Genomic DNA, 61,062 nt, shown 5'->3' with positions numbered 1-61,062 from the left:
GCTGGGAACCTTGCACTGGACCCCTAATTGTTGTAAATCTTTTTTGTCGCTCAATTATGACTACTTTGTCTTTCCCAGAACTAAATGTTCCTAGATCTACCAACATCGTTATCTGGTTTATAATTTATTCATATTCAGACGTTTTTCCCCCCATTAGTTGCGTCTATTATAAGTATACATTTCCCTGAACATGATTAGTACAATTGGTATTTGGTAATTACACTGCATGTCCTAGAGAAACAGAACAGGGGTAAGGAAAAAAATCTCAGGTACAGTGCATATGTGCAAAGTTATGTATCCTGGCATCATAGACCCTTATCGTTTATCATACCAAAATCTTGCACAGTAAGCAAGGAAGATGTTTTCTATCTGACTAGTCTTTCTCCTTAGGCTTTGTCATGATGATGGTGCTTGATTTAAGCCAGTCAATGTCTGGTTGAATAGAAAAGTATACCTTACTGAAAAAGATGCCCAGTTTGCAAGTGTTCAGTCTTGCTTTTGCACTTCTTTATTGGTTGAGTGTGCGATTTCTTTTACTAGCTAGAGCCCTAGAAGTTCTTAGAATTGTTTGTATATACTGTCTATATGAAGTCTATCTTAAAATCAAATTTTTGAAAACAATAGAATAGAAATTCATAGATTTAATTGACATTGTGGTGGAACTAATTGTAGGTCTGATGATTCTATTGGTCTTCTCCCTTTCTACTTGTGTCGTGTGTCTTTTAATTATATTCTTCCATTATAGAAAAAACGCTGATAAATGGATTGAAGGGGTCTTTTAGCTTTTCAGGATGGCTACTTGTGTCATGATATATATCATAAATGCTTAACATTTTATTTTTATTTAAATATGCCTGCAGTACAAAGCATCTAAATGGCCCATGGTTGTTGTTTGTGTCTGAAAGTGGTTATGGAAAAGGGGTACCCTTGAGCAGTTTTCGCCATCACGTTTGAATCGAGTTGGTTTGATAGGATACAAGGTATTTTTTATATCATGGAAAAGCCTACTTTTGTCATGTTTAATCCATCTAACGTATTATATGTTTTTTAACACCTACATTCCAGTTTTCTGCTGAGGACCGCTTGCTGCTGTTTTTGTTGTAGGATTCTCATTAGCAGGTAATTTAGTTGATGTCATTGAGTCTGCTGATGTTTGGGTTACAATGCCAATAATTACCAGCATATCACTGCTGTACTGTATATCAATGTTTTTAAAAACTAGACTGGATCAGCTAATTCAATCAGTTGGACCGGGGGAACTGGGTTCGTGGTCCAGTCCTCTGGAACACCCAAACCAGCCTTAGAGAGAACCAGTCGAGACTAGCCAAAACTGGTTGAAACCAGAACACTTCTCCTAAAAACCGGACCCACAGGGGAAAAAAAGGAATCAACATTAATTAAAAATCAAAATTAAATAGTTTTTTTGACTAATAAACGTGGGGCCAAAGCTTCTCATTATTTATGACAAAAGAAGCTCGCCTCACACTCAATGTTTCAGACACTATGCTTTTACTTCTAAGTTACGTTTTTCCTTAAATTTTTTGTTTGCATCATATTATTCTAACACATACAATTAAAATATATTAATTTAATAAGCCTGTGTTTTAATTGGTTCAATGACCGATTTAGTGTTTTAACCTTGTTATTTAAATGTTGTAGTTTTTTTTTTTTTTTTTTTTCTATGTAAATTTTTTTTTCTTTTTTTTTTTGCAACAGATGATGGTGAAAGTGATGAACAAGTGGTTCTTGTGAGTCATAGTGGGGACTGTGATAGAATTAAGGTCCGGCATATTTCAATACAATCTCGATTTGCAAGGTATGCTTGTACAGTGTCCTTTCAGTGTATGCGTGGATTATATTAATTCTGGATTGTTATGGGTTCATCATGCCACCCAAAATTTAACTGTGCAGAATATTTATATTTTCATGTTCTCGTTCATACTTTTGAATTCATTCTTATAAATAATTCCATTATCTGCCTCATTTAAGGGCCGTTTCCTTTTGCCTGTCTGACGTTCCCTTTCGGCTACATTGTAATTAGATGAAGGTGAAGGCATCTCCAAAGTATGTAATATGGACATAGTCCAGAAATAGTATTAGATACTATCCAAGGAGTATAAAGTTGCAGAAAAAAGAAGTATAATGATAACTATTGAACTGCTTTGCTTTATCTGTATTTTTTGTTTTATCTAAGTTTTTTTTTTTCTTTCAAGAAAATGGAGATTCAATAAAGTAAAGAAAGAAAGTGGAGTACAAAAAGAATAAAACTTTCCAAATTTCAATTTTCAGTTATCAGAGCTCTATTCTATGTAAACATACGTTCGAAGAAAACTAAATTTAATGCTTAAATAGATTATCCGTGAACTTAATCCGTGCTTGTTAGAGGAATGGAATATGATAAATAGGAAGGGTTACGAGGGCACTCATCTCACTGTGGCTGACCCTGTCGCTTTTATAATTCCTTAAAGATAGAGATTAGCTGTAATAAACTCAATTGTTTTAAGGCTTTAGATAGTGATAAACAATTTCATTGAGAGTCTAGATTTTGGGAAAATTAATCTTTTGGCCCTTGTAGCTTTAACTTAGTTGTAAATCAATCCCTAAACTTTGACTCGTTATAATTCAGTTCTTGAATTTTTGATTCGATTGTAAATCAATCTTGAACTTTGCCTCTTGCAATTTAATCTTGAAGTTTCAATTTCTTAAATATTGGCCCCTATATTTTAAAAAATAAAATTATAAGACTAAAAATATTTTAAACTTTATAAATAACGAGTCAAAGTTTAGGGATTGAGTTACAATTTGGTCAAAACTACAAGGACCAAATGATTAATTTTCCCTAAGTTTATCAACACATTTTCTCAAGTGCATTGTGCACATTGGAACACCTATATACTATTTTTTTTTTTTTTATTTTCAGTCAAAGATACTATAATTTGAATATGCAACCCCCCAAGCCAAAATAGCTTCATGGCCAGCTAGTTTTTGGTACCTTACTTGTGTTATTCTTGAATGTGGCATCATCGCCATTTTTAGTCTTTGAATCATATGAAACATTAATGTTGCCTATGGCACTCCATCATTTCATTCAGCCTGGAGGATTGTCACAGTAAAGGTTTGCTCACATCATTTGAAGTTTTAGCCTTTTCTTGATGTTGACATCCTGTTGATGAGTAGTAAGAAAAAATAGAGCAGTTATGACCGTCTAGGGTGAGGAAGTTGTTTCATGGGAGTCAATATATACAGATTAAGCTTTTAATTTGTAATTTAAAACTTTGTCGTTTACAAAACTTAATTTACTGCCTATTGATGAAATTTCGATTATTTGTTGATTTATTGAAAGAACTGATATTTTCTTAATACCTTGATTATGTATGATTTATGACAATAAAAAATCTGTAAGGACTAAATTTTGAATTTTCAGAACTAAGGAGTTTGCAGAGAACTAAGGATCAAATTTTAAATTTGCAAATAAGGATTAAAGTTTTTTTTTTCTTTTCCATACTAGCTTTATGTTTTTATATGATTGCATTTTGTGATTTCTTTTTTACTTTTTTTAATTAAAAGAATGATCCAACTTGATCAAGCTAGCTCGACCATGTTGAAATTAAACTTGGTCAATGTTTCAAAATGATGCGACTCGGAGCTTGTCTTTAGAGTGAACCAAAGTATTGCGTTTGAATGCAATGCTTTGGGTTTTATTGCATTTGATTTTTGTTCCCCTTTCTATATTGAGAAATATAATACGGTAGCTGAGTTAGTCAACTATATCCCTATTTTGTTTTAGAATTGGCATTATTATATGCACCTTCTTTGGCTACATTCATCTTGGCAATTGAACAATCTAAGCCTGTTCTTATTTGTTTGCCTTGGAGGATACTGCTCTAAGCTTATTTGCACAAATCTGATGGTCTTTTTAGTGCTCTCATCTGTTTTGGTTTTTTGCTAAATTATCATCATACTGTTGGTAAATTGTCTGAATTTCTGTTCACAACTTGGATGAGAAGTCTTCTAATTCTTGAGGCCTTTCATTCCTACTTTAAAAGCTTGACTAATAAAATAGTACAACGATATTGTTTAATCTATGTAGTGGACTCCATTTAGTGGGATAAGGCTTGTTTTCATTCCTTCTTGACTGATTTATAATACTCACAATGATTATCTGTTAGGGGAGTTATTTTGATGCGGCTTGATCATGCTGGAAAGATCCAGTCGGCTTCCTTAATTTCACCATCGGAGGGTGAGCCTGAGGAGGTTGAAGCAATTGCTCAAGCCTAGTTGTTGACAGTCTGAACTGTAGTTTTGCCCTTCATGAAATGCTGTTGCTTGATCCTGAAGCAAGTGCATGGAGAGTTAACATTGCAGTTGATATTGAAGATTCTTCATGCGTCTGCATATATTATTTTCTGCTGGGAAGGGGATGAGGAGGGTTTTCGGATTACTTTCATGCAGGTGGCCGAAAGGGGAAAGAAAAGTTGGAAATTACCTGTAATATTGTTATTAGTGTAAATCTTATCAGATTGCTGTAAGTTATGACCGTACTATGCTATTGACAGTTTAAGTTAGCTGACACTCGAAAGGGATAAAAAAAAAAAGTTTTGAATCACTAAATTACATGAGTCAACCCTTTCACTTCAGATTCGCACTATTTTTCCGTTTGCCAAGGGGGAGGGAGCCTTCATGTTTTTTTATTTTTTTTGGTTTGTTGAGAAAACAAATGCACTAAAGTAAAAAGATTATCGTGCAATAACATTATGAAACAACCAAGGCAAAAAAATAAAATGCGAAAAGAAATAATCCTCATTTAAAAGCCTGATATTAAAGTGAAGAAAGTGGGTAAGCATGGAAGAGATGTCTAAAGTCACAGCATAATTTTAGTTTATATGAAGTTGATTTTTCATAATAAGCGTCTTGTGAATGCAGTTGAGTTTCAAAGAGATTGAAGGGAGATTGTAATTTTTGTGAAAATTGAAAATATACTATAGAGCTGAACGGAAGCAAATGAGATAAAGTGAGCTAAACCAAACATTGAATATTCTTCCTGTGCTTTATTTTCTTCATGCAAAAGCATTCATCAGCACAGGGCAATGCAGATGTGGGACCTCTTCCTTTATCTCCTTTTCCCTCCACTTCTATCTCAACCATTCATTAATTATATAATTTTAATAAAATTATTTAAAATTATTTAATAAAATAATATGAATGGTTGAGATGGGAAAAGTAGAGGAAAATTGAGAGATATCCTCCACCTCGCAGATGTTCAAACTGAAAACATTATAGTTTTAGGATGTCTTTGAAATCACCAAGGTTGGATCCAAGGATCAATGTTTTCAAAATTGCACTGTAAGTTGAATTGGAAATGTTAGTGGTTTGCAAAATTTAATTGACTGGACTCATTCAATTTGATGTAATAATTAAATTAAAAAATATTATTTATATATAATGATAATAATAATATAAGAAAATAAATATTAAATTGCTATATAATTTGACAATAAAGCTAATATTTCAAGTTAATTATGAGTTAATAAGTCTTATAACACAACATCAAATGATTCAATACCAACATTCACAAAAGATATCCCTATACTAATTTAGATTTTATTTTTACCTAAATATTTATTAAGATTAAGACAAAAAGAATGAAAATGATTTTATCAAAAAAAGGTATTCTAGAAAAAAAAATGAAAACAAAGGTATTACTTTGATATAGGGTTAAAATTGGAATAAAGTACACAAACCAAACTTGTTTTCACCTTCTCAAAGTGTTTGAAAAGTGAGGGAGGTTTTTCTAAGGGTTAGAATTTGAATAAAGTCAAAAAAAATTGAACCATTTGGTTTTCATATAACTGCTCCGATTCACAGTTTTTTTAAATTTTCTTGTCTAACCACTGATTTAGAGTGACTCAATCCTGTTTAAGAGCTAAAATAATTTTGTAGTTCAAGCAAAGTCAAAACAAAAATCAATTAGATTATTCGATCAAATTTTAAAATCATTGCCAAGAACTACTTGAAGGGGGCCAAATTGAAAATAAAATGTGATATGGGGGTCCAAAATCTAGTAGTGATAATTTGGGTTAAGCTTGAAGGGTCATTCCAAATAAGCACAAAAAAAATCTTAGAGTCGGATTTGGGAGTTTAAAAGATTTTCTTTACTTCGAACTTATTCAAACCACCTGAATAAACTCAAAAAAATCTGAGGTAAATAAACTCAAAAAAATCCGAGGTAAACCTGAATACCCAAATTAAAAAATCTTAAGGCCAAGTTTGGGAGTTTAAAAGATTTTCTTTACTTCGAGATTATTTGAGTCACCTGAATAAACTTAAAAAAAATCCAAACTAGGCCTAAATACTCAAATTATACAATAAAATAATATAAAAATTGAAATTAGATGAAATATAAAAAATAAAATAAAAATAATATTTAACAAATTGGATATATGGGCCAACTTGAATAAGTCTGAAAACCTGAGGGATTGGGGTTGGACTTATTTATATGAACTTTTTTTATATGATAAGATATTTTAAATTCAATTCGAATAAATCTAGCATGAATTGAGTTCTGTCCAAATAAACCTAGTACACCTCTCTGCCTTCCTTGGATCTGTCCCTAGAAATCACATCCTTTAAACTTCATTTTTCTATTTTTCAGCATAAGCAGGGACCATGATGAACAAAGTTCAACGGAAATGAATGATATGGGACATAAATTCCGAAGGTTAGGGATCTTTTAGTTTTTTTTTTTTTTGGTAGTTGAATGAATATTTGTAAATGGATTAAAATTTGTTTTGAGGGATGTTGCATCAAAAGGACCCCTATTCATAATTTTACATTTTTACGATAACACATAATTTAACATTTTTTTATAATACATAATTTAACATTTTAAATTAAAAGGTTCTTGTTCAAATTTATCCTCAAAGTTTTCATACAGGTGTAATTGATATTTTAAAGTATTTTTGGCGCAATGTTGTCCCAATATTTTTCAAAACAGTACATTTTGCCTTCTGTTAATATTTTTCAACACGCTGCATTTCTTCTCATACATTAACCCTGTGTAAGCCGAAAACATTTTTTACCATTGCCACATGTTCAATCATTTTCCCCGGAAAACATTTCCATCAGCACAAAAATAATAAAACATCGATTCAAGCCTTCAGGCGTCTCCGGAGAAATATTTATTTTCCAATAAATGTCTCAATACAGTCTCAAAACAAAAACAATTACTCCAATTAAAAACCACCCATGTAGAATCCAACAGCTTCAAGCCTCAAATATTAGCAATCCCATCAAGCAATTAATAAGTACATAAACAATTAAGCAAATAAATAAATAATTTAATCCCAACAGTAAATTATGAATCCTACACTGGCCGTTATTATTTCTCAAACTAAACAAATGGGCTTAAGGCTTTCCTTAGCAAAACCTCAAGCTTCCGATTGCTTCTCATGTGCTATGCTGGACTCATTTGAAATGTTTGTAATTACATAATAAAACTTGATAGTCTAGTAACCACAAAAATATTTACAAAGTATGATAGGCAAGTTAAAAGTTGGTTGAGTAGAACAATTTAACATATAAAATTTAATTCAATACATATAAAGAGATATAAAATCATGCATATATACATGCAATCTTACCTCTTCCTCATTACTCCTCTAACTAAACCCATGAGCTACAATAATTAACAAAATCCATCCATCTAATTGGATTTTATCAAACTTATCAATGCCAATCTATACCCTAATCAAAGGTTTAGCACTTATTACCGAACCATAGGTTCCTCTCTTTAAAACTTCTTAAAAAGATATCTTGTCTCAAGGGCTTTCTCCATAAGAGATATCAAAGGCTTAAAAATGGCTGACTATCATGTGTAAAGTGATAGCAGATCACAGGTTCATAATCATGGAAACAAAAAACTTCCCATTAATATAACCTTCTTCATATGCAAGTAGTGATGGAATCATTTTCCAAAAATTATAACCACATCATTCAAAAAACAGAGTAATGGCCTATAATTAATTTTTTATAATCCTCAATAAAATTTTTCATTATTTTCTATACCTCAAAACTTCTTTTATATGCCCCGAAATTACTTATAATTAATTCATTACCTAATGATCAATGCTTAGGATATTACACAACTTTGCCCCTCGTAAGAAAATTAATATGCATTAAGTTGCTTAAATTAAAAATAAATTATAATAGACTAATGTTATTTCATTTCCAAATAAAAGACTAAAATATCATTCTAACCAATCATTTTGACCAACTATTAGGTGATTATTAGATCACCATGACTAACAACAACATGGATAAGTAATTAAAAATATTAATTTAAAAAACATCTTATTAAAATATTAATAATTTAATATTTAGTAATTTAAATATTATTATTTATAAATCTTAACACACAGTCTATAAGTCAACTTTTAATATATACAAATTTTGTAAGGAGGACTTATAAATTTTAAAAGAAGACTTATAATTTATCATATTATTTTAATTTATAAATCAATTAGTGTGAAAATCACATTCACCCATAAATTTCAGAAAAACTAATTGAACTTTTAATAGTGAGAAAGAGTGAGAGCATGTTGCAGATGAAAGACTCCAGAGATCAGAAAAAGAAACGAAACAAATGGATATGAATCCTGAATTTTGAATTTTAAAACAGTGGAGGGAAGGGAAAATCAAAACAAAACTAGAACAAAGCCTAAAGCAAGCCATACTACTCATCACAAACAGTGAAAATGGATACAAAATTGGCCCTATTCATCGGCTCATGACCATTCATTTTCTAGATATTTATATGGGAAAATGACATTAAAATCCATTTAAATTATCTAAATGACATATTGATCCCACAAAATGGCATAATTCTCTTGGAGTCCCATGGAATTTTTTGTCATTAGGAAATTAAAAGAAATGACCAAATTGCCCTCAATTAAAACAAAATCCCAAGTCTAAATGTAGAGTAACTAGCACGCATTTTTTCTTCTACTTCATCTTCTTCTTATCCTCCTCTTCTTCTCTTCCTTGTGATCTTCTTCTTCTCCTTCTCCATTGTCTTAATTTTTTTTCAAGTTGTTATACGTGGGTAATGTTTTTAAGCTACTGAATGTAGGTATATGTAAGCAACCATTCTTCCTCTGTTAGTTCTGCTATATGTAAGTAAATTTCTTCTCCTCAAAAATTTCTCTTCCCATATGTGATAGTTGAAATTGATGTAGGTTAATGTGTGTAAATGATTGAAGTCTTCATTTTCTTTTCATGCGTAAAGCTTAGTAACATGGGTATGGATACTAATATAAAGTTGTGAATATAAAAAGAATAGTTGTTGTTGGATAAAACATAACAGATATGTTATCTTGTTATTTGAGAAATAAACATGTTGAATGATGGCTATTTCATTGTTTTAGAGTGGCATGAGAAATGGCTTCTTTTGTTTCTAGTTTTGAAAAATACCTATTTTGTTATTTCCACATAAGGAGACAATTTGTAAAAAATATTGAAAGTAAAATACAATATGATGATGGGAGTGTGATGGTCAAAATGATAAGAGAAGGGATGACACTTGAAGAATGTAGAATAATAATGTCAACTTATTTTGGCATTGACACTAATTTGAATGACATGAAATACACTGTGAGATTTAATGAAATGACCCTTATAGACTTTGTTGATGATAGAGGAATTGCTACCCTATTTGAGTATAATGTTGAAAGCAGTCATTTATATATAGGTTGTAAAGAAAATGACAATAGAGAAACAACAATTAAGAAAGCACCAAGTAAGTTACTATGTTCCTTTTGAAGGGTAGCCTTCAATGTCACATATCACACTCATCTTCTTCATACCATTGTTCTTATAGTTGCATGAAAATTTATGAGAAATGTTATATTTGTATAATGCTTTTCTAAAGGCATCAGTATAGGGAAAGGTTTTCCCTACACTTGACAATAAATGCCTCCACTTAGAAAAATTAAGCTCTGGCATTAGTGTAGATGCACTTTATACTTTGCATGGTAATGTTACAAATTCTCCAGACGTTAGATCACAGCATATGCAGTGCAAAAGGAAACTTTATTTCTACATGTAAAGACATTTAAAAATGAACACATGCATTATGTACAAGACATTCTGATGGTTACCCATAGGAGAAGTTCGAGTCTAACGTCTTCTATTGTAATTGAGGATGTGAGGTCTCATGTAGACAAGCATACGAATGACATTACGAGAGTTACAAACAAAATATGGTGACAATCTGACCTACCGACAAGCATGTAGAACCAAAAGGAATGTGTTGGAAAAGATCCATGGTAGACCCAACTAATCGTATAATTCCATGAATTTATGACTGTTTAGTAGAAACAGACCCAAAAATAATTGCTAAGTAGGTGGCAACTAATAGTAACAAGTTTGAGCAAGCTTCTGTAGCTTATACCTGCTATATAGAGGCATTCATACATGGTACAAGACACATGCTATACATAGATGGTAGTCAACTAAGTGGTCCTTATAAGGAGATTTTGTTGTTAGCATCTATGTATAACACTGATAATAAGTTGTTTTCCTTTTCTTATGCCATTGTGAAAGGGGAGACACTTGAAAATTAGACATGGTTCCTGTACATGGCGAAAGAAATAATAGACTTAATGCAACTAACAATAATTTTAGATTGACACAATGCCATAATAGGTGTTGTTCAAGTTATTTTTGGAGGCAAGCAACATGCATTTTGTTATCATCACATTAAGGATAATTTTAGTGCAAAATTTTTTAAAATTAATTGAGGTAAAAGAAGGACCAGTGGGCAGAGCAAGGATGATGCATTAAACTTGCTTGATGGCATTGCATATGCAAGGCTTGAGGATGACTTTAATGAAGCAATACGAAACATGAAAAATTTCATTTCAAAATAGGCTCAATGGCTTGAAAATCATAAGGACATTAATAGATGGTTTTTATTTAAGTTTTTATATAGAAGATGGGATAATATAACTATATATCTTATAGAGTCATTTATTTCATGAATGGTCATTGAAAAAAGGCATGGTGTTGCTCAATTGATCCAATGAGCATAGAGAAAAGGTAGCTCACAAGATGCATATATCCAAAATGGCTCTCTCTACTTGAAGAATTAGTGTTGGTCCAAAGATTAAGGCAAAACTAAAAGACCAAGTGGCTAGAGTTGAATAAATTTTTGCAAAGCATTATAAAAGAAGTAAGGTTTGTATATATACTACAATAAGGACTTGCGTGTTGATCTTAGCTTATGTGAATGTAGCTGTGTAGCATGGCAAACGTCAGGGATTTTGTATCCATATGCCTGCTCTGCTATCAAGCTAATACATGGTAATGTGTACAATTATATCGAAGATTGTTACAAAGTCACTGTATATGAGAAGATATACTATTCTGATTCTTGTTGTTAAAATAGATATGCCACATCCAAATGACTGCAACACTCTAAATACTAGGGGCTAAAACTTCCTTCTACTAGTAAGGATCAATCATTCTCCTGGGAGGCCACAAACTTCTAGAAGGTAGTTACAATTTTAGAACAAGAAAATTTATCACTGTTCACTATGCTATCAACTAGATCATATACGCAAGACCTATAGGAATCCTAATTCAAGCTAGGATGTAATGTGGACATGACATCCTTTTTATGCATATTTTATGAATACAATTGACTTTGGTCTTATACAGTGTGTAAGGATTATTATTGTTATTTTTGATTGTGAATATAATATAGCCGAAACATCTCATTTATAGAAGATTCAACCCTTCATATATTTTTGTCAAAAAGATTGTAGGATATTTTGATACAAGTTGTAGATCATGTATGTTGGATAGTGTAGTAAGGTTATGTAACTAATAGCAAAACCGTAGATAGTTATCACTTTTTAAGGTTTTCTTATCATTTAAATTAATGAAAGTTATTATTTCTTGAATTAGAGTGGTAATCATTACTAATTTAGTGAATTTACAGAGGGTATTAATAAATTACAATTCCTTAATGTATTGTTGCAAATTTAGGAACAAAACTTCTTACTATAAGAACAAAAATTGTAAATAGAGAGTTACAAATTTTTAACACTTGATGCATATCAAGACTTGTAAATGAGGACTTGTGAATGGCTGTTGAATTGTTATAAATTTAAGAACAAAAGTTGTTAATATAAGACTAAAAGTTGTGAATGGAAAATGATATTTTTTCAACATTTGATGCATATCAGGACTTGCAAATGAGAACTTGCGAATGGCTATTAAATTGTTGTGAATTTAGAAATAAAAGTTGTTTGTATAAGAATAAAATTTGTGAATGGAAAGTTTCATTTACCAAACTTTTCTTGCTGAATTTTTTTTGTTGAATTCTTTTATTATTTTACACTTTATTCATCTCCATTCTTTTATTGTTTTTGTGCTACCAAACTATGCTTGCTAAATTTTTTTGTTTCTATTGATGTGCACACTAAAACTTCATTTTTCAATATTTATTTTCGTCCATAAAAAATCCTTAGTCTGGACCAAACAAAGTTTTATTTTAAATAACTTTCTTCTTCATTGTATGAACCCAAGCAGTATTTGGTAGTTCTCATTTCCTTGAACTAAGAAGTCATTACATGTACTAAGAAATGTTCAAACAGTCATTACATTGAACATCCTATATACTAAAATGGCTACCCGCTTCTCTTTTTTGTCTTTTCTTCTTTAACTAATTTCAAAGCCACCTTAGTTTTTTTTTAGATGACTAATCAACCACCATAATAGCTCAGATATAAAGTTAGTAACTTCTTCTTGCACTAAAGAGATAAGTACTTCTTATTTTAAGACATGGGCACTTGTCATTTTGGGGTACAAGTAGAAAGAATAACATTAAAGAAAATACAAGCATATATCAATGAAGTCTTGTAACACTATGGGATCCCACGTTTTCAACCAAATCATGACAAGAACACCATAATCTTTCCTGCAAATATGTAGCATATAAACAATAATGAAAAATGGTTGAAGGAAATAAGGGCATTATATAAACAAGATAAGTTGTGAAGATATGTAGAAAAGGCAAAGATTATTTTATTGGAGTACTTGAGGCCAAATAACTTTAGCTATTGGTTTCTTTCCAATCAACTCTAGCTTTATCCAACTCCACTATAAAGGAAACAAATTCATACTATCAAAACTATATACACTACAAAACACACCATCAAACTTGACTAATAAGCCATACACATGTATTCGCTAATAATCTCTTTAGGTATAAAGCTCCTTCCTTTTTCCTTTTCTTTCTTTTCGGTTCAATGCCACAATCCCCTTTTAAGGAGTCAAAGACATAGAAGTTCATTATCTTTAACTCTAACACGAAACACATCCAATGATGGTTCACAAGAGTTGGACTAAGGATAAGATTATATACAGCTATATTATATTCTAAATATTCAAGTAAGATCTTCCTCTTGTTCTTTGCTGCCTTCCAAATGAGGGGATTTGATGCCATTTTACATAACAACAACAACACAGTATATAACAAATTTAAAAAAAATAATATCAACTGGACATTTAAATAGAATTTTATTGGAAGCTAACCATAAAGTCAGCATCAAATATATGATGAGGACTAGACCTAAATTCTTGATATTACCCATTAATGCATGGCATAACATAGATATGAACTATAACTACCAAAAAAAATCATATTATATGTACATTATTTATTGTAAATTATGAAAAAAAAATTAAAAACTATCTCACTCTGTTACTAATCCACTACATTCCTCCCAAACATTGAAGTTCATTACGAGTTAAATATTGATCATACATTTCAACCAAAATCTTGAAACAGGGAATAACAATTAACTTCTCTTAAACTAATGCAAATCAATAAAAAAAAATAGGGAACAATAGCTACTTACTCGTCACCTTCCTCCTTTTTACACATATATGATATAATTAAAAATAATTTTTTCTTTTCATCAACCTTCTTCTTCACCCTATTGATTAGAATTAGTTGCTTACTCTCAAAATTAGACTAAAGTTAACTCTAATGCAATACAAGGCTAACCCTAGGTCATTTCCCAAGGAATGATTTCAAGTCTAACAAAAGGTTACATAATGCAATAAGTTACCTAAAAAGTTGAAATTTAGTTATCTAATTATCTAAACTAATTACTTAATATGCAAGCAGTTAAAATACTAACTAAAGTGAGTGAAATGAACTTCTCTTTTCACAAGAGTGAAACCCTAGATATTATTTAATTTTAGACTCATTATCTTCTCATAATTAGTCTAAGTTAAGCTTCCCTTTCCTCTTGACTAAAACTATCATGACTTAAAAAAATAATCCTGAGCTAATTAACCTAATTAACTAACTTTTCTAGGTCTTAGATTAAAGCCCTTAGTTCAATTAACAATTGGTGAAGAAATTAGCTAAGTGATTCACTCAAAATCCTCTCTTGATAGTTATGGTCAAATAGTGAAATTAAGCAACTACAAAATTATGTCAAGTTACTTAACAATTCAAATATTAACACCATAAGAATATACAATAATGACACAAATAATTTATTAAATGAAAAATACAATATCATGTACTAAACACTCAATAGCCGAAATCACCATAACTATCCAAGTAAGAAATTAAGTGAAACAATCCTCTCTCTTTACACCAACATTAAATTCAAATTAGAATTTACAAACTAAGATAATTAAATTAAGGACTCTAACCATCTAGTAAAAAGAGAAGATGATAGGAAACAAAAGAACTTAACCAATTTGAAGCTCAAGACTCATCCTTCATCTTCATTTCTCTAGGATTCCACTAAAGAAATTAACTAATTTTCATCATATTCAAGAATCCTAGTAATTGCTCATAAAGGCCAAACTCCATAGCCCTTGAATGATGAAAATAAGCTTCAATCCTTGTGAAAGTGGGAGGGTTGGGATGAGATTGAAGAGAGGAGAAGAATGGTGTGAGTTTTGTAGATGTCTGGTCGATGAAAATGGGAGATATGGTGCTAAAAAATGAAGATCACAAGAGAGAAAATGAAGAATACTATAAACAGATGAGAGAAAGTGACGGAGATTAAATGAGATGAGTGTTGGATTTGATTAAGGGATGGAATGGCATGATTCTAGTATTTCCCCTCAGCTGAATACTTAATTAAAAAATAAAAAAGAAAATAAAAAGGAAATAGGAGTTTTGTCACACTTATAAGGTGACACCCTCCTATTGGTTTATAGATGATTTCAATGTGTGTCTAATTTCTCATATGTCATCCACATTATTAAGGATGATTTAATCCCTCAAATGAATCATAAATCATGCCATTTTGCTTTAGCCTTTGACCTCTAGAAGTGTTAACCTTAATTGCCCAATTGATGCATAAGTCACATGCCACCTATATCACATAAATCACATATAATGTTTAGAATTAAATTCATAATTAAAAGGGAGACTTTATTAAAATAACCAAGTTCTAGGTTGCATAAAATTGTATAAAAATTTTCACACAAAGACAAACCGAAAATTAGGTCAAACTATGATACTTAAGAAAGTGTTGACTTTTTATTTAATTACTCTCAAACTAAAATAAATTTTAAAAATATAATTTGACCACTAATCAAATGGACATAGAATGAATTTTATCAATTTTTCTTGTACATTTTCTTAAAAGTTTATTTTTAAACCAAAATATCCCTATTGCATTAAACCTAGACACTTTGGAAATTTTTCAAATCTAATGCAATGAGTACACTTTGAGGTGATAAAATATTAATAAAAGGATCCTAATTGACAAATAAAAGTGTGTAATAAATGTGTTCTATCACCTATTTACTGGCTTTGACAAAACCTAAGGAGACCTAATAGTTGGTATTTTTCTCCTTATAGATATCCTAATTCGTCACTCACCATCATCTTCCTTAACTTCCTTATCATCTTCATTTTATTGTTCTTCTTCCTTCTCTTCTTAGACAAATAGATGAATTGGAGATGATAAATTATCAATTTGTTCTCCTCTTCCTTTATCACCCTTACCTTCATCATCATCATCATCTACTTCTCCTTTATCACCTCTACCTTCTTCTTTTCCTTCATCTTCGTCTCCTTTATCACCTCCATCTTCTTGTTGTTCATGTTCTTCAAACTCAAAAAATTTGCCTTGTCTTTTATGTCATGTCCTTTTTAGTTGTCTTCTTCTTCATGCTCGGATTTTAGCTTGTCTTCACTACCATATCCACCCAATCATCTTCTTCCTCAACTTCAACATTTGACTTGCCTTCCCCTTTTAATTTTTGTGATGCTTCCCTTTTCATCTACTCCTTTCTAAATGCAAATTCAACATAGACGAATCTTTGATAATTATCTTCAATAATCCCCTATCACTATTGATAATAACTCATTTAATTCCTACACATTTAGAAAGTATTAATAGGAAAAAAATTATTTTTAATTATATTCTATCCAAAATAGTAAGTAATAAATACTGGGTCTAGATATAATGTCATCAATCTCTTCCTAGTCATGGTGGAAATGGGCTCTCTAGTAGAAGCACCATAAAGCATCCTAATATTGCTTTCTCTCTCTTTTTGTATCTTTCCTTGGCTCTCTTATCATTCCAATATTAGACACCATTTTTAAAATCATGATCACTTGTTTTGACTAGTGAGAAATGCTAAAAAAAATAGATCTGTAATAATATACATATAGTTATGATATTATACTTAGTATGAATACATTACAATGAAAAAACTAGCATAAACTCATCTATACATACCACTAAAAGTACAGGCATCTTTCAATATTTGTAGCACCATCCTTCTTCTTTTTCCTCATTTGTTTCAAATACTCTTCCAATTCATCACACAAGTTATCTAATATATATCTTGACCAATTGAAGTCTTTCAGTGCATTCTTGGTACAATATATGACCTTAACCATCCGCTCACTAACATTAGCGTTAGCACTTGGACAAAAAAGTGTTCCCAGATACAATACAAATAAAAACTCAATTTTTAGCCTCTGCTGCAGATTTAATTAATACCAATATCTTTTTATATGGCATTTTATAATATTTTTTCTTCAACCTCAAAAATACTTCCCTTTGATCATCCACTTTTATTGACACCCTATTCCTATTATAGGGTAATCTCATCAATATGTGAACATCTTTTGCTTTTATTTCTTTTGACTTCTCCCTAATGCAAAATTGACAGGTAGGTGGATCATATAATTAATTAAAAACAGAGGTCTCGAGGGATTGTTTTCCATCGATTATCAAGCAACATTCCAAACCTTATGTTCTCTACCCTTGTTTTTAAGTTCTCATTTACTTTCATGAACTCTGCAAGTTCCATAAATTGCCTCACAGAATACCTTGTGTGAAAAGGAACCTTGTATTTATTTTTTCTAACATGTCTATCCGCTTTAATTCCTTTCCTTCTCAACATAATTGGCCTTTTTTTACCTCTGGCAATTATTCCTAAGCCTTCAGTTCAAATTTTATTCTATGTTTTAGCCTCATTTTTTTAAATTTATCTTCATTTTTCTAAAGAAAGTCCTTCTTGAAAAGACTTAGCGCATTCACCATCCTTCCTATCGTAAACAATCAATACTCTTACAATCTACACTAGTTAGAGCAACAAAGGTCAAACAAAATCATAGCAAATAATATGCTTTATAAAGAATATACAAACAATTGGGAGTACTAATCTCCAAAAATGATCATTTAATAACAAATAAGTTTGATCAACAAATGTAAAAAAAGATAATTCAATCACAAATGGAATAGTTATAGAGAATATCTATATGCAGAGGTGATGGCAGAAGCTAGTGTTGCACATCAAACAAGTCAAAAAGAAAATAGATTTTTGAAATAGAAAAACCTGTGGATCATTAGGTTTGTTTATGTGAAACAAACAAAAGACAAAACTAAAGCCACCTGTGTACCATGGAGAAGCATATTTATAAAAAAGATTAAATTGAAAGGCCTTGTCTTCAATCAGATTTCTCTTTACAAAAATATGGACCCAATATCATACAAAATTTTCAACAGCGTAAAGCCAAAGAAAGTAAGAGAAAGTAATCGAATCAGTTGCAGCAAAGTTAACAATTTTGAATTCAATGCATGATACGAAATGTATGAGGAAACCAATAAAATGAGGAATCTGAAGACCTTAAACTCAACGATGCCAACAAAATGAAATGATAGAGTGAGAGTGCTTAAGTGAAAAGGATAAGAAATTTGAAGTTCAGCACAACCTTTTGATCAGAGAGACTATATATATATATATATATATATATATATATACTTCAAGTAATTTCTATTAACACAAAAATGCTGACGTATGCAATATTGCAGCTGAAGCATATATACATAATAAGGATAACATCATTTTCATATAAATCTCCGGCATGACGCAAAGTGAATATTCAGATCCATTTAACTGAAAAGAAGAGAATGCAGTTTAGAAAGAAATAAATAGCACAAGACTGGGTTTCAATCAAAATGAAAATAACCTGTTCGTACATTCAAGCTCCGGATGCATAGTCCCATAAACACAGTCCTATGGAAGCTGAGAAGAGGAATAAATACCTGAATCAAGTGTGACTGGGGAGAGAGGGAGAGAAGCTGCTGGACCTACTGCCAGGAATGCAAAGACACCCACAAACACCCCTACAAACCTACAACGACAAACCCACTATTAGGAACACCGAGAAGGTCAAAGCTGCTGGAGGTTAAGCAAATTGTAGATGAGAACGCTGACAATCAGGCTACAGCAACACTGCAACGGTGAGAGGATGGTTGGGACACAATGACACTGCCACGGCGAGATGACGACGGAGACACAGTTGTGGTGACATGCAAGGGCACGGAGAGAACAGAGCAAATCACATGAAGGAAATAGGGGAATAACGTTATTTTTTTAATTTGAATCAAGGGCAAAAGTGTCATTTCTTATAATTTTCTAATGACAAAAAAATCTTAAGACTTTGGGAGAATTATACCATTTCATGAAAACAATATATCATTTAAATAATTTAAAGAGATTTTACCATCATCTTCCCTATTTATTTATACTGATGTGTTATATATATATATATATATATATATTGATTTATAAATTTTACATAAATATTTATAAATAATAATTAAAATAATAAATATTAAAATACTTACTATTTTAACAAGATTTTATTAAAAGAAATATAATATTTTTAAATTATTTACCATTATTTTCAGCAATGGTGTTTTGGTAATTATCTAGTAGTCAGTGAAAATAGTTGATTAAAATAGTATTTTTGATATTTTATATGACTAAGAAGTAACATTAGTTTGTTGACATTTATTTGTAATTTAAAAAACTTAATTAATATTAGCTTTCTAATAATGTCATTTTTTATAATTTTTTGGATCATTTTCTGTAATTTTTCTAGGTCTCTTTGTAGTTTTTTTTAATCAACTAATGGTTAAATTAACATATATTTTATAGAGAGGTGAAATTGGGCAATAATCTTGCCAATTTATACCCAGATGCATATCCTAATGTACCAAGGAAATTCATGAGCGTGAACAGTACTTGGAAGAGACTTGATAGGCTTAATGAAGGCTTATATGGACTAATGAAAGGCATTTCATGAATACCAATCCAACTGGATTCAATATATTTTAATTTACTCAATTTTTTTATTTTTTTAAAGAGTTTTCTTGTTTATTTTTTATTAATTTTATTTAATTAGTAATTTAAGCTTTAATAGCTTATTATGGGCTTTTAGGCTTAAGTTGTCCATTGGAGTTTTCAAATTAGGGTTTTCTAAAGAGCCCTTGTATGATTCAATTTTTAACTAGAGTCAAAATCTTTTCTTATAAATACTTTTCTATTGAATGCAGAAAAAAAATAGAAGAATTGACCTCACACCCTTGCTCACATGTTTCATTTAATATAGTGCCACTCATATTTATTACACACTTTAAGTACTAGTTCAAATTCAATTTGGTGAAGTTCTATGTGAGAAACAATGGGAGATAACAATTATAGTGGAACCAAACGTTGTTATGAAAGATGAGACATGATAAAATAAGATAAATAAGATGAGATGAGATAGAGCTCATGCATAAGGCCATCAAAATTTAGAAAGGGTTTAAGGCAAAACGATCATAACTGTCAACTTCTAATTGAAGACTCCAAATGAAAGGAATACTCCTTCTTGACGTCTGAACAAGTAAGCTATGATCCTTAAAGATAATGAGGAATATGATAGTGAGCATATGAGCTATGAGGATGAATATAAAGGCATGCCTTATTTAAGTGATGCATATGACCCTCAAGAAGGTGTATCAACTAGTGAATCTTTGGTTACCATACTTTTTCTACAAGTGATACTTGATTCTTTGGTTACCATACTTTTTCTACAAGTGAAACTTCAAGCAGATAAAGAGCAAAAATTCAAGAGAAAGAGAAGTTCAAAAACTAGCTCAAATTCAAGGAGATTGAATCATTGGCTACTATTGCCCTTGATAATGATCTTAAAGTTGAATCAACAAAAGAGGAAGAAAAGTTATACGTTGAAAATCATGATGACATATGCAGAAGACTCTCTTATTCCTAGTACCATATAGGTGATTCAAGAAAATCCTTTCAAGCTAGAGGAGAAAAGTGAACATTTGAGGGAGAAAGAAAACGAGAGAGAGCAAATAAAGAAAAAGAGCCAAAGGCAGAAAGAGAACAAAAGAGAGAGAAAATTGATAATGAGGCTCAGGGTATACATGGAGAGAAAAGTACAACTTTGAGTGTTAGTTGAAAAAAAAGGAGAGGGTGAGAGAGTTTAGTTTTATCTACTAACATTCTTAATCATTCTTTTTAAGTTATGTCAATTCTTTATTGCAAGGATTTGATGATGTATCAATGGAAGCAGATAATTAACATGCAAGCTCATTATCTGAATATCCTCAAGGGTTGAGAAACAACTCTTCTTCAAGGAGAGGAAAATGAAGTAATCCTATATGGTGACCCATTTAAAATCCTAGATGGCATCCAAGATGGTATTCTATGTGGCAATCAAGTTTTAAATATTTTACAATTTTAGTTTTTATCAAATTTATTTGAATTATTTATTTAGGTTTCTTTTAAATTTTTAAAAAGATATTTCAATCACTATTTTTCGTCATATAATATAAAATATAGAAGTTTGAAAGATTATATAAATTATTTAAATTTATAATATAAAATTTATAAACACATTTTTTTAACAAACATTTATAAACACATTTAGTTAAACATATATATGTTTAAAAAGTTAATTACATCTTCAATGAAAATTTTTATATAATTGAAAATTATTTAAGCTGTTATCCCATTTTGCTAAAAACATTAATCAAATAACTACTTTTGAAAAGAAAAAAAATAAAAGAAACAAAAGAAAACTGTTAAATTCTTTTCTTTTCCCTTACTGAATGAAATTCTTGTAATCACAAAAATCGTAATATAATTTAGAGATTTATTAAAATGAGGAGTAAATTAAAAAATAAAATTTGTTTTAATATAAGTTTTAATTTAAAAAATAAGTTTTTAGAAAGGAGGTCTATATTTTTTTTGATAAAAAGATCAAATATATTCAAAAAGGTAAAAAGATAATTTACTATAGCATAAGTCTCTAAGCCAAGCCGAGATGAGATAAACTAAATGTAGAAGTAACTAAAGAAACAAAAGCAAAACAAGAAATCAAGAAATATGCTTATGAGTCGTTGGAAAACAATACTGCTCGCCTAGATAAATGTGGCAATGATTTAATGCCGCAAGTGGATAGGTCTTGACCTGGACAGTTGTGGAGAGGTTTGTGGAATAGTTGGGAGAAAGTCCAAGCCGAGGTAGAATGCACAACTAACCATGCAAATGTAGTTGGCATTACGTAGAAACCAAAGAAGCATGGTATATTTATATTAAAATCTGCTTATGAGTTGTTGGAGAACAATACCGATCGCCCAGATCTAATGTGGGCTAAGATTTGGAAACTTCAAGTGCCAAGCAGTGTAGAATGTTTCTCTGGCTCACGAGTCATGACTGCATCCTCACTAATAAATCACTCTGTGACGGGCACTTGAGCAACCAGCTGTGGTGCAGTTGCTGCCCAGGGGTAGTGGAAGATACTCTTCATGTGATAAGATAATGTCTTGAAGCAAGGAAGTGTGGATGAGATTGATACACCCTGCTCAAATATGAGATTTCTTCTTGGGAGATTTGCATGTGTAAACTAAATTTAAGGTTGAGGATGGAGGGTAGCATGGCTAAGTGGGGTGATTTGTTTGTTGTAGTTTGTTGGGCAATATGGTAACGTAGAAATGAGAGTGTTTGAAGAACGGATATTTCTGCCAAATAGTGTCAATGTGTCATAGCCCTGGAAGAACGACTCTTCAGCTTTCATGAATAGGGAGAATCAGCGTCTACAACAAACTTATTTGCCTGGCATTTGTCCCTTGCAGGAAGAAGCCTCAACCACCTCGATAGAAGATGACCTCTCGGTCTATGTTGATGGGGCCTTTGCTTGGTCTTCAGGCTCAGCAAGAAGTGGAGGGATTGTTAAGGATGCTAGAGGGAAAGCAATTGAACTGTTCATACTCCGACTTGATAGGGGTGACAGCTTGATGGTAGAGCTGTGGGCTTGTTACATAGGGCTGAAATGAGCTTGGGATATCAAATTGAAGCATTAAGGCTGTATAGTGATTGCCAGGAGGCTCTATCTTTGATAAAAGCAATTGACTATGATCTTCATGAGGCACAGGAGCTCATTGCTATGATACGGCAGTTGATACGAGGAGTTTTGCACGTTGAGCTTGTGTTTGTGGGGAGGAAGATGAATACAAAAGTTGATGGGCTTGCGAAAAAATGTCTACCCCGGGGGGCTTCACATTGTGGCTAGCGACTCTCTCCCTTTGATTTTGATAGCCAGTTAGTCTCTTTGTTTTTGTTTTTCTGTTTTTTGGCCTTTTCCTTTGTATAAAACAAAAAAGAAATGAAGAAATCTATATCGTAAGTAAAAACATTTAGGATTAAAGATCTTTGCTAAAGAGCCTTCAAAAGCTTCTAATTATGGCAAATTATATAAAGAGGGCATAATCTGGTGGAAATTGACAAATTGATATTGATAACTCAAAAAAGCAAAGTAGGTAAGTAAGATCAAAGTTTTAGATATGTTAAAGTTGATTTTTGTCAAAGAAAATATTGCACCTTTTGTGAGTTATGCCAAATTGAAACTTGACAAAAGTTGAGCCTCTTATATTTATACTTTTTAATCCAAATCTTACATACCTCACAACTAAGAAGATAGAGGTAGGTTAGCAGTTTCATTTCTTGAAGAAAGACATTGATACAGCCACAAGGTACAAGACCATAAGCAAACATTAGCTAAATAGTGAACAAAATCAACAAAATCGTTTATTATCTTATTAGGAAGGGAAGTGACTCCTTTGTGAAAGACTTCATTCCTTTTTGCTAGATCAAATTTAGTAAATTAATAATTTTGCAAAAGGGTTAAAGTTCATTTTTATTTTCAAATTGTTTTTGAAGAGCGTTGGGCACCTCATATTGATAAGTGGGACAATGTCTTCACTAAACAATTTTTTGAGGAGCCAAAAAAAAAAATTCATTAGTTACTTGTTAACTTTGCCTTTTTTTTGTTAAAATGACATGTGCGTAGGACTCACGTTCAGTGACAAGTAAAACTTTGACTATATCTTTTAATACTAAATTATTCTGAACTCTTTTTATAGGAGCGTTAGTACACTTTGAATTAAAATCTTTTTTTAAAGTGTTGGGTACCTTGAAGTTTGGTTAAAATAAAATTTAATAAATATTATTAAAATATTAAATATTTTAATATTTAATAATTTAAATTTTTTTGGTAATTAATAATTTAAATATTATTATTTTTAAATATTCATTCAAAATTTATAAAATATTTTTTAAATATTAACCTCTCAAACTAGCTTTTCAAAAAATTATAAATCACTTGTAATTTTTTATATATCAATCATATTTTTAATATTAATTAAGTTTCTTAAATTTTTTAGGCTATCTTCTATTATTTTTTGTCAATTAATGGTTTGCTTTCAAAATATTACACTACACAAATTTAATACTCTCTACACTTTACAATAGTACAGGTAAAATTATAAATATGATAGAGCAAAACTAACATGCTAACAAAAATGTCTATTTGAAAAATATTACTTGTCTCATTAATATGTTATGAAAAGCACTAATTAACAAAAGAATGCTGAAGAGATGAAGGGAAAAAATCTCTTCATTAATTTGTATGTTCATTTCATCTGTTAATTTAAAAGTTCATCCTCTTCATTTTTTATACAAAGTTACAAAATATTAAAATATTAAATTTGGGTGGTTGCACACATCATTACATGTAGGCCTCATATATATGCTCTTCAAAGAAATAATTTAAAAAAAATTATCTCACATATTAATATAGAATATTTAAACGGTGCTCAAGAAAAGTTAAAAAATAAAATTGAACTTTATCCCTTTGCAAAATGACATCAATTTATCCTTTCTTGTATAAATAATGTACTAAATGTAGCACAAAACGGAGGTCTCTATACCTAAGGCAAGCTAAAATGGTAGCAAGAATATTTTACTCAAAATTTTAACGATATTAGAGAACAAAAGTATACTTTTAGCGATAAAATCATGAAAAGAAAATGAGAGAAATAGATTGAGCCCTATCTCCGGGTTCGTTTGCCAGCCAGCGAAGTCACCTTGGTGGTGGGGTTGTTGTGAGCGATCTTCTGCCTGTAGGAGATCAGGTAGTGCTCGTGTCTCCAAATCCAATGCACTGTACTGTACTGCTGAATCGAGAGAACAACATGCATTGTAAGTTAGACGTTTGAGATTCAGAGAAATTAATTTTCTCGAAATTCAGAGCATTACGATCCTTACCATATCTCAATTCTGATTTCTGAGTGTAAATACCCTTTTTGTCTCCCTCTCGAGTAATCATCGTCAAACGCTAGTGTAGTGATAGGAGTGAATTTGAATAGAAATTTGAAGAATTGGGAGGGAAAATGGCCGCGAGGCAAATGGAAGAGGTACAGAAGAAATTGACGATGCTGAATTACCCCAGAGCCAATGCTCCTGCTCAGTCCCTCCTTTTTGCTGGGATGGAGCGTTATGCCTTGTTGGAGTGGCTCTTCTCCCGGCTGTTAGGTGATAAGTCACCCTTCTCTCAACAAAACTTACAAGGGGATGTTCTGGTTCGTGATGACGAGACTGCTCGTATTCAGTATTTGGCTGAGATAGCCAAGTTTTTAGGTATCACGACTACCATAGATACGGAAGCCATTCAAGTTAGTCCTTTTCTTTTACTGTATTGTTAATTTACTTTATACATTGCTGCCTCACGCAAATTTTGCGGTTTAACTCTTTTAAATGCAATGAAATAGTGAACATGTTAACTTTAAAGTTCATTCATGTTTAATTCACTATGCAATTGTGCATCATACGGATAATTATTTATGGGACGTTGTGACTATCCTCAAATCTGGCACATATATAACAGGGACGTGGAAGCTATGAAGACCGGACTGAAATGCTTCGACTTATTGTTGATCTGGTGGAAGCTAGCATTTATGCTGATACTCCAGAATGGAGGTTGTCTACTGTCTTATGTCCTAACGTTAGTGCTTATTTGACATGTGGAACTGATATAATATTCGTTTGCATTCTGATTTTGTAGTGTGGACGACCAAGTAGCTAAAGACATTCAATTGATAGACTGCATTGCTGAAAAGCAAGCTCAAATTTTTTCTGAGGAATGCAAATTGTTTCCTGCTGATGTTCAGATTCAATCCATTTATCCATTGTAAAGTTATATTATTCCCCTTTTTCCCTTCCTATTGATTGTTGCCTTTGCATTCTGTGATGATCCCATAGCAACATGTCTTCTTCTTCTTTAATAGAAAACGTAACTGACATTACCTCAAAAAATAGTACACATCAATTGTCTCTAGTATTCCTATCATCATACACCACCTCAAAAATATGAGGTGGGGGTTGATCAAAGGACCGAAATGAGCTATCTAAATCAAAAGCTACTTTGGCTAAATAGTCAGCAGCCGAATTTCCATTCCTACTGATGAAATAAGCAAAAAACATTCCACTCCCTCCTAATAATTGTTCTAGTGTCTTCGATCACATCCTTGATAGGGTGGCTGTCCATAGAATCTTGGTTCAACTAGTTAAAAGCTTGAACACAATTGGCGGTAACTTGAACATATCTAATTCCTTTCTGCCAGCACCATGGCTTTATGTCACAGTGATGATGGATATGTAATTCTTGAGTTAATTGCTCTTCGCGGATGATATAGTTCTTATAGCAGAGACAAGAGAAGAGGTTAATTGCAAACTTGAGTTATGGAGGAAGACATTGGAGTCGAAAGGTTTTCGTCTGAGTAGAAGTAAGACGGAATATTTATATTGTAAATTTGGTAAAGGACTATTCGAAAATAATTTGGAAGTGAAATTGGGAGATCAAATTATACCTCAAGTGGAAAAGTTTAGATATTTGGGAGCCATTATTCAAAATGATGGCGAAATCAGTGGAGATATTTCACATAGAATTCAAGCTGGGTGGTTTAATTGGAGAAAAGCTAAAGGAGTTATTTGTGACCGTAAGGTGCCTAATAAACTTAAAGGAAAGTTTTATCGTACTGCTATCAGACCGGCAATGTTATATAGTAGTGAATGCTGGGCTCTAACGGGACAGCAAGAGCATAAAGTTGGAGTAGCAGAGATGAGAATGTTACGATGGATGTGCGGACATACACGTAAAGATAAAATTCGAAATGAGCACATACGTGAAAAAGTGAGGGTGGCACCTATTGAGGAAAAAATGGTAGAAAATCGGTTGAGATGGTTTGGGCATGTACAAAGAAGACCAAGGGAGGCACCAGTGAGAAGAGTGGAACATATAACTTTGAGTCCGATTAAGAGAGGTAAAGGAAGGCCTAAGAGAACACTCTTGGAAGTTGTTGAACGTGATCTCTTGATTAATAATATTTCTAAAAGCTTAATAAATAATAGAGCACAATGGCGTCTTGCAATCCATGTAGCCGACCCCACCTAGTGGGATAAAGGCTTGTTGTTGTTGTTGTTGTTGTTGATGATGGATATGTAATTCTATCTGACAGGCCGACTATATTCACATGTTTTGGTTGCAAAGTGTTTAGCACACTAGTAAATCCTACTTCCTACAATTTGGTCCAAAATGTCATTGCAAATTTACATTATGGTGTTCTTAGAATTAGCGTATGTTCAATGGCACTGGTGGTATCATTTTTATACCAAATTGTATCAGATAAAATGTGTACAATATCATGACATGTTATTTACATAGTTTCCTTTGTTTAAAGCATATATCTTAAGTTCCTGTAATGTTACAAGTGCTGCTGAAATAATTTGTTGATATGTTGCAGTAGTAAGCAACCAAGCTTTATTTTGTTGAATTTTATCAAGAGATGTTAAGAATCTAAGACTTGTAAGCTAAGAAAAGAGTAACCCTTTTTAGTAAGAATTAAGATCTGAGGAAAGTTTTGTAGGTTTAGTAAATAGTTGGCTGTGGTGCACTCAGAGTGAGGTTATAAGTGTTGTTAATGTAAATTGAGGATTAGAGTTAATTTTATACATGCAGTATTGAGTTCATAGGTATCGTCATTGAGTTTTTCAGTTAATATATTTTGGTTTGTTCCTTCTGTACCCCCTAACTCTTGAACTCTATTTTCTTAACAAATTTAAAGGGATAAGCCGGAGTCATAAAACCATTGGTATATTTCGTTAATCATCATCACAATTTCTTCCAATGGTGGGAGAATGGTCAAAGCTAACAACAAGTGCTGTTTCATATACTGCTTAAATTTTACCCTTATATGCCCCCCAAAAAATCTCCATCTAAGGAATGGTGATTTTGTACCTACATGATTCTGAAAATACTTAACAGTTTGTTACTCGTTGACTTATGTTCTGTGAAGAGATGCCTTTAGTAACAGAAATTGCATTAGTATAAACGTTGAGCAAACAGATCATTGTATTAAAATTCCACAAAACCATTAATGAAATTATAAATATACACGTCATGAAATTCATTTGTAAAATTCAAAATTTGATGTACAAATTTGTAATGAAACTGCTGTACAGAAATCAAACTTGCTTCCTTTTTGAAGTTAGTTGTTGCCTTGTAGTTTACTAAAGTCACTTTTGAATAAGCATCAAATAAATAAAGCCCTTGAGAATGATGTTATCTTTTATGGGGATTCATTTGGATTTTTTTAAGAATATTTTGCCTTCTTGTCTTATTTATTAAAAAAAAAATGGTCGTTCTAACAGTTTTACCTCAACTACTGACTTTCGCTCATTAATTGATATAAATGCACTTGAAATTGAATGTTCCTTAGATGAAATGAAATTATCTTGCGGATGTAAACTAACATTTCTCATGGGATTTAGCAAGTAATTCTGCTTATTTAATCGAAGTTCATTTGCAGACCAGATGTTTCTGAGCTGGAGGCAAAGCTTTCTGAACAATCAAAAATATTATTGAATCTTCAGCAGAAAGTTGATGATTTGGCATCAAAGGTTTATTACTAAGCTTATTAATCTCCTTTCTGTCTTCTTTATCATTTTCTTTGTCTAAGAAAGAGATCACATTAAGAAGGGGGGGAAATTAGTATAAATGAAGAGGAAAGGGTCGTCCTCCCAATATAAATGACCAAGGTTGAAACATGACAGCCAAAGTAACTAGAACATGAAAACTGCTCTACTAGGAGATTAAGCAAGGAAGTGAAAATAGGATTTTGAAGCTTATACACTTGAAGTATTTGATGTCTGAACTCTCCTATCCTTGGTTGGGCATCCACAAATAGGTTCAAGAAGAATATTAAGGCATTCAAAATCATTTACATCCGCATCAATAAGATATCTTAGATAGTGAAAATCTCAAGAAATTATATTCCCCTAAATTGAGCAAAAGCTTCACATTGGGGCATTATGCTGAGAGGAGAGGAGATAAATAGTAAGGAAAGCTTGAAAATAGGAAATTCCCTGGCCACAAATTCTCACAAAACCTGATATGGCAGCCGTTGCAAACACTCAAAGAAACCAAAGATCATCTATGAGAACTGTGAGCCTGAGAAAAATCATTTTGTTGACATTCTATTCATTATAATTCAAACCGTATTTGCTCTTGATATATTGATGCCATCATTAAGTAGTCTCTAGAGGAAAACAGTACAGTCATCTAACTAGATGAATGAAATCCACTGAGGGCCGTGACTCCTAAGCTTTTCTTCTTAAATTTGTTGAGAAAGTATACAGAGAGCAATAGTTAGGGAGAAAAGAAAGTAACAATGTCCATAATAAAATTAGGTCTAGGGATAATAAAACTTTCAATCCTAATCTCTCAATTTTGTTTCAATTATTGATTTCATCTTTCAAGTTTAATTTTTATCAATTTGGTCTCTTATGTTTTCTTAAATTATCTTGTTAATCCTTTAAGTTTTAAAACACAAATTGACTCTCGAATTAATCTAATGTGTAAAGTATATTAATAACTTGATATGTATATGTAGTCAATCGAGAACAAATTTGCTCTCAACAATGACAACAAGCGTTATCTCACTTGATAGGGGTCGGCTACATGAATTGCACGATGCCATCATACTCTATTTTCAACCAATATTTGGTAATTTTATTAAATAAGAGGTCTTGTTGAACAACTTATTCAACCCAGTTTCATTTTTATCTATCTAATTCCTTATGCTGCATTTTGTTCTTTTATTTTTTTAAAATTTCCAACTTGTTTTTTTCCTTACATAAATAATTACACTTCTTTCATTAATTTGTGTGGCTGCCTGCTGCCATCAATATTCCCTTATTCATATCAGTAGATTTTAACAGCACTACCTCCTTTTTAAACAATAAGGACCAAATTGATAAGTGAAACAGATTTAAGGGATCAAATTGATAAAAATTAAACTTTGGCAACTAAATCAATAACTGAAACAAACTTAAGGGACTGAAAGTTTCATTATCTTTAAATATTAATTAAAAATTTAATGTTGTGTTTGTAGAAATGAGCTAATAGAACTTTGAATTCTCGTTATACTCATATTATAACCATACAAAGCTTATACTTGATGCTATATGTTCTCTAAATGTACCTATTTATTTTCCGAACCTACAAGACTTGGTTAATTTTATATATAATAGAACTGTGTCTCTGCTTTCCCTGTTGCAGGTCCAATGCAAATTTACGTTTCTTTTTTTTTTTTTTGGGTTGAACGCCAATTGACATTTCTATTTAAACTCTTAAAGGGAAAAACTTTGCAAATTTGGAACTACAGAGCAACTTTGTTTTAAATAAATGACAAAGTCTTCTGTAGTTTTTTATTGCTTTAATCTATATTGCTTAGTTGCATTTGTTATTTATTTGTAATTTGAAATATTTTTAAAACCCTTATTTTATCATCCCTACTTATCAAATAGTGAACTAGGAAACATTAGTGTCAATATTTTTTGAGTGTAGCTTCAATTTCAATTTGCTTATTTTGATGCGATTGCTGTTTATAATGTGCGTAGCATGCTTACAATCCAGACGAGGAGTACACTGAGGTTGAAGCCCAACTGAGGGCACATTTGGAATCTTTCCTGGAAACTGCGAGGACGTTCAACATGATTTACACAAAGGTCTGACCAGCCTTTCTATTATTTGTTACAGACTTTTGAAAAAAAGTATGCGTATATATCTGATTTCTTTGAAACCTAGCCAAATTAATTCCTATCATGCGTTATATTTACAGAAAACAATCATGGAAATGGATTGAACCATCACCACTTGAGAATTATAAAGTTTTGGTTCAATTGGTCAAGGCAATAATATGCTTCTATCTAGCTCGTAAAGATTGTCTAATGTCTAATGTACCATACTGAAATAGCTCCAACATAGGATCTATAAGGATGGTATATCATTTAAGGCTAGAAATTGCAAAGAATAGGATGGCCTAGCTGTCTGATTGGGATCTGTTAAACCTGTGCCATTAATTGAAGCATGGCCTGGTCATTGGTTAATCTTGTAATAAATTATTGTTCATAATTTGACAAGGTATCTGGGTTTAGGTGCTAGAATTTGAGACATAATATAGAAATCAGAGTACGTTAAGAAAACACTAGATGACAGAGAGAAACTTAAATGATTTTTTGTATTATTTCTCTATGTATGTCTCATCTATAGACTCTGGACTCAGTATATAATCTTGTAACGTCTCTAACAGACTACAAAGAACATGATAACTAACAATTGACTTCACTGATTTGCCCCGTCAACATGAGCCTTGTCCTGAACTGAGCAAAGCTTGCATTGGTATTAGCTTTAGTCAGGATATCGGCAACTTGTTCTTATGCTGGCACATGAACTGCTCTGATTTCCTTTTGATGATTCCGAAATAGAGTAAAAATCTAGCTCAATATGTTTGATCCTCCAACATAATACTGGGTTCGCAAATAAAGGCACAGTACACAGATTGCCACAATGAATCACCGGTACTGTGGCATGCTTCAGGTGTGCAGTGGGCGGTTTGACAGCGTGTCCAGAGATATAAGCCTCTTCTCCACGTTCATGGATGAACATGACGAAGCTTTGGGACCATTGAAGATAGTTATCACCTTCTAGCTTGTGACTGGGGATTAATGAAGAGAGATCGGTAAATTGGCTAATGGTGTTGAGGAGTTTTGGGTGTGTTTCAGTGTTCATGATTGTGATATCAATGAATTGGATCGTGGTGCACTGGTGCCATGAAGAAATCAGGCAATCAGCTGAGTTGTAATTTCTTTCAGTCCGAGTTAATTTTATTTAGCCGATAGTTTGGCAGTTGTAAGTGGAGGCAACAAGCTTGCCTTCATAGCTAAGAAATAAATCTAGGGTCAAAACTAATTATATCCTAAAAGATAGACAGGATAATCTAAAAAAGGAAAATAAATCAGAAGAACGTAATACTACATAAATAAGTAAATGGAAACAATTTAAAAGAAAAATTGTAGATCAATTGATAGAACAATGGATCTTCAACAGAATTTTGTCCATTCTTCATTAATCAGACAGTTAACAAATAGGAGTCTGCACTGACTTTGAATCTGCTATACAAGCTCTACAGTTGCTAGAACAATGGATCTTCAACAGAATTTTGTCCATTCTTCATTAATCAGACAGTTAATAAATAGGAATCTGCACTGACTTTGAATCTGCCATACAAGTTTTAGCTAGTAAATCTTCAATTGTGGGCAAAATTCAACTTCTGTCCTTTCAGAATCTTTGTAAACCCGTATCATCGCCTGTGCATGTTGCAAATTTTTCTTCAGTGTTAACTCTATCAATTAATTATCTTTTGCCATTAAAACATCCAAAACTTGTGCATTCATGATTGTCTAGCAATTGCAATTATAAATACATCAAATTTGGACACCTGCTTAAGCTGATAAAATATTCATTTTTATGTAGGAAATTCGCCCATGGACGCACATGATGGAGGTGCCCCAACTACATGGGTTTGGACCAGCTGCCAATCGTTTACTGGAGGCCTATAAGATGCTTTTGAAGGTAAGAAGACCAACTTCCTAAAGTTTGGTCTTAGATGTGTTCTCATAAAATCCTGAAATGCTGTTATTACTTGTTAGAATCCAAAATGATGCTTGACAAAATCCTGTATGATTTATTTTAGTTACGTGTATATTGACCCAAAAAAAAAAGCACCTTTTAAGTTTTAATTCTATTAATTCCTCAGATTTTATTTGTATGCATTTTGGATTACATTGCCATACTTGAGTCTTGAGTATTCGTAACTTTTCTTCCTCTTCAACCTTACATTGCTCCTACTCTGGGTGAATTCACTCAGTTTTGTAACTTGACTATATCATGCACTCTCCCTCCATCCTTTTAGATGTTGAGAAAATGATAATCTATATGCTATGCAACACCAATATGGATATAATAGAGCCTAATACATATCTCATATCCCCCTGTGTGTGCGTGTGTGTAGTTCCCATATGCCTTAACGATATTCAATGTTGCGTAGTCTAGTCAATGTACTGGCAGTACGTTCTGCTTGTTGACTAGGCCCCCAACCAGGAAGTTTTACTAGGTCAAGGAAGAATTTTGACCTCTTGAATATCATTTTGGGCAAATAGTACTTATGCTTGCGGGGTAAAATTACTGAAGGTTTCTAACAATGTTTCTCCCTGTCTCCTGGTGCTATGTTATTCATGAACTGGGTAGAGTCTTATTTTATGTTTTTTTAACTTTCCATTCTTGACAGTTTCTGAGCAGCCTGAGGAATCTTAGAGACTCACATGCAGCTCTTGCTGTTGGATCTTCTGAGACAACCGGAGAGCCTTCTTCTGTTACAAGAATAATATCTGAATGTGAATCTGCATTAACAGTACTAAATCGGGATCTTGGAATTCTCTCAGCTTCCATTGATCGTGAACGTGGAGGAAAGATGAGTATGTGACGAAGCAGTGCGAGATATGAGCGATCAAGCAGCCTGGAAGTGAGATTCAACTTCGGAATATTTTTTTATGTGACATAGTAAATTGATTCGGTTGGCTGGACTCATTGTCTTGTGACAATAGCATGCAAGCCTTGTATCACTACTATGAGGGTCTAAATATCAATTTGCTGTTTGAAAAGTTATGTCTGATGATTATTCTATGCTTGAATGCTTGATGCTGCTGCTGCTCATGAGTCATGGGGAACTACTACCGCTCGTTTGCAACAAAATACCGTTGTTTAAAAATTCTTGGTTTATCGAGTTTAATGATCATAATTTAAAAGAAAAAGTTGACATGAATTGGTTTTTGGTTTATTGTAGCCTTGTAAGCGTGGGGAAATGACATTAGGTCTCAAAAGATTAGATTAATAATGGTTAAGTCTTAAAAAAAGATTGCTAAAATATGAGTTGCAAATGAGTGATGGTTATAAATCAGGTATTTAAATTTTATGACAAAATGATTGAAATATCCCTTGTATTAATTTTAATGGCAAAATGGCCTCAATAAATTAAAACGCTTGCCACTAAGTAGATGTGATACATATAATAGTGGTCTGAGTTTCTTAAACATTATTCTATAGTTTGGAAGTGTGCATGATGAGTATCTCTGGGAAAAGAACAATTGCATAAATATGTTGAGAGATTAATCTCATAGTTGTTAGTGGTGGAATTACTTTAACTGGAAAAAAAAAAATTAAGGGCATGTTTAATTTCTATTCTCATTTTTTGCTTTAAAAAATTATTTTATAATATAGTTTTTAAATTTATTTTTAAGACAAAATAAAATAAAAATTTGTTTGGTTATGTCAATTAAAAAACAGTTTTAGAATTAAAAAAATGGAATCATAGTGATGATTATATATAATTAATGATAGTGATTAATAATAAAAATTGATCAAAGTAATTATAATTTCTAATAATCAAATGTGTATTTTAAAAATGAGAAAAATGAAATGAAAACAGTTTTGAAAAAAAATAAATGAAAAACACTTATCCAAACAAATTTTTAAATTCTTTTTATTTTTGAAAACAAAAAACAGTTTTTTAAAACAGAAAACAGACTCTGAAACACTTGAGTTGATTAACAAAGAAGTCAAGGTGATGGTGGAACAGGTTAAGGTTGTGGATGAATATGTCGAGGTTGCTGACAAATGAGAGAGCTCGTTGCTCGTATTGGGTTTTCTTCACGAGTTCTTCTATTCTTCTAACACTAGTCTGATTCATGCTCGTTTTCCATCTATTTCAATCATGATTGGGAGTGAAATGGTTGGTGCTATGATTTTTGACTGCTTTGGGTTCATATGTTGCTTGTCATCTTTAGTTACATGGGGTTGTCAGGAGAAGTCGAGAGGAGAGAACCAAAACTCAATTGTATGCGTTGTTTGTGGTTTGGGTTTGCGTTTCTTCGTTTGTTTCACAATTGGGTTTTCTTTCTATTTAATATTGCTCTACTAAGAAATTTTAGGTTTGTTTAGCTTTTGGATGTCAGTTTCATTGTGTTGTTAATATAAGTTCGGTTTGAAAAACTCCTACTGAGCTTTTGGAGATTTTGTTATAATGCCATAGAAAATAGGTTGATCCCATACCTTTCTTGGTTTTGTCTAAACGATAATTATCTGGTAATTATAGTAATTAGCTTGACCTTGGAAAATCATGCAGAAAAGATAATTCGAATCATGCTTGAAAACATTGTCTTCAAAAACTACTTTATTACACTGGTTAAATTGTGATGACTCCTCATGATTAAATAAAAGCTTGTTGAGGAAAAAATTTGTGCTATAATAGTAGGAATATAAAAGAATTAAAAAAGAATAAGAGAAGCTTTAAAACTTAAAAGTGGTGTACCAAACAACCGACGGGCACATATTTATATTAAAAAAATTCATGGGCAGTTTATTACAATTCATAATGGTCTTTAATATCCCTTAATGGCCACTTAGGAAAACCATTTCTAAATTATAATTAAAGGAAGTTAATGATGATTAAAATGCTCAACACCGCATCCAACTTGCACATGGGGGAAAAGGCTAAACTATATTGTCTTGCTCACTTATTTTCTTAATCCATTTACTTGCTCAAATGTGCATTCTCATTTGAGTACATAGATGCTAAGAATAACTCAAGTTGAAGGAATGTAAGTCTTCTTTTGACATACACAAACACAAAAGCTCCAGTAATCTCCCACATGTCAAAAGAAACATAATTATCTGAATTAAAAACAGCAATTAAGGCCAAATTCAAATGAGCTTGAAAAAATATAAGCCAGGCTTAACAAAATATTATTTTATTATTACTTTGGCCTATTTGGGCCCAAGCACCATAAGGAAAAAAAATTAAAAAAAATATATAATATATTAAATATTAATTAAGCTTTTAAGTTTTAGTTCATTTTAAATTAAGAAACCATATATTTGAATACATTATGATAGACATTTTCTTTAAAAATTTAAAAATGTTAACATTATTATATTACAAATATTTTTAATATTTTTAATTTATAACATATCTCAAAATAACATTAAATATATTTTAATCTTGATTTTTGAACTTTAACACTCAACTTTTTTTTTATAAAAAAATTGAGTCCTCTAAATTTTTATGTATCTTAAAAAGTATATTTTTATATTTTTGATAAAATTAAAAAAATGAAAATTTTTCAATTTGGATATTCATGCCAACCTGAAGAGTTTAAAGCCAGGCTCGACTATTTAAGTTAAGTTTGGGTTAGTTTGAATAAGCTCCAATCTACTTGAATTATTCGATCCAATCTGAGTTACAATTTACAACCATGAATATAACAATTTTGAATCTAGTGTCTTTTGGACTATGAACAAAAGCTAGACTAATACTACTTTAAACCAAATGGAATGCTTGCCTTAATGATTTCAAAACCTAAATTAGGACTGTACAAAGGACAGATCGGATAGGACTTCGCTCTAACTTGAAGTTTTGTCCTTTACATGAAAATGATTGAGTTACGCAACTTGTGATCTAATCTAATTTTGATATAACTTGAAAATTGAATAGGATTAGACTGGTCTAATAGGACTAAGAGACTAATTTCGATCTTGTCCAATATCTTACTTTGTTTTTTTTTCCTTTCTCATCTATGAGAGGCAGTAATTTATTTAAACCAAATAAATTCAATTAACATCATAACATTACCTATAGTCATATAAAAGTTATTACAACAACAACAACAACAATTATAAATCCATAACAATCTTCAACAACAACAAAAAGTATTTTAGTTGCAACATATATGATTCAAATCAAATAACCTTTAACATGTCTAAAGTCTATCACACCAAGTTAACACATTTCACCAATAAAAGGAGAAAATTAAGGTTAGTCAATGCTAGAATTTTACTCAATATTCATGACTTCACAAGTATAAAACATAAAATATTACTAATTATTATAAATTAACTTATTATTATAATAATTAGTAAATTAATTATAATTATGTTAAATAAATTTATAAGATTGAATCAGATCAAGTGGTCTAAATGCTCGATTTCTTATCCCATCTAACTCAAAAAAAAATCTAATTTTTATGGTCTTGAAAGACCAGTTTTTATCTAAGTTGGATCAAACTGGACAATACTAAAAGATTTTTACTCAGCCCTACTCCAAACAATCTTCCCTAATCAATAGCTTCCTACCCTAACAAAACCAACACTCTCCCTCCTTTCTCTGTTTTATTTTCCTCGTTTGACACTCACTATATGGTTTAAATCAAATTCCTTGCATTTGCCTTGATGGAGATTACCATGCACCACATCGGATGATGTAATGGACTCAATTTCAAATGTTCTCATCTCTAATTGGGCCCAAGTGGCCCAAAACCTTACCCAGTCCAAATCCAGTGTTTTCAATAAGTTTGATGAGCTTGTTAGTCATCCTTAAATATTTTTTACCATTAATTAATCTCAAAACACTATTCATCATATTTATTATAGGGTTAAAAGTTAAGATGTTACAATTTTGAAGCCTTGAATCCCTTCGTAACCTTTAGAATCTCTAAACCTTAGTAAAAAAGGAGGTTTTCTTTACAACTTGAAGTTGTTTTGGAATGACAGAGACTTTAAAAATTTCATTCAAAATTTTTATATACTAGTTTGCTTCTGATCGTGTCCACATGGATGTGACTCCCTTTGCCACGTCCATGCACAATGCACTCTAAACCTTATTTCTCTTCCTAAGATCCCCTAACCCATGTCAAGATATTTTTATAGTTCAAAATAAGTTTGAAGAACTTTCTTTTGGAAGAGTATGTTATAGATTGTATTATTATTTTTAAGGATCTTGAAATCGAACCCAACAAGTTCTTAGGGTTATTTGTACATTTTATGAGACTTTTTAAAAGAATGAAACTTATGTAATTAATGTTATATACTCAATATACTTATATCTACTTAATATATTTATATCTAATTAAATCCTAACAAGATGATCTTAATGTGTTAATAAAATTAATAACATAAATTTATTATAAATAAATAATAAAAAATATAATTTTAGATCCTTACACTTTTCTTGTATTTTGTTATTGATTCATATACATTTTTTTTTTTGTGTTTTAGGTCCAAATGCTTTTATGTTTTAGTATTTTAAGTCCCTCCATGAACAAACTTGAATGAACCTAAAACATTAAAAAATAAAATTATAGGAACCTAAAATATAAAAAAAAAGTATAAGGATCAAATAGTAAAACATGAGCAACATGTAGAGACTCAAAATTATATTTATTCATAAATAATTTATAAAATATTTACATATCTTGATTTAATTAAAAATGAGCAAATTAAATATATAAAAATAAATATATACTCTTTCTGTTTAAAAATATAAATTATTTTTAATCGAATCTTACTCTATAATAAAATAGTTATTTACTTTTAAATTAATTCTTTCTTTTTATTTTTACTTTTATTAAATATTATATAATAAATATAAAGTTATTATTAATAAAAATACTTTTAAAACAGGTAATAATTATATTTTAAAAAATTAAAAATATTTTATAGTTTTTAAATATTTAATTTTTTTAAAAAAATATTTTACGACAGTAAATTTTTCGTCTTAAGAATTAGAATATCTGTGTAAGACTTAAATGTGATCACGACAATAATAGCAACAGTGATTTTCCGGTAAAAAAAAGTAACGTGGGCCCACTTGTTTCCGTACACAAAGATCTAATTCCGCCGATCAAACACGAAAAATCTGGACCGTCCATTTGATAACCATTTTTTAACACTCATGTTCCAGCCATTTTGAAGCCGAATGCATACGTGGAAAACTAAGTTGTTCTTCAACAGCAGCTCCACGGTATGTACCCAGTTGTTCTCGGCTTTCGCCATCTTCTCTGTTCTTCTCCAGATTCTTCGTGCTTTTCTACATTTTTCTCCTCCTCCTCGTTCTCCTTCTCCATTGTAGCTTATTCTAGACTTTGAAGAGTATGGAATGAGAATATACTTGTATATTTCTACCAAAAATTTTACAGTCGATTATCTTTCTTCCAATGCACATTCGTGCATTCTAACTCGTTTGAATCTCAACTTCTATTTGAGACTTTGAAATTCATATTCAATTATCTATCTTCCAGCCGACATTGATGAGGTCAAAGTAGTATTTGAATCTCAACCCACCAACTTACTGATAAACATGATACATATTGGAATCAAGACGTTTAAAGTATTTTTTCACATACTTTACTTGGTGAATTTGATTGCAGAATCAGGAGGTTGCTGAAACTGAAGTCGAAGCCGGATTGAATTCAGTTAGAGCTCAGCCTTAACCAGCTGACATGGAGAGAGCCTCGTGTCCGGTTCTTCACACACTATCCGTTCCGCGCATTTTCAATAAAGATAACAGATGCTTCCTAGGTGCATCGACAAGCAATTTTCCACTGCTTCCTCAATATTCGTTCACCACCCTACCACCGTATTCCAATTTTCCTGGAAAAGTTGTGCGCTCCACTCGGCTCATCACTTCTTGCTCGCCATCTAGACCCCACTACCAGGACTCATCTCAAGAACTTGCCGTTCTCCTTGAAGTCGATGGGTAACTTGCCTTTTCTCCACCTTTTGATTTGAACCTGCGTACGTATTCGATGTTTGTTTGCTTCCGTCTTCTGTTAATCAGCCTCTGTTTTCATCTAGTAACGTGAATGTTTTCCTTTTTATTCGTATTCATCTTTGTTATTATAGGGTCCTTATGGATGCTTACCGTGTGGGCAATCGTCAAGCCTTCAATAAAGGTAAGATCGTACGGAATGTTTAAATACGTACTGCCAAGGGGGTTATTGTCATTGGTCTCATATCTATTTGAGATTGGACGCTCATGAATCTGACATGATTGTTCTCTTGGTGCATCAGCATTTCATAATCTTGGGCTTGATTGTGCAAACTGGACCGAACCTGTCTACTTAGATCTTGTAAGGTACGATTATGCATTCATATGTAGTGGGTATTTTGTGGCTATTTTATGGTTTATGTCAATTGGTCAACTTCCTGAAATACTGTAGTAGTTTATATAGGAATAGGTCATGACAAACTGGAGTCAACATTGTGAATATTTTTCACTCCTCTTATGGTCATAAGATTTGGAAATGCAATGAGTAATGCTTAGAGTTAAAAATATGAATTTCTGTCGCGGCTTTAAATTGTGTCCTAATAATTTTCCAGGAGAAGTGCCAGTGATGAGGAAAAGATGCTCTTTCTGTACTTTAACAGAGTACGTTCTTCTTTATCAGCTTATTTCTAACTCTCGGTAGTTTGCTTCATTGTAAATATTACTGAAGCGTGCTAATCTGTTATTATCTCTAATGCATAGATTGGATGGCCTACTTCATTACCCACAAGCGAGAAGGGAAAGTTTGTAAAAAGTGTTTTGCAGAAGAAGGTATCTTATTTATACTCTTAGAATGAATTGTAATAAATACTGAGCATTTATACTTTGGCAAATGAGGAATATGATGTATACTAGATGCTCTTAATTAAAGCAGACTGTGTTGTGGACACAATCTTCATAATTTATACCTGGCTCCTGAGTGCTTTTCTCTCATTACTCTCTTGTGGTAAATAACACAAAATAGCACAGACCACAAAACAGAATATCCATTCAGCCTCCCACATTTAACATTCACTGGAGTAGTCAATTAACTATCGAGTTTTGTAACATGGAAAAGTTTAGTCACCACTAATATTACTCCAAAAGATTTGATAGTTTCATTTAGGAGTTCAGGTCAATTTAAGAGCCTTCCAATTATGTCTCGCAGTAGGCTTTTATGTTAAGGAATGAGTTCTAACATTTTATACAAAATGGAATTTAGGGTTGATCAATTTGATATCCTTGATGATCTAAATCATGAAATGCAGCAGAATCAGCATCCAAATATTTGGGGTCTTGATATTTATGATTTATTGTGAGTATAGCTAAAGGTTTTAAGAAATCAGTGAGAAAATCTGAGGAGGTGGAGGAGGAGGATGAACACATGAAAAAGAAAAGGAAAAACATAACTTTGGTTCCCTGCATTTTGTCTGCGTTTTGTTATTGGTCCCTACACTTAAAAAACAGAAATGTAGGAACCTAGAACATCGGAAAAAAGTGCAGGGATCAATAGCAAAATACGAGTAAAGTACAGGGACCTAGAACATCAGAAAAAAAGTGCAAGGACCAATAGTAAAATACGAGCAAAGTATAAGGACCTAAAGTTATGTTTTCTCAAAAGAAAAAGAAAACTAACTTGGCTCTTACAAACCTCCATTCTCAGTCTCATTGACTTAAGTAAGAATGCTATATTTTAATGAGTCCAAAGATAATAATATAGAGAAAAAAGCAAGATTCATTAGTGCTAAAGTTTAGATTGGTTTCTTGAACTTGAAAATGCCTGCAACATAAGTGAACTCAATAATCTCATGATTTTGTTTCCCCAAAAAAGAAAAATAATGGAGTAATTTCTTTCTTAATATTAAAGTGCTTCTTGGGAATAGAATCATTTAGGCTTTTGAGCTAAATATCATCTTCCTGCACTGGAGAAAATATTTTTCGATCTGCTTCTTTTAAGAGGCGTTAAGATTATATGAAGAAACCTATTTAACTCTACTGGTTATTGGCAGGAGAAGGCATTGGAAGAGTTTGTGATGTCAAAGAATCTACCTTTACGACCAGGGGTTGACCAGTACGTTATCTTACACTGATTAAATATGAATGGGCAAGTCATATATGTTACATTTGTAGAGCAGAAGTCATTGCAATCATCTTATTCACAATGAGTAGTACAACAGAGTATATAGAACAGCTGGAGAAGACTAATCCCATGAAAATTGAAGAATCAGGAAAAATAATAACCTTTGATACCCATTAATCTACCCATGATATTCTTTCCTATATTAAGAAATAATATAAAATAAAAAAATTTCCTATTTACAATATAAGTAGATCAGTCAACTACACTCTCCCTTAAATTGGATCATAGATGCTAATCATGTCCAACTTGCTTAAACAACTCTCAAATGTAGGTCCATGTGATCCCTTGGCCAGCAGAGCTTGGAGTTTTGTAGGAATATATGTTAAACATGCAATTCCTTCCTCCACTTTTTCTCCAATAAAATGTCTATCCAGCTCCACATGTTTTGTCCATTTGTGTTGAATAGGATTTAGTGCCATGCTAATGGCAGCTTTAGTGTCACAATATAGTTTCAATGGCATATCCTCAACATTTCATCATTGTCCAATTGCTAGTATTCTTTACTGGATTTTTTATTATTTAAGAAGGGAAACTTTTGATTTGCTTGTATTTCCTTGCTACCTTTATTAAATTTTGGTATAAGAAGTAGAATTGATTCATTTGACATTTTTCTTCTAAATCTACTTGTTAGTATCTCTATAAATTTTAAAGTAGAAGGGATGGGAACCATTGCCAATTTTATTTTCAAGAAAATGTTCCCTCTGATGATAAAACTTTTGTTTGGCCGAAGCTAGTGAATAATAGTTACCGATATAATTAATTTTCTTATTCTTTGTAGATTTTTCCTTGACTGAAAAGCATTAACAAAGTAAATATCTCCCCTATGGCAGGTTTATTGATGATGCATATAATGAGGGAATTCCACTGGTAGTGATAACTGCATGCAGAAAAAGTGGTAATGATATTGCCAGGTACTTTAGTTAGTTCCAACTGTTTGCTATGATCATGATGCTTAATAGAATTATATAAGCTGATCAGTATTAGGAGGGCATTTTTTTGAATCTACTCAAGTTCTTAGAAACCTAGCTTGCTTATTTGTTTACAAACCTTTTTTTCATTTGGTTTTTTTTCTTATTATTTTTCCGTCTTAGGGGTAAGGTGGTGTACTCTGTCATTGTCATATATGGTACATGTGATACGCATGCTTCACCTTTAAAAAGACTATTGGATCATAAAGAATGGTCTTACTTAATATTCTTGTATGATAAGATACACTTCTTGCTTATAATTCACTAATACAACTAAGACTACATCATTAGTGCATCTTTCGATCAATCTTTGTCTTTATGCTCTTTCTCTCTCATCTCCAACTTGAAATTCTCTCAAAATTAGAAAATCATCTTATTTTAGGGCTCAACTAAGGTTAGGGCAGCTGGTAGAGTATGAAAGTTTCCAATTGTTCTGAATATGAGAATAATTTTGTATTTTCCATTAATAGAGTTTCCAATAATTATTTTAGTTCTGAATATGAGAATATGAGAATAATTTCTAAGGTTAGGGCTCTATACTTTTGTTAGTTTGTTTTGATCCTGGTTTTGTGCTAGTTTAGCTTCAGCTTGCGTTTTTCTTTGCCCTACCTTTTCAGAATAATGAGTATCCTGATTTTTGCTTGCTTGATATTTTCAATTAATATTGATAGGGCAATTATAGAAAAGCTTGGTGATCAAAGCTCAAAGGTAATGATTGTTGGTGATAAGGAAGTTGAGGAAAGCATGTATGGCCGACTTATATCTAGGAATTTACTTTCTTCTGGTTTGGATGAACAGCTTTCCAAGGAAGCCAAAAGAGCAGGTGCATACTTTCTGACTTGCTAATGACGTATGTGTCCTTTGATACATGCCTTTTTTGTTTTTGTTTTTGTTTTTTGGTGTAGAAGGCTGTCTGGTGTGGGACTTAATTTTTGTACCTTTTTGGCCAGTTTCCGCAGAGAAACAAAGGATAGCAAAGGAGGTTGCCTCCATGCTAAAGTTGAGTGTTGAAATTGACACCACCTTATCTGAAAGGTTGGTTCACTTCATGTCAATTAGTTTTGTGTGTGTGTGTGTGTGTATAACACTCTTTATGCGCACAAGTTTTCAAACACTATATATATATATACACTTTATTTCACTCTAATGTCTTTTCATGCATTCTGTTAAGGATTCATACAATCAGAAGATCAAAAAATTACATGACTCAGCTCTGAAGCTGTTAATGGTGCTAGGTTCACTTGGAATCATAGTCTCTAAACCTTGGGGTATTGCATTTCCATTAAAGAAATTTTTCTGAAAAAGTAAGGAACAAAATGTTGTTAGATTTAGTGTGAAAGTTGAGTACCATACTATGACTTTATCTACATGTGACTTATTTAGCTGAAACAGTTGTTGTAGAAGTCTAAGTTCAGGAAATCACTCAGATGCTACTTATTTGCAATGATCAATCTAATCAACAAATGGTCCCCTATCCTATTTTTATGAGAGAACCAGGTATTTAGATATTGATTGTTATTTGTCGAAGATCATATGTATTACTACAATTGTCAAATGTCAATTCAAACAACTAATTGAAGGATATCCTTACGGAATCCTTTAGAGGTCCTCGAATCAATTTTATTTGTGACAAACTTGGTGTATGATAATGTTAGAATTAAGTGTTACAGAGTTGATCTGTATATCATCGAGTCTCCCATTGTATATTTTACCTGTTATGTAGCCTTTCTAAAGTATTAACTATTTTTCTTTAGTCTCTTCAGTTGGAGACTGGAAAATATTAATTGAACCTAATAACGAATAGATAATGGAACAAAAATCTGAAGGAATACTTTTAAGGCAATAGACACTATTCTATTTGTTAGGTTCATTTTGTTTTTAAATGAACATTTTCATGTTGAGATTTATTGCAATATGAATTACATTGTCAAATAGCAATCTATTTTCGTTAATTATGAATTTATAATTTGATTTGATGATCATCTGTGCAGTCTTGAAAAGATTGTAGCTGCAATTCGTGCGGGAGCAGAATATGCAGGATTACCTGTTTGCAATTGTGTCCTTGTTGCAGGGAGTAAATCTGGGGTTGCTGGAGCTGAAGTTGTAGGCATGCCATGTGTTGTTTTAAGGAGTAGGTGAGTGCTTTCTCTTTTATAATAAACATGTGATAATGGGTTTGCTTTATGCAGGTTTCAATTTTTTTACAGTTCCTCAATAGCAGACTACTCAATTTCACCCAAAATTGACATACCATCGGGTACATATCCGACATGTTTTTGGACACGTTAATATATATTAGGGAAAAAAAACAATGGAAGGCCTATAGCATGTATTAATGACGGTTAAAGAAAAAAGACTTAAAACCAAATTTCTTCTATCCAAAAAATAAAAATAAAAATAATGATCAAACTCTTCTCTAAGGCTATTATAAGTTATTGCAAATGTTTTTTGTGAGTTTCCACTTATTTTAAGTTATACCCTGATTTTTCCCAGTGTTACAAAAACCTTTTAAATTTGTTACTACCTTTAGATGAAAATTCTCGTAATATCTGAAAGATACCAAGTATTAACAGTTTGAGTGGTAACTTTAAGAAGCATCAATAATAAGTTATTTACATGTTTTTTTTTTTTAACATAAAGATTTAAACCGTTAACCAAACAGTATTACACACCCTCACCTCCCTTCACATGTTCTTGCCATATGAACTGGTCCAAATGGCAAGTTATTTTTATATTTTTTGAGAAGAACTGTGACTATAAAGTTCTTTAATTGTCATCAATATCATTTGATTCCGTAACTTCTTTTTGCTCATACTTTTTGGCTGGGATCCATGCTAGCACTGCTTGTACTCACACCTGAGATGACTTGAACAGGATCCAGACCCATCATTTAGAAAATAAATGTATGGGGTGTATTTAGAAGGAGATAAAGAAAAAATATGAAGTAAATAGAAAGAGTAGATCCGTTGCAAACTAGGACTTTTTTTTTTTTTTTGAGTCTTAAACGTATAAGTTATTGGAGAATATCCGAATTTCACTGGAACATGAGTGACATAGGTGAAAGACAAGGATCATGATTCTCTCCTTATATCTTCTTTAGTACGTGAATAATTTAGTTTACAACTTTTTTACTTGTAGTAACCTCCAGCTTACTTTTTGTTGTTATATGCAGCTTGACATCCAGAGCTGAGTTCCCTTCGGCAAATGCTATATTTGATGGGTTTGGAGGTGGAGATTTGACAATTTCTAGATTACGAAGTCTATCTGAAAAGGAAAAACCACGAAGTTAACTCTGGCAAATTTGTAGCTGCAAAGTTCGTTTTATGTTTAGAGGAAATTTTTGCTCACTAGAATTTGCGATGATGCAAAAAGGTTTATAATATCATCTCTTTTGTGTCAAGTGTTGAGTTGATCTCTGGTAATGGTAGAGGTGTACAGGGGCCCAAACCTGATCCGGCTTAATAACTTCAGGTTGCGACGGTTCAAAAATTGGAAAAGCGTAAATGGGTCAAACCTGGTTTAGAATTCCACTTTAATCCCTTCTGTACTCAGGTTTCTTCCTTATACAAAAGCGTATGGATGAGAGCATCTTCAGGTCTAAATGGTTCGTTAAAGTCTAAAATAATTCTCATCGTGTTGCGAAAGATATTGGGATTGTGGTGGACGAACACGATCATGAATCATGGTGATGAATAATTTTTTTTTTTTTGCTAACATGGATAATTATATTTTTGTTATGTTTTTTGATTTATGTCTTATAAGTATAGCTAATTAGTATGTTATGATATCAATTTTCATTTGTATGGAATAGTGTCAGGTATCACTTGGGTGTAAAAAAATTGTGAAACTTAGGGTGGGGAAGAAAACATTTAAGTGGGTTGATGGCTTAGCCTTTTCAACGGTTTGAATTGGGTTAGGTCCCAGCTTGTATAAAAACAGGCTGACTTCAACCCATCCCATTTTCTCCCAACCTATATGAGCCAATCCACAATCCGTGTTGGTCATATCCCCACATTTACTTATGAATTTTGACAGGCATAACTTGGTTGATACATTTATTTTGGGCATTGTGGTGAATCTACTTGACGAGGTATCATGATTATGTATAATTATGTTTTTTGTTTCAGCATATTTTTTGTCTTATTAGTATAGATAATTATGTTATGATATCAATTTTAATTTGTATTGAACATTGTAATGTATCATCGAGGTGTAATTTTTTTTTTTTTGAAATTTATAGGGAAAAAAGGTTAATTAAATTAGCTGGTTAGTCAATTTAATCCTGCAATCTGCATGATTTGGATTTGGTTGAAATTTTTCTAACCCATAGGAAAATGAGCTGATCTCAATTAAACCCATTTCCCCCCAACTTATATCAGCCAATTTCAAGTTTCATATTCCTACTTTTAATTACTTGTGAACTTTGATGGGCATGACATGGCTAATTCATTTATCTGGGGCATCTTAGTGAATTTACTAGATGATTATTATATTTTTATTTTGGTGTATTTAAAGTTGTCTTATTAGTATAGATAATTATATTAGGGAGAATTTCATTAAAGAATCACCAATGTGATATATTTACAAATCAAGCTTAAAACAATTTAAAATATTACTGCAGGATTTTTGGTCTGAATTGAAATTAAATTGTGTAGCAAAATGATTAAAATATTTCAATTAAAGTGAACCGGATACATAATAGATTTAACAAGTAATGACAAGGAATAAACAAGTAACATCACATGTCTAACAAGTTAATTACACTACTCAAAAAGTAACTTAACTAGTAATGATTTATTACAGGTTAAATATTTAATAAGTAACATAACATACTTAACAAGTAATAATGGGAAATTAATAACTAATATTATGTGTTTAATGAGTCAAATATTATTTAACAAGTAACTTAAATAATGAATTTATTACAAGTTATATGTTGAACGAGCAACCTAATGGATTTAACGAGTAATGATAGTGTAGTAACAAGTAATGTTACTCATCTAACAAGTAATGTAAGATAATTAACGACTAAAGTTAAGTCTTGTAAAGAAATTTAATTAAAAAAGGATATTTTAGTCATTTTACTTTACAGTTAAATTTGGGGTTGATTTATAAATATAGAAATATATTAATTATCTACAAGTATTAAAGAGATCAAATCACACGGCACAGGATTAGTCATGTAAAATTATCAACATATTAAAAAAGTTAAGAATTATATATCTTGTCATCGATCAATTTATTTTAGCTTTTTAGAATTTGTAAATAATGCTTCTTAATTTTATATGGACTCATGTTGGCAAATATATATATATATATATATATATATATTCGCTCTTTTATTTTTAAAATTTTAATTTAAAGTTTAATATTTTCCTTGAAGAGATTAAATTAGAAATAAAATATAGTATGATTTATGTTCATCTTAATCATTATACACTAAACTTGTTTTTAAATTTTATCATCTAAATAAGTTTCTGTTTCTCAAACTGGCTTTTAAGAAAAAGTATTTAAATATAAATCATGTTAAAATTATTTTTATTCTAACTTTAGTGTGTAAACTGAAATTCATTCTAATTTCAATTTTGCAATTTTTAATCCAAGTACATAAGGTAGAGTTTAAGGTAAGCTTTTAAAAATAAAGTTTTTTAACCCAAATATAAATTTAATGAAAATTGGTTTAACAAACATAGTTTGGGGCATAAAAAATGGCATAGAGACACCTCTAAATTTGGACACTGTCATCGGTCATCACATTAGCACTCTGCGTCCTTATCTTCAGATAGCTTTTCATGTCTCCCCATCTTAAACACGAAGGATGTAGCATTTTAATTTGGGAAAATACCATTTAACGACCCATGAATTTTTTTCTTTTTTGGAATTAGAAGAGGTTACAAATACACCAAAGGTACACATGTAACTAGGATCCAGAGAGATTCTCCTCTCATCATCCACCACCTTAACACAATAAGGGGACCCATGTAGTTTTTTAATAGTGAACAATGACTATATAATTCTAAAATAGCATTACACTCTTGTATGGCCTAACTAAAAATCAGACTTATGAAAGGAAAAAAAAAAAAAAACTTGATTACCCTCATTAAGTGAATGGAAAACACAACTCAATGAATGTCCATTTATTAATAACATACAATTACTTGTCAATACCTGAATAATTTCTTATTTATTCAATACTAACATTTACACAACAATTGCCTGTTCTATTGGGTTTTTTAAGTTGTCTATGAATAAATGGGTGCTTCTTACTTATATATGGTTACTTGTTAAAATCATAATAGTCGCGTGTTTATTAAGACCTTACACTTATACAATTAAAACTTGTCCTATCAATTTTTTTTTTAATTATACAAATGTTGGTTTTGAATAAATTACCATTCAAGTATTGATAAGACCCATATGTTAGTAATAGGTGAATACCCGTTCAGCTTTGTTTTCCATCCACTTGGGCAATCATGTGTTTCCCTCCTAACTCTATTTTTAGTTAGATTCTACTTCTAGGTACAGGGGTATTTCAGAATTATAAAAATCTCTTTTTAGGATTTGAAAGCTACTAGGGTTTTTAGGTGATATTTTCCATTCTAATTTTATAGGGAAATAGATTTTTTTTTCATATGAGCTAGCAATACACTGGATATTTTTTATTTTTGTACAATATTTGTATATATGTACAATAATTAAATAGTAAATTTTATATAAATAAAGTATATAATTAGGATATTAAAACTTGCAACTTGTTACTAACAGGCATTATTCCAAGTAGAATGAGTCATATAGCTATTTAAATATGAGGTTTCAAGTTCAAGTATGTGTAAATGCATAAAATATCTTTGGAAGAGTTACCTCCAATTAAACCTAACAATACTTAAATTTGAGCTAGTCAAATAAAAAAATTGCCAGTTGTCAAATACTATCATCTAATTTATTTACAATATAGCATGTATAAATACATTGAAATGTATCTCTTAGCTTCCCTAGTTATTTTATCCTTTTAAATTAAAGTCCAAGGTTAAGTATGTTACTTGATATAAATATTGGCATGGATAGGAGGGAGTACTCATGGGATGGGATTGTTTCAACCCTATCTCGTGTCCAATCATGAAAAATAATAAGGACTGAATTTTTACCCTGTATCCTATCTCTCCCATTTGAGATCGAGACAGAATAGGAAAATCACATAAAAAATGATCATGGTTAAATTTGAAGAAATAGTGGAAAGATTCTAGACATTTTTAATTTGTTTTACAATGCATATAATTTCTAGGGTAAACATAATTTTTGATCCTTATACTTTATTCACATTTTTCTTTTGATCCGTATACTTTTTTTGTATTTTAGGTCCCTACACTTTTATTTTTTATTGTTTTAAATCCTTTCAAGATCCCTATACTTTGCTTATAGAGGGACAAAAAATAATAGAAAACAAAAGTGTAAGGAGCTAAAACACCGAAAAAAATATAGGGGCAAAAAAGAAAACGCGTATAAAGTACAAGGATCAAAAGTTATGTTTCATCTCACAAATCAATAGAATTTTTTATCAAATAAATTGACTATGTCCCGTGTGCTTCATCATTCATGCCATCAATATTTTTTAATTTAATCTAACAACATGAATCTTCTTAATTTTTTAAGAAAATATATATAACAATGTAGACAAATATATATGTAGTCTTTGAGTATAAAATGAACTAAGTTAAGTGATTAATTAATATTTAGTATGAATATGTGTCATATAACTTGTTCTTTATTTTTTCTTTTAGTTGAGTGAAAAAAATTCAATCTTTCAAAGCTCAACCTTAAAAAACTTTCAAGCTTATTCAAGTTGGAAGTTAGATTGCACTAATATTATCCTTCAAGTGTGCCATTAATTTTTCCTATATTAGCGAGATAGTATCATATAATTAATGCTTATTATGAAACATTTAATATAATGACACTACAAATTACCATATACTACTTATTTTTTTAATTAAGTATGCATTAGTTTAATTATTTGTTTCATTTTTAATTGACTTACTCTATAAACAATGTAAACCATTTAGAAAATATTTATATATAGTTACATTTACAAATTAATTAATATTATTTTATTTTAATTCTTTTTATGAGCCAAATTCAATTCTTATCTAAAAAATTAAGATTGTTTGAGTAACATAACACTACAATGAACCTTTTTCTATCATTATTAAAATGAGACAAGTATTGAAAGAATAAAAATGACAGCATATGAAGTAACCTCTTATGTTTATTTTTCCTTAATATTTTTAAAAAATATTCAAAACAAATAATTATCATAACATTAAAACTTCATTTAGGATTACAAATTGAAAGTTCAAGAGAGACTATATGAATGTTAAGTAAAAGTTAAAATGAAGGTTAATTTTATTTTATTAATAATTAAAAAAGCATTTAGGGATTTGAGCTAAGTCCATTTAGGTTTAAACTCAAAGTAAAGTGAATTTTCTAAACTCTCAATCCCAACCTTAAAATTTTTTAAATTTATTCAGGTGGACCTACTAAGTTTAGTTTGAATTACAAGCTTTAATTGACTTCAATGCATTTTCCTGTATAAATTTTCATACATTTATTTGAAATTAGTTATAAAATTTTAATTATTGATTATGTCAAAGCATAACCCCTTAACAATTATCATAGAAAAAATATTCTTAAATATTATAAAAATTTGAGATTTAATATTTTTTAAGTATTACATGGAAAAATATTTGGTAACCGTTTGATTAAATTGCACAATTATCCTTATGTCACATTAGACACTTGTAGAGTTAGTGTGGGCTTAGATCAATAACCAAATTCAAATCCTTCAAGTAACTAACTCATTTGACTTGGCCTAACTTACAATTTTTTGGGAGCATAATTTATTTTCAATGTACCATGAGATTATACGTGAGTGTGTGTAAGTCAAATAACCAAAGAGGATAAATCTTTAAAAAAAATGCATTAATTGAATCCCTTTGGTAATGGTATAGTTAAAATTGGCTTAATTGAGTCATCATAAATTATGTTAGCAATATTAAGAAAATAATGAGTTAGTCATCCAAGGAGGAAAAGGTGCAACTGACATGTCTTGCTAATATGACGATACATGTGCTGGCATACCCTAATTTTATATAGATATAGATATCTATGACAATGCACTCAAATATATATATGTAGTGCTCATTTGGATTTCAATTTAATCTAGCAAAAGTAGATTTGGGGATTCAATTATTTGTTGGATTTGACAAAAACATATTTTAGATACGGTTTAGATGTACTTTTGAGAGTTACCTAAACATGCCTGTAGTCTTTGAGTACAAAATGATCAAAATTTTAAAAGATTAGTCAATATTTAATATGAATATATGTTATATATCTTGGCCATATTTTTTTTGGGTTGAATGAAGAAAATTCATTAAATTTGTTAACATTTAAATTTTCATCCAATCTTATTACCATTTACTTAAAAAATACTAATATAATAAAATCAATTAATGCATGCATTATGAATTGATTATTGGGAGAATTTTAATTAAAGACCTAAAAAAACATATAATTTTTGGTGGGTCGCAAAAAAAGTTAAAACTTCAGTTCAATCCTCTAGGATTAAATTGAAATAAATTGAATGCAGAAAAAATAAAAATACCTCAATTTAAATATTCAAAAAACAACCAACCATCATTGTTGGAGCACCACCGTTGATGAATAGAGCCTCATCGACGACGACAACCGCTAGAGCTTTGGCTGCCAATTGGACCACCTTCGATGGTGACTAGAGAATTATGAAAAGTTAAATTCTCCAAAAACGGTCAAGGGTGGGTGTAGAATCCATGATCACTTGGCTTACCAAAAAATTATAAATGACCAAGCCATGGAACCCATGCAATCATCTAATGCATAAAATTATGTATATAATAAAATTTATTTTTATACTACTTGATTATTACGTTACTTATTAATTACGTAACTTTACTTGTTACTACTTTAACATGACTTGTTAATTACTTAACTTTTCTTGTTAACTTCATGACTCCCGCAACAAAACTACATTACTTATTATTTGCATAATTATATTTGTTAATACCTTAACAAGACTTATCGATTACTTAACTTTTCTTGTTAAATCCGTAACTCCCATAATAAAACTACATTACTTGTTAATCACATAATTAAACCTATTTATATTTTAACAGGACTTGTTAATTACTTAATTTTCCTTGTTAAGTCCATGGCTTTCACAATAAAGCTACATTATTTATCAATCGTGTAACTGTGCTTGTTAATACCTTAACAGGACTTGTTAAATACTTCAATTTACTTGTCAAAACCATGACTTGTTCAATTAAACTACATTACTTATTAATCATGTAACTTTACTTATTAATCCGTAACTCCCTCGAAATTATTTGTATAATAAATCTTATTTCAAACCTCTTCAGTATTATGACAAGAAATATACTTATTAAAAGTCTAATATAGCTTGTCATTTCTTTAATTATAATTGTTAATGTTATATTATTTTTTAAGGTGTTGCTCTCTCTCTCTCTCTCTATATATATATATATGCGTATATAATTGAGTATCTAGTTTGATGAATACTAATAAGGGAGACCCGATTGTTGTCACTTTCATTATCTAAAAAACTTAATTTTTTATGTAAATTATATGTTCATTTAACAAGTAATAATAGACAATTCACAGGTAAAGTTACAAAATTAACAAGTAATTTAGTTTTTTTTTAGAACAATAGTTAAACAAGTCTTATTATGGTATTAACAAGTTTAGATGCACAATCAACAAGTATTGTTATGTAATTAATAAGTAAAATTACGTGACTAATAAATATGCAGTTCAATTGTGGGAGTCATGAATTTGACAAATAAATTCAAGTAATTACTCAGTCTCGTTAAGGTATTAATAAGTATCGTTACATGATTAGCAAGTAATATAGTTCTGTTGTGGGAGTCACGGACTTAATAAGAAAAGTTAAATAATTGACAAGTCCCGTTAAGATATTAACAAGTATAGCTACGTGATTAACAAGTAATATAATTCTGTTGTAGAAGTCATGGAGTTAACAAGGAAAGTTAAGTAATTGATAAGTCCTGTTAAAGTATTAACAAGTAAAGTTATGCAATTAACAAGTAACGCAAAACTAAGTAGTTTGAAAATAAGGTTTATTATATATAAAATTTTATACATTATTTAATTAAATGAGTCCAATGGCTTGGTGGCCTATAATTTTTTGGTGAGCTAAAAGATGATCAAGGATTCTACACCCACCCTTAGGCACTTTTGAAAAATTTAATTCTCTAGTCAGCCTGTAACATCTTAAAATTTAACCCAAATTAATTAAGCTAATTAAGGATAAATGAGTAATTTTAGAGAAATATTTAGAAGTAGGACATTAATATTGAATTTACTTTAAAATAAAATTTAAATCTTAAATTATGATTTTTTTAGAAAATAGAAATAGTAATAATAATCATTATAAATATAGAGCACGGTTAAAGGCTATGAGAAAATGCCACGTATTCATTTTTAGGTTTACTGTAATTTTATGCTTCAAGATGCCTTTCCTGCGACTCTGTGCTTTGAAGTCAGATTTAGGATTAGATTCGAAATGATTTATTATTTTTTATATATATAAAATACATTTTTCAGGTTTGGAGTTAGATGAATGATGAATTATTAATTTTTAGATGTATACAAATTTTTTTTACCAATTTGAAATTTAAATCTAATTATATTTAAATTTAAATTAATCTATTTAAAGTTTCCATCTACCCTAAATATAGCAAAAATCATTGTTTTATATTTTTTCATACAAATCTAAAATTATATTTTATTAAAAGTCATTTTCCATGTGTGTGGTGGTTATATTCTGAAAATATCTATCTATTTTAATTAATATATACAGAAAAAAGAATCTGATTTTAAAAATTTTTATCTATCCTCATAATTTCCTAAAATTAAGCTTCAAATATGCATATTAATATATATATATATATATATAGAAAAAAAAAATTTAAGATGACCAAATTTTAAAAACAACATATTAGCTCTTGATATGTTTTTCTTCTTTTTTTTTGGTAATAATATATTTTTTAAAGTATATAATCTAAGCAAAAATATATTTTTCATCATATTATTCTATCATTATATAATTAGATAATAGATAATGAGAAATCTACTTATTTAAAAAGATAATTATTATAAAATATATTCAAATTTAAGTTTAAATTGAAATTATTTTGAGATTATAAATTGATGGTTTGAATTTTAATTTCAATTTACGTATGTTAATATTAATAATCATCCCTGCTTCAGTCGTTAATCAGTTATTTTGTTCAGATTTTAATTTAATTTCAATTTTATTCAATTAAAAATTTAAATTCAAAATTTCTACTAACACCAGCCTTGATACTAATTATAAATAGAGTCGATTGGATATATGTTCATTCATCGATTCTAGTTTTTGTTGTTGTATTTCATTTATTTTTAAGGCTATTGTATATTTAAATGCCTTATCATTCTTCTTTCCTCTTCAATAATTTATATGAAGTTTAATTATTTTTTATTTTGTTAGTTTAGGTTATCCATTTTGTTGCTATTTGTTTCATTTTGTTGCAGAAATAATTTATATAGTCATGCAAGGTGTGACTAATATATCATGATTCGAATAATTTATCTTTGAATTATAAACCTCATCAAACAATTTAACTTGTATAGAATTTTTTACTATTTGTATAGGATTCATACATATCTTCCAGAATTCTCACATTTTTTCATTGGTAGGCCTCTTCATTTTTTTTTTTCAATTTCTTTGATATGTCTAATTCCATTTCATGGTGATGATTAGGCAGAGCAACTAGTAAGCAACTATGATTTTGTTCCCCTTCTCTACTTTTGCTATTGAATTCCACTTTCGAGGAGATGAATTTATAATTTTTTTATTTTAGGTCATTGTATTTAACTGTAATAAATTATTCACTTTTTATTTTTAAATAGAAAAATAATATATTTTCATTAAATTATATGGCTTTAAAATATAATTATATGAAAAAATATTTTTAATAAATATTTTCATTACAATTTTTTTAGAAGAAATTAATTTTAGTATAATTTTTTCTTCAATTTATTTTTATAAAGGAAATTATATGAAATATAATATATTTTGACATGAGGATATTGTAGTCATTATAATATTTGTTTATTTTCTTTTCTATCTATTTTTTTCTTTTCATCCAAACACAATGAGAGATAATATTTTCTTTTCAATTTTCTCTTCTTTCCATTTTCTTTTATCTCTTTTTCCTCTCAACTTTTTTTTCTCATTCAAAAAAAAGGTAAATTTTATCTACCCATCATATTGGTGTATGTAATGAATGATAAATTATAGTAAGTTGATAAGGGTATAATGTAAATTAAGAAATTAAATAAAAATAAAAAAGAAAAAAGAAAAGACTATAAAAAATTAGGATATATTTTATTTAGATATATTTTTAAAAATATTTTTTAATCTATGATTTTATGCTTCGAGTGTCCTTTTTTTAATTATGTGTTTCAGAAGTTCGATTTGATTGTTGATTTGTAGGTAAGTTTTGAACTTTTTTTAATTAGTTATTTATGTAAACTAAAAAAGTATGATTAGTAATATAATTTGAATATGTAACATTCAAATCCACCCACTTGAATATTATTACAAGCTCCTAATCAAATATCACGCATGCTATCAACTTATTTTTATATAATTGTGAAATATTGTAATTTAAATTTCAAGTATTTAAATTTGGATGAAGTTGGATAAGATCCTATATATTTAATTATTTTTCTAAATATAGTCAAATTTCAATATTTATGTATGCTATTTCCAAATTTAAAATTGGTAGCTTATTAATTCCAAAACCATAAAATCAAAAAATACTTAGAATAATTTTTGAAATGAATCATATAATCTCCAAACCAATTTAAAACTGATTAATTTTTTTATAGTTTATTCTTTTTATTTCACTTATTTAATTTTTTGAATGTTCTTCAATTTTTATTTTTCATTTTATATTTGACAAATGTCAGCTTGGCATTTTTAATAAAATTTTGTGAGCCCTGCCTAATTATTCACAAATTTTGTATCTGGCACATATTAATTGAGGTATCTAATTTATTTAAAAAAGTAACATAAAATTCAATTAGTCAAAAGAAAGTAGCATGAATTTTCACATGTTACTAATTATACTTTTCTATTTTTTAAAAAAAGACATTCCTTTATTCACTATATAAAATTTGAAAAATGACTTAATAAATTATCTATGACATTAATGGTATAGATTGTTATGCATTCTTATTATGTGTATTTTATATGTTTTTTTGTTTTATTGGTGCCCTTTTATTAGGGGCAATCTTATTCAAGATATGGTAGTCAGAAACCATTGAGCAATTCTATTTGAACATTACTTTATTTTACGATGTCAAGTTATTTTGTATAATTATAAAATATTGTGATTTGAATTTCAATTGTTTAGATTTGGATGAATTTCTATAAAATACAATATTTCATAATTAAAATAAAATATATTGATTATTGTGAATGACAAAGATGAAGTAAGATTGGGCTTTGAAAATTTAAATTTACATGAAATTAAGATACTAATTGAGTTTGTACATATGTGATTTCAATTAGGAATTTGATTTGAATTTGTTACTCAAATTATAGAAATCTTGATTAATTGGTTGTTTCCAATATAGTAATTCAAATGAGATAAAAAGGGATATAACAATTCAATAAATATCAATATACTATTGACTATTTAAATATTTGAACTATGCAATTAATTATTGGATGGTGATTTTGAACTTTTATTCCAATGTCTAAGGAATAAAACAATAGAAAAAGAATTATATTATGTTCAAGGAAAAGTCTTTAGGTTTAAATTTCAAGCATATCTGATAATTAAATAGATTGGCATATAAATTTAAAATTTTCTCCAATATAGGCTATCACTTCATTTCATGATTATGGCTTTGATTAACTCTATTCACAAGTTTATTGTGCAGATATGTTTATCATAATTATCTTTTAGTTCTATCATGTACTTGTGTTGCTAGTGTTTATTTAGTCTTTCATTTGTTCACATCAAGTCTACCTCAATGCTTCTTCTTCTATTGCTTTTTATTTTGCAAAGAAAAATGAGAGATTCATTATCAAATACAATAATCATAGTTGTGTAATATTTTAAACTTCACTGAGAGTGGTACCTACATTTATAATAAAAAGATGTCTATAAACAATCAAGAAAATATTTAATAACATTTAATATATTTATCATACCCATTATGTAGTGGTTTATTTGAGATATTAATAATTAAATAAAGAAAAATTGTTGGTGAGTATTTTATTATTCTTACCAATAAAAAATCACTTTTTTAATTAAATGTTGAATATATCCTAAAATTACGACCAGTTAATTTCAAACCATATTTAAAAGTTGTTTTTAATAATATCAAATAATTATTGGAAGAGTCTTGCTTCCAATATGATCCTACTCATGTTGATCCATGAATAATAGGTAATTGTATCAAAAAATAATTAAATGAAGAAAAGTTGTAGGTAGGAGTTGTATTATTCTTATCAAATAAAAAAATATTTTTCTGCTTAAATGTTGAATATGAATGAAATTACAACCAATTAATTTCAAATCATATTAAAAATTTATTTATTTAAAAATAGATTTCTATCAAAATATTGTAATACTAATACTCAAATTGATAAAAAAAAATAACTCCAATAATTTTAAACACAAGATAGATATGAATAAAAATATTTTTATCAAAATTTCAAAACTTATTGTAATTTAAGAATAATATAAATAATAAAAAATTAATAGATAAAAATTTATTATATATTAGGGGTTAATACCAACTCGATAACTAACAAGTTTAGTCTTACCTAGGAGATCAGGTTAGAGTAGACACTGGGTTGAGCTCAAACCTGGTCCTACTTGACCCAGGATATATATGTAGGTATATATGTATATTATTCTAAAATTTTATTAATATTAATTGAATTTATAAGATTATTTTTTTCATGAATTATACTTATTATAAATTATTTTGTTATTATCATGAAAATTAATTAAAAATAAATATATTATTTTAATTCAAAGTTTAAATTGTGGGATCTCTATAATTTTTAAAATATTATTTTTCAAGACAAAATATTTTTAGATGGAGATAAATTTAGTGTATAAATTTTATTTGTTATTTTTAAATTTATTTGATAATTTTTCCAAAAGAACACCAAAATTAGATTTTATATTAAGTTGGATTGGTCTCGATCTTAGTGCATAAGGATTGAACACTAAGTTGATAGCTAATCTGATCTTGCCAGTAAAGAACCTAGAAATTTTAGAATGTAGGCGTAGCATACATACATACATGCTTACACCCACATTCAAGAAAATGACAAATAAATCCCTCCAAAATAGGTAAATGACAAAACAGTACCATAAAATGGAGTAATTACATTTCTAGCCCTTTATAAAATAGTAGACAATGTAATTGTTAAAACCTAAACTAAAATTGTTAATGACAAAGGTATGTTGTTGATAAAATAATAACATATTTGTTATTACATGATTAGATTGTAGTTATGACAAACTATATCTTTAATGCTTAAACTAAAGTTATTAATTACTAAATTGAAATTGTTAATATAGGATAAGGATCTATTGGCACACAAGTTTTATATTGAAGCTGTTGATAGATGCTTAAAGAATATTCTAAAGTTAAATAACAATTTAGCTAGCAATCTTCTTTTAGGAGGACAAGAAGTTGTGTTTAGCTAAGATTTTAAGCAAATCTTTCCTGTTATTCTAGGTGGGTCATGAGAGACATTTTTTTTCATCATTAACTCTTTGTATACTTGGGATAATTGTCAACTTTTTACATTAGCAATAAATATTAGACTTTTAGCAACAAATAATGGAGCATCTATTAGTTCTCTTCAGGATTTTGCTTATTGAATAATCAGTTGTGATGGAACTGCTATTGAAGTTAATAAAGGATCTATGGATATTAAAATTGCAACTAAATTTGTTACTGGATGATTCAGATACCCTAATAAAGTCCATTGCTAATTCGACTTTCTCGAACTTCCTTAATAATATTTATAATTCTACATATTTTAGAGATATAGCTATATTATCTCCTACATTGGCTGTGGTTGAAAGAGTAAACAGGTACATGTTGTCCCCGCTCTTAGTGAGAAAGTTGTATACTTAAGCTTAGATAGTATATTGAAAGATGATGGGGAACATGTATTTATTTGATGACCTATACTTTACAAATTTTCTAAATTCAATTTCAATGTTAGGCCTCTTGAATTATGAATAAGACTAAAAATGGGTTCTCTAATTATTTTAATGTGGAATATTGATAAATTTATGAAATCATGTAATGGTAAATATGTTATATGTACACTAACTAGAAAATATGTTATCAAGGCCCAAGAAATGTCTAGATTAAATGTAGGGATGAATATATATATATATATATATATATATATATATATCATGTATTGCTATGTGTCCATCTAATTCTAGGTTGCCATTTACTATGATAAGGAGTCAATTTCCCATTATGTTGGCCTTTGCTATGACTATTAATAAGAGTGGGGGATGAAACTAATGTCATGTTGGTTTGTACTTTCTTTGTCATGTTCTTATCCATGTCCATAATTATATGTTGTTGTTTCTTATGTTTGAAGTAAGGAGGTTTTAAAAACATTGGCTTTTGATAAGGATAGTTGCTCCACATTTAGAACTTATAATGTACTTTATATGGAAGTTTTTGATAATCTAATTTAAATAATGACAAATTTTTGCTAATCTACTTCCTATCATATCCATTTAACACCATATATATTTAGTTTTTACCATTTGCTTTACTTTATATGCATATTTGATATTAATGACAATAATTACACAACTTTATTATGTATACGATGATATAGAAATTAACATTTATTTGTAAAAGTTGTAGTATAAAAACCATGCATCATATGGGTACTTTATTAATATTATTAAAAAAAAAAGGAAGAAGAAGGAAAAAGAATTATTATATTAAAAAAATGAAGGGGGCAAAAATTTCGTGCATGTGTGTTTGGTGTATATAATAATAATAATGAGAATGAGAATGGAGGAAAGGCGCGTGGACG

At 30.2% G+C, this 61,062-nt stretch overlaps 2 protein-coding genes and 1 long non-coding RNA gene across 8 annotated transcripts; all 3 read left to right on the top strand.

Moving 5' to 3' along the window:
- Positions 1-903: 903 nt before the first annotated feature.
- LOC129307210 (uncharacterized) lies at positions 904-4,637 on the top strand. Its single transcript, XR_008592315.1, has 4 exons — positions 904-980; positions 1,066-1,119; positions 1,717-1,816; positions 4,170-4,637. It is a non-coding gene; the product is annotated as an uncharacterized LOC129307210 (long non-coding RNA).
- A 20,072-nt stretch (positions 4,638-24,709) lies between these two features.
- On the top strand, positions 24,710-33,750 carry LOC129306084 (AUGMIN subunit 7). The gene is made up of 7 exons (XM_054946426.1): positions 24,710-25,364; positions 25,577-25,668; positions 25,754-25,879; positions 28,557-28,647; positions 30,649-30,756; positions 32,564-32,662; positions 33,378-33,750. The coding sequence occupies exons 1-7, from the start codon at positions 25,083-25,085 to the stop codon at positions 33,570-33,572; spliced, it is 993 nt and encodes a 330-aa protein (XP_054802401.1). The 5' UTR covers positions 24,710-25,082; the 3' UTR covers positions 33,573-33,750.
- A 5,109-nt stretch (positions 33,751-38,859) lies between these two features.
- On the top strand, positions 38,860-46,435 carry LOC129304983 (CBBY-like protein). 6 transcript variants are annotated; one of them, XR_008591824.1, is made up of 12 exons: positions 38,860-38,942; positions 39,349-39,677; positions 39,824-39,873; positions 39,992-40,055; positions 40,301-40,349; positions 40,449-40,517; positions 41,735-41,796; positions 42,696-42,776; positions 43,505-43,656; positions 43,784-43,868; positions 44,825-45,090; positions 46,006-46,435. XR_008591824.1 is itself a non-coding variant. In XM_054944857.1 (12 exons), the coding sequence occupies exons 2-12, from the start codon at positions 39,421-39,423 to the stop codon at positions 46,121-46,123; spliced, it is 1,131 nt and encodes a 376-aa protein (XP_054800832.1). In that variant the 5' UTR covers positions 38,860-38,942; positions 39,349-39,420; the 3' UTR covers positions 46,124-46,435. The 6 variants fall into 6 exon arrangements, 3 of the variants coding, with proteins under 3 accessions (XP_054800832.1, XP_054800833.1, XP_054800834.1); XR_008591826.1 differs by having other exon boundaries at positions 44,905-44,968; positions 46,006-46,055; XR_008591825.1 differs by lacking the exon at positions 46,006-46,435 and adding an exon at positions 44,005-44,101 and having other exon boundaries at positions 44,825-44,965.
- The last annotated feature ends 14,627 nt before the right edge of the window (positions 46,436-61,062 follow it).

Source organism: Prosopis cineraria, unplaced genomic scaffold, assembly GCF_029017545.1.
Source record: "Prosopis cineraria cultivar Desert tree isolate PC_DT_omini unplaced genomic scaffold, ASM2901754v1 PC3, whole genome shotgun sequence".
Classification (NCBI taxonomy): domain Eukaryota; kingdom Viridiplantae; phylum Streptophyta; class Magnoliopsida; order Fabales; family Fabaceae; genus Prosopis; species Prosopis cineraria.
Note: the sequence above shows the minus strand (reverse complement) of the source record. Positions and strands in the feature narration are given on the sequence as shown.

Coding starts and splice junctions, on each gene's coding strand:
- LOC129306084 (XM_054946426.1), top strand. CDS start 25,083: ATGGCCGCGAGGCAAATGGAAGAGGTACAGAAGAAATTGACGATGCTG. Junction 25,880..28,556: donor ATTCAATCCATTTATCCATT/GTAAAGTTATAT, acceptor GTTCATTTGCAG/ACCAGATGTTTCTGAGCTGG. Junction 28,648..30,648: donor TTGATGATTTGGCATCAAAG/GTTTATTACTAA, acceptor TAATGTGCGTAG/CATGCTTACAATCCAGACGA.
- LOC129304983 (XM_054944857.1), top strand. CDS start 39,421: ATGGAGAGAGCCTCGTGTCCGGTTCTTCACACACTATCCGTTCCGCGC. Junction 39,874..39,991: donor TCGTCAAGCCTTCAATAAAG/GTAAGATCGTAC, acceptor TTGGTGCATCAG/CATTTCATAATCTTGGGCTT. Junction 41,797..42,695: donor TTACGACCAGGGGTTGACCA/GTACGTTATCTT, acceptor CCCCTATGGCAG/GTTTATTGATGATGCATATA.